A 72,089-nucleotide genomic window follows, 5' to 3' on the forward strand; every position below is an offset into this window, starting at 1 on the left:
GAAATACATGCGCTCACGCTCAGGAGAGCTGGCGGTCAGTCCGTGCATTGCAATGACATACTCGAGCTAGTAAAACTGCCGTCTGACTGGACCCTAAAATTAATAATGTCATTCAAGAAAACCAAAACAACTCGTTATGCAAAAAACAAGCCTCATGTCGACGGAATAAGAAAAAAGCTAGTACTCTTGGAAGAAGCGCAGGAAAAAAAATAAATTCACAAAGTCTGTGAAGAAAATTGTGTCACCACTAGGTGGCGCTCACTGCAGACAGTAGAGCCCATTAAACACAACAATCCAGTCAGCGCTTGAGCGGCCTCCTGTTGTAACAATCTGACTTGTATCATTTATAGCTGGATCCTCAAAAATTATAAATAAATACTAATTTACATATGATTTTTCGTTAAAAACAAAAAATACAAACTCTGCTTCATAAAAGCTGGCCCCTATTCAGTTTTTTTATTGCTGCGATCCCTTTAAGGCACAGTTTTCACACAAAGGGTTACCAGAGCCCGTCTGTCAAAATAAAGCCCCACCCCCTTTTTGCGCATGCGTCCTAGACGTCATCAATGACAAAGGTACCTATATGTCCCTACATCCATTGTGTTATTCGCGTTTCTGCGCATGCTCAGGTACAATTAAAAAAAATACCCCACAATGCACAATGGCCGTTACGTCCTCCTTGCAGCCATTTTATTGAAGACCATAAATCCTAAGGCGAAACAGAGTTGTGCCAACACAAAATGGATCCTGCAGAAGGGACATCCTGTCTACACGTCTTTCTTATTCTCATTCATACTTGATACACCAGCCAATCATCGGGCACGCCGTATCAGACGTTCACGCATGCGCTTTTCCTCGCGGGTAGCTCGTTATTACGCATGTGCTTCATTATAGGCGCGTTCCCGTTCATCGCATGCGCACTAGCTAATAAGTGTCACAGGCTGAGTTCTACGTATAGGACATGCGCACCATACAACGCCTCCCTCCTGGCACGCATGCGTAGAGCTCTGTCCTGGTTGTGAGCCAAGGTAGGCGCGCCCCCGACACGGAGCGGGCAGCGGCCACGTAGCTACGCGACCCCGGGAGCGCGCACGGAGGGGGGGCGCTCGGTGTTGTGACGTGAACGGCGAAGGAGGAGGAGGACAGGAAGGAAGCTTCCCGGGAGCCATGGACCGAGATACCCCGGGAGGGAGGGTGAGTGAGGGCGAGAGAGCCGGGCGGGAAATGACGGCCGGGTGCATTCTGTGAGGGAGAAAGCTCAGGCCGGGGCCTAGACAGGGGCTGCCAGTGACTGGAAAGTGAGTGCACATAGCAGGCCTGAAGTGCTAGGCCGCAGGGGGGGCTGTGGTGGGAGTATGTGCAGGCCATGGGGGACTGTGCACTGCTCCTGCATGGGGCTGCTGTATGGGGTAGTGCACTGGTTTTGCATGGGGCTGCTGTATGGGGTAATTAACTGCTCCTGCAAGGGGCTGCACACTGCTGCTGCAATGGGCTGTGCACCACTCCTGCACGGCGCTGCTGCAATGGGCTGTGCACCACTCCTGCACGGCGCTGCTGCAATGGGCTGCGCACCACTCCTGCACGGCGCTGCTGCAATGGGCTGCGCACCACTCCTGCACGGCGCTGCTGCAATGGGCTGTGCACCACTCCTGCACGGCGCTGCTGCAATGGGCTGTGCACCACTCCTGCACGGCGCTGCTGCAATGGGCTGCGCACCACTCCTGCACGGCGCTGCTGAAAGGGGCTGCGCACCGCTCCTGCACGGCGCTGCTGCAATGGGCTGCGCACCACTCCTGCACGGCGCTGCTGAAAGGGGCTGCGCACCGCTCCTGCACGGCGCTGCTGCAATGGGCTGCGCACCACTCCTGCACGGCACTGCTGAAAGGGGCTGCGCACCGCTCCTGCACGGCGCTGCTGCAATGGGCTGCGCACCCCTCCTGCACGGCGCTGCTGCAATGGGCTGCGCACCACTCCTGCACGGCGCTGCTGCAATGGGCTGCGCACCACTCCTGCACGGCGCTGCTGAAAGGGGCTGCGCACCTCTCCTGCACGGCGCTGCTGCAATGGGCTGCGCACCACTCCTGCACGGCGCTGCTGCAATGGGCTGCGCACCACTCCTGCACGGCGCTGCTGAAAGGGGCTGTGCACCGCTCCTGCACGGCGTTGCTGCCATGGGCTGCGCACCACTCCTGCACGGCGCTGCTGCAATGGGCTGCGCACCACTCCTGCACGGCGCTGCTGCAATGGGCTGCGCACCACTCCTGCACGGCGCTGCTGAAAGGGGCTGCGCACCGCTCCTGCACGGCGTTGCTGCCATGGGCTGCGCACCACTCCTGCACGGCGCTGCTGCAATGGGCTGCGCACCACTCCTGCACGGCGCTGCGCACCACTCCTGCACGGCGCTGCTGAAAGGGGCTGCGCACCTCTCCTGCACGGCGCTGCTGCAATGGGCTGCGCACCACTCCTGCACGGCGCTGCTGCAAGGGGCTGCGCACCTCTCCTGCAAGGGGCTGCGCATCTCTCCTGCACGGCGCTGCTGCAAGGGGCTGCGCATCTCTCCTGCACGGCGCTGCTGCAAGGGGCTGCGCGCCTCTCCTGCACGGCGCTGCTGCAAGGGGCTGCGCACCTCTCCTGCAAGGGGCTGCGCACCTCTCCTGCACGGCGCTGCTGCAATGGGCTTCGCACCTCTCCTGCACGGCGCTGCTGCAAGGGGCTGCGCACCTCTCCTGCACGGCGCTGCTGCAAGGGGCTACGCACCTCTCCTGCACGGCGCTGCTGCAAGGGGCTGCGCACCTCTCCTGCACGACGCTGCTGCAAGGGGCTGCGCACCTCTCCTGCACGGCGTTGCTGCCATGTCCTGCGCACCACTCCTGCACGGCGCTGCTGCAATGGGCTGCGCACCACTCCTGCACGGCGCTGCTGCAATGGGCTGCGCACCACTCCTGCACGGCGCTGCTGAAAGGGGCTGCGCACCGCTCCTGCACGGCGTTGCTGCCATGGGCTGCGCACCACTCCTGCACGGCGCTGCTGCAATGGGCTGCGCACCACTCCTGCACGGCGCTGCTGCAATGGGCTGCGCACCACTCCTGCACGGCGCTGCTGAAAAGGGCTGCGCACCTCTCCTGCACGGCGCTGCTGCAATGGGCTGCGCACCACTCCTGCACGGCGCTGCTGCAAGGGGCTGCGCACCTCTCCTGCACGGCGCTGCTGCAAGGGGCTGCGCGCCTCTCCTGCACGGCGCTGCTGCAAGGGGCTGCGCGCCTCTCCTGCACGGCGCTGCTGCAAGGGGCTGCGCGCCTCTCCTGCACGGGGCTGCGCACCTCTCCTACACGGCGCTGCTGCAATGGGCTTCGCACCTCTCCTGCACGGCGCTGCTGCAAGGGGCTGCGCGCCTCTCCTGCACTGCGCTGCTGCAAGGGGCTGCGCTCCTCTCCTGCACGGCGCTGCTGCAAGGGGCTGCGCTCCTCTCCTGCACGGCGCTGCTGCAAGGGGCTGCGCGCCTCTCCTGCACGGCGCTGCTGCACGCCTCTCCTGCACGGGGCTGCGCGCCTCTCCTGCACGGCGCTGCTGCAAGGGGCTGCGCGCCTCTCCTGCACGGCGCTGCTGCACGGGGCTGCGCGCCTCTCCTGCACGGGGCTGCGCACCTCTCCTGCACGGCGCTGCTGCAATGGGCTTCGCACCTCTCCTGCACTGCGCTGCTGCAAGGGGCTGCGCGCCTCTCCTGCACTGCGCTGCTGCAAGGGGCTGCGCGCCTCTCCTGCACTGCGCTGCTGCAAGGGGCTGCGCTCCTCTCCTGCACGGCGCTGCTGCAAGGGGCTGCGCTCCTCTCCTGCACGGCGCTGCTGCAAGGGGCTGCGCGCCTCTCCTGCACGGCGCTGCTGCACGGGGCTGCGCGCCTCTCCTGCACGGGGCTGCGCGCCTCTCCTGCACGGGGCTGCGCGCCTCTCCTGCACGGGGCTGCGCGCCTCTCCTGCACGGGGCTGCGCGCCTCTCCTGCACGGGGCTGCGCGCCTCTCCTGCACGGGGCTGCGCGCCTCTCCTGCACGGGGCTGCGCGCCTCTCCTGCACGGGGCTGCTGCAAGGGGCTGCGTGCCGCTCCGGCCCGGAGCTGCTGTATTGGGCTGCGCAGGGCCTGGGGAGTGGCAGTAATCTGCTGCAGCCACAGAGGGGAGCACTTCTCTGCCCATAGACATAGTGACCGAAATGGTGCCCACATCTGGTCCCGCTTGTGTTGTCTTTGGCAGCCATGCCTATTGCAGGGTGCTCAACACTGCGTCCTGCTGGTCAGAAGACCCACACATTCAGGGATGTCATTGAAAGGGGGCGCTTATTTACAGAGTAACCATTACATAAATCAATCGTAGATGTGAAAGAAACGAACCTTTGTAATATACCAGAGAAATCTGCTTCTTCCTCCTGCACTGATCATTCATTCTGAGTTCTGGGGTAAAATCTGTATTCGTTGAAGACATCTAGAGTCCAGGAGGAGGAGGAATAAGCTGATTTTGTTTTTAATTTCATTTATACAAAGTGTCTTAGTTTCATGTGTACTGTTTGTGCATGGGGATAATATATACCAACGGATGCTCTTTAAAGAAGAAAACCCAGCGCGTATAGCGGGCCAGCTTCTGCATGGTACCCAGCCCTCATACTCTTATTGCCTTGTGTAGTTCTCAGGTCTATGCCTCCCCAGGTGCCAGTGCCGCCTGTGTGACAGGTCGCTGTATTTGTAGTTCAACTGTATTTCTATTACTTTGCATCATACAGCAATACTTGATTTATTTTCAGCACTCTGCAACTGTGGGACTACAACCCTCAGCCTTCCCTGATGGACTTCCACTGTAGTCCTGAGACTGTACTACAGTAAATGACAGACCAGACCCTTTCACACGGGACGTGAATTCAGTGGAAGAAATTCATGAGTTACTTGGCAAATTTGTCATGGATTTTGCTGCTGTTTTGTCACATAGGGTGAATGTCTGCTGCGCAAATTGGCAAGCTGCTGGCGATTTTTCTGTGCAGTTATTATTTTCTGCACGATCTCATTCACTCTCCTGCTTTTCTAGTAGATGGGACCTATTGGACTCCTATCCACCCTGTGTGATAATAGCCCAAGGGAAGATATTTTCGGCCTGAATGTGGATCTTATGTCCTGAGCTACCAGGGAGCATTGTATATATCCATTATAAGACCCGCAGTCAGTCCAAGAAATGCGACACTAGTATAGGCGCTAAATTCTGGCCACAGAAAGGTCATATAATGTCGACCTAATAATTGCTCTTAATATGCTGATTACCGTATATCTCATTACCTTTACTCCACTACATACGAGCCGTATAATTATACTCTGAATACTAATTGCTGAATATGAGATATACCATTGTCATCTTCCCTATTCAGAGGAGATTAGATAGGTTATAAATTATAGTGTCTCGTTAACAGATTATTACTTGGTCGTGTGACCAAACAAATGTTAGCAACGCCATGAAGATGGTTGTTGGTTCTTGTAACTGACTTGCCTTAAAGGGGTTTTCTGCTTGGAACAAGTTATCACCCTTCTATGCCATAGATGATAACTTTCAGATTGATATACGTCCGGCCCCTCAGAAACCCACTAATCGCCACTATGGGGCATTATTTCACTGCCCATACCTGACCAGCACTCTATTCATTCTCTTTTGGATGGCTAAACTCTTCTTTCTGGCAGTCCCATAATCAGTGGTAGTGGTCAGGCTTGCGCTCTGCTGCTGCATTCTGAGGGGTATAAAAGCTCTCCTTATGGTAACCTTTCAGGAAAGTAGGTGATTTTAGCGGTCAGACCCCCACCCATGTAGAATTGATCACTTATCATGTGGAAAGATGGTAACGTCTATGTATAGGAAAACCCCTTAAATGGTATATTGTAATATAACTGTAAGTGTAAGATTTTTTTTTTTCTTGTGCCGTGACCACAACAAAAATACATTTTTTTTTTGTGCTGAGCAATCAGGAAAGGGCAAAAAAAATCTGCTGTCGAACATCTGTGGTGGGATTTGCCTCCTGTGAAGCGAAGTCTGACAGAGGGGCTGACTTACTTATTCTGGTCACTATTTTGTCAGTCACATCGTAGACTAAACAGTCGGACATTGCACCGGTCTCAGTGCCTCATGCTGGCTGATACATTTGGCGCATCTTTAGACTCTTCTGTCCGGCGTTACATCACTGCTTTGTTGGCTTATTTTGCTCCACTCCTCTTGTTCCTTTTTTATGCTATGCCCCTTGTTAAAGGGAACCTGTCACCCCCAAAATTGAAGGTGAGTTTAGCCCACTGGCATCAGGGGCTTATCTACAGCATTCTGTAATGCTGTAGATAAGCCCCCAATGTAACCTGAAAGAGGTTAGATTATACTCACCCAGGGGCGGTCCCGCTGCGGTGGGCGTCACGGTCCGGTTCGGGGCCTCCCATCTTCGTAGGATGACGTCCTCTTCTTGTCTTCACGCTCCGGCGCAGGCGTAGTTTGTCTGCCCTGGTGAGGGCAGAGCAAAGTACTGCAGTGCGCAGGCGCTGGGCCTCTCTGACCTTTTCCGGCGCCCTGTCTCATTCAATCCCTGTCTCATTCTCCTCCCCCCTCAGACCCTGTCCTAGACATAACACAGTGCATATGTTTTGTCCAGAGTGCTCCTTTGGTAAGTCATGTAGTGCTGGGCATGAATTCAGGGCTTGTGTACTGTCAGTTAATCCCCCAGCACAATGCGGGCTCGGCCACTGCCATTTCCATATGTTTGCATTGCAGTCAGTGCAGAAATAACAGGTGAGGTGCAGTGTATGTGCTCACACTTGTCCTCCACCAGTTTGTGAGGCTGCTTGGAATCACACTGTTGATTCTGTCCCTCCTCTACTTCGTCTCATGCTTATAATGCAGGTATTAGGTGTGACGATATAGGGATATGCAGTCTTCAGGATCTATGAGAAGACTATAGGATCGGAAACTACTAGATGTTCTGTCTTCAGAACATGTCACCTAGTGCTGCTCTACTGCTGGCAGCTAATATCACACAGTCGCTTATGGAAATGTATCTGATGGTATGGAAGATGAGAATCATGGGGCAGCAATTTTATATTGACTTTCTTAGGGTGCATTTACATTAAATAGTTATCTGGAATGAGTGAGCATAGGGTGAAAAGATTTAAAGGGGTTGTCCAATACTTTTATATGGAGGGTCTATCCTTAGAATATGTCATATCATATTGGTGGGGGTGGGACACCCAGTACCTGCAGCAATCAGATGTTCACGGTGTCGGCTGAATGTGGTCAGTTGTGGACCCGCATAATACAGTTCTATCACCTGTATAGTGGCTGTGACTAGGTACTGCACATCCGGCTTTATTCATTCATATGTATAGTGGTGACACTGCAGTACCCCACTGTGGCCTCTATACAGCTGATCAGTGGGGATGCCCGGTATCACATCTCTGGCTAATCTAATATTGAGGACCTATCCTAAGAATAGGCCTTCAATATCAGTACTGGACAACCCCTTTAAAGTGAACCTGACAGCTGTGCCCAAAGCTTGGGCAGCATGTATCAGGGAATGGCCGTATGATCTCAGCCAGTTATGATTGACTCTGAAGTGCTAGTCGGCACATGACCTTTTGTATGCAGATTACATACTTGTGGTCACACACCAGCCTGCTCCCGACACCGGAGAATCATGACAAGCATGAACTGCGAGGATTCATAGTGACTGCAGACTTGAACCCGAGCCTGGAGCAACCCCTTTAAGCCCCCTAAACACATTATACTATGGTGTATTCGGCTGACTGTCTAAAGGCTCATTCAGAGGCCGGTCTTGCGCGTATGTCCTCATGGATAAAACATCTATTATAGTCTATGGGACTGTGCAGATGCTTGTGTTTTTTCCAGTATCGCGGAGGAAGAGTGCCAATATAAGTCTACGGGTCCGTAAAAAGGATAGGAGAACCTTTGTCATTTAAATCCCCACGTGAGAATCCCTGATGGTAAAAAATGGACACGCAGACCAAACACTGATAACACTTGGATCCAATACACTGAAGGCGCGTACCATTCTTTCATGAACATGTTTAAACACGGGCATCTGAGGCCTAACATGTAGTGGTGCCTCTGACTGATAATTGTCAGTGAGCTAAGGATCCGGCATGCCTGACTTCAGATTGCAGATCATTTGTCCTGCCTGAGATCAGCCACCAAAGTGATGTCTGGCAGCGGTTCTTCCATAGAGGACACAGGAGCGTTTGGCTGAGCGAGCCCTCCTGTGTATGGAAAACACAGCGATCTGCCAAACAATCGCCCAGCTGACAGCCATCTAATGTGGATGGGGTCTTTAGTCATTTTGATTAGAAATAGCCTTTTTCCTATCCTGAAGTGGCTGATAACAGTGAGCAGTAGATGGTCCTCAAGCACATGACGGGGGATGAGATAATCTTTAGAGCTTGTTCACACAGGTGGTGTCTATAGTAGAAAATTTACAGTGGATTTCATTGTGAATTGCTTTCCCCCTTCACTTTTGCAGCATAAAATGATGGATTGAGTCATCTGTTCACACTGAAGGTTGTGCTGAAATTTCATAAAATCCACAATGCTGCTGCTGTAATGAGCAGAGAATTTTCCGTGTGTTGTGCACTACATGTCCCAGCACGACCCATGCTGCACGGTGCTATAGGACTGAGTGCAGCAGTCGGCCACTTGCAGTATATTGCAGTATTGCTCCAGCAGCTTGTAGTCACCAGTCTACCAGGAGCGCTCATGTTTATCTCCAGCCCCAGAGAAGCATCGCCACCTCCCTCTCCTCCATCAGATAGTTCTGCATTGTCTTCTGGGTCTTATTACACAAGATGCTGGAGAGAAAAAACGACAATACATTTCTGCACTGTTGGATTTCTCATCATACAAAGAAGATCAAAACCTCTGGAAATGAAACTTACTGCTGCAAGGGGCTGAGTCTTCTCTAGGGGTCAGCTACACATTAGTGGTTGCTCCACAGCCTTGTTTCTTGCGGGTATGTGTAAGTTTTTTTTTTTTGTTGTTGTTTTTTTTTTTGTTTTAAAGAAACAGCGCCACTTTTGTTCCTGGTAGTGACTGGTATTGCAGCTCAGGTGATGAGGCATAAACTGTAATATCAAACACAGGCTATTGAGTAGAGCGGCAGCACAACCTCCTCCCTGATCTTCCAATCCTTTCAGTGTTAGGATTCCTGGAGCAGAACAATATTGTATCATACAATTATTAGGTTCTATAGAAGGACGTAGATCTGGGGATTTATTATGATGGAATATAGGCTGAACTGGATGGACAAATGTCTTTTTTCGGCCTTACTAACTATGTTACTATGGATGATGTATGTGAAATGGATTTTCACTAACCTAGAAGTCTGATGGGCCTGGTGTGTACGAGGGCTTATTATTGGGTCACTGAACAGATTGGCTTTTGGAGTGTTTAGTCCATTTGTGAACTAAAGGTAATGGCTGAAATGTTGTTCTGGATTTGTTCCTCCTTTTGGTAATTACAATGGGCATGAGTTTTTTGATGACCTTACAGTCGCCTTGCATGAACTTGCATGTGGAGTCAGTATTATTAGCAGTGCAGGCGGGACTGCAGCCACCAAATAATCCGGCCTTGTTCATACAGCTGCATTTATTAATCTGAATCTCGCCAGGCGGAGGGATGCCGTCCCTGCCTACTATTGGCTGCTGTCCCCCATCTGACTTGTTTTCATAGACTGATATTGAGTTTATGAGAAGAATGGATGCTTCTTTTGTGATTCTATTTGTCTTAATAATCGGCTTTTTCCCAGACTGCTCCCTCGGCCCCCCCCTCTCAGCGACGACTGCTAGTTCAATTGCACAGCAGCATATGTCAGTAAATGCACAGGGTGATGAATGATCCCGTCATAAGCTCCAGAGACGCCGCGTGCATGCATATAATGAGGGTCTTCACAGCGCAGAGACTGGCACTGTGTATAGATATGTCTACAAGGTGATCGTAGTTATAAAGCACATTCCTGCGTCCTTGCAGTTTTCCCATGATGGATATGTATCCCATATCCTCTGGATGGTTGATGTACATGTGATTTCTGGGGGGGCGGGGCTTCCAGGCACTGAGCGGATGGTGAGTTGCAGCTTGTAGCTGTGGTTTTCTTTATCAATTTCCATGAAACTTAAATAGTGAACCAAACTTGACTGTTTCTAATGCTCCATTATATCTCCCGTCCCACCCAGCTGCGTTATGGTGGGAGTGTCGCTATATGGCATCGATATGTTGGAGCTTGATAGTCTGATGTGTTACGGTATGTTCCCATGGTCAGGAAGAGCTGCGGGTTTGACATTGCGTTAGTCCGCAGCGTCAAGATGTTACAGTATAGTGGAAGAGATTTGAAGAAATCCCATGTCCACTATGCATGCAGGGACGCCTCCGGCTTCCCTGCGGAGACAGACATGTGGCGCGTCATTATAGACTGCAGCATGTCAATTTATCTTGCGAAGACGCTCAACCTTCTCAAAATAAATTTCCCGTCCAATGTATTGGGCGCTGTGTTTCTGCACGGTTCAATGAACACATGCAAAATCACCTGTGTTAAAAAATCGGCAGCGCTTTGGGCGCAGTGGACATGTGCTGCGTCCAAAGCGCTGCCGGTTCCTGATCGTGGTAACATAACCCTAATGGCACAGACTTCCAGATTATAGAGGACACAAAAGAGAAATACTGCAGATGTTATGATGACCAGAGACTTATTGTATACCAGTGTCGGTGACCTTGCTTCTCTGATAATACTGTGCTTATGTATACAGTTCAGACCAAAAGTTTGTACACTTCTTCTCATTTAAAGATTTTTCTGTATTTTCATGACTATGAAAATTGTACATTCACACTGAAGGCATCAAAACTATGAATTAACACATCTGGAATTATATACTTCACAAAGTGTGAAACTACTGAAATTATGTCTTATATTCTAGGTTCTTCAAAGTAGCCACCTTTTGCTTTGATGACTGCTTTGCACACTCTTGGCATTCTCTTGATGAGCTTCAAGAGGCAGTCACCGGGAATGGTTTTCACTTCACAGGTCTGCCCTGTCAGGTTTAATAACTGGGATTTCTTGCCTTATAAATGGGATTGGGACCATCAGTTGTGTTTTGCAGAAGTCTGGTGGATACACAGCTGATAGTCCTACTGAATAGACTGTTAGAATTTGTACTATGGCAAGAAAAAAACAGCTAAGTAAAGAAAAACGAGTGGCCATCATTACCTTAAGAAATGAAGGTCAGTCAGTCCGAAAAATTGGGAAAACTTTGAAAGTGTCCCCAAGTGCAGTGGCAAAACCATCAAGCGCTACAAAGAAACTGGCTCACATGAGGACCGCCCCAGGAAAGGAAGACCAAGAGTCACCTCTGCTTCTGAGGATAAGTTTATCCGAGTCACCAGCCTCAGAAATCGCAGGTTAACAGCAGCTCAGATTAGAGACCAGGTCAGTGCCACACAAACGTCTAGCAGCAGAGACATCTCTACAACAACTGTTAAGAGGAGACTTTGTGCAGCAGGCCTTCATGGTAAAATAGCTGCTAGAAAACCACTGCTAAGGACAGGCAACAAGCAGAAGAGACTTGTTTGGGCTAAAGAACACAAGGAATGGACATTAGACCAGTGGAAATCTGTGCTTTGGTCTGATGAGTCCAAATTTGAGATCTTTGGTTCCAACCACCGTGTCTTTGTGCGACGCAGAAAAGGTGAACGGATGGACTCTACATGGCTGGTTCCCATTGTGAAGCATGGAGGAGGAGGTGTGATGGTGTGGGGGTGCTTTGCTGGTGACACTGTTGGGGATTTATTCAAAATTGAAGGCCTACTGAACCAGCATGGCTACCACAGCATCTTGCAGCGGCATGCTATTCCATCCGGTTTGCGTTTAGTTGGACCATCATTTATTTTTCAACAGGACAATGACCCCAAACACAGCTCCAGGCTGTGTAAGGGCTATTTGACCAAGAAGGAGAGTGGTGAGGTGCTGCGCCAGATGACCTGGACTCCACAGTCACCAGACCTGAACCCAATCGAGATGGTTTGGGGTGAGCTGGACCGCAGAGTGAAGGCAAAAGGGCCAACAAGTGCTAAGCATCTCTAGGAACTCCTTCAAGATTGTTGGAAGACCATTCCCGGTGACTACCTCTTGAAGCTCATCAAGATAATGCCAAGAGTGTGCAAAGCAGTCATCAAAGCAAAAGGTGGCTACTTTGAAGAACCTAGAATATAAGACATATTTTCTGTTGTTTCACACTTTTGTGTTAAGTATATAATTCCACATGTGTTAATTCATAGTTTTGATGCCTTCAGTGTGAATTTACAATTTTCATAGTCATGAAAATACAGAAAAATCTTTAAATGAGGTGTGTTCAAACTTTTGGTCTGTACTGTATATGTTTAATAGATATACTGTACAGAACCTGCAAATGTCTCCGAAGGGCCTCTCCTAGTCACATTAGGAGGGCAAGCAGTTTGGGCCTGCCGGCAGTCTTTAGGAGCGCGCTGCTCCTTTGCCTTCCAGCTTCCTTGATTCCAGGGGCAGTGCGCTTCTGAAGACAGCCGGCCCGAACTGCACACTTTCCTATGCTACTAGGAGACAAACTTGAGACAACTACGTTAAAGGGGTGTTCTGGGACTTTTGTGTTTTTTTTTTTTTCCATGTGGAGCTAAGATCTTACTGGCAAATAGCAGATAATTACCTTGCTGTTCTGTCAGATGACAATCTTCCCTGACTCAGTCGGAAATTCTCCAGTTTCCTTTGACCTCACGCCAACATAGCAGTTCTCTCTGTTCTGCCATGCTCTGTTGACGGGCGTCGCTGCTGACATCATGCTGATTGACAGACGGCGCTCCGTAGTTAAGTAGTGGGCAATCAGCTTTGCAACTAGCATAACATTGGCAGTGATGCCACATTGACAGAGCTCAGTGGCAATGAAGAAACTGCTCTGTTGACGTGAGGTCAAAAGAATCTGAAGAATCGCCTGCAGGAGTAGTGGTCCTTGAGTGCTCTGAGCTGGAATAGCTCATCACAGGGTACAACAAGGCAGGTTGTTGGCAACAATGTCCCAACAAATTCTTAGCCCCATAGTAAAAAACCCAGAAAAAAGTCCTGGATAACCTGTTACTGTTCTTGAGAGGCTTTTAATATTGGATTGATTAAAAGTTTCATTCTGAACACCTCCACCAATCAGCTACTGGTAGACACTGAGGTACTTTTTTGAGTGCCCCACAGTCTTCATGTTTTTTAGAATGCTCATAAATACTCTTCTTTTTTTTTAATAGTTCAGCATTAGACAGCCATTCTGACATGGATTTTCAAAGTGAGTACACCAGCCTCATCAGGCCTAAATCTTTCGTAGCTTAAATTGGAATTATTATATCCAGGCTTCGATTACAAGAGGTGGAGCTTCAAAAAAGAGCAAAGAGTGGTTGAATTTTGGTGTTTCTGTAAGGCTGCATTCACACATCCCTGTATCCGGGTCCCAGTACAGACTCCAGTACCCGGAGTGTCCCCGAGACTCCAGTTCGTGGCTTGAGCTTGACAGCCTCATGTAGTCCGATTCAGGAGATTCCCAAGGGGGTCCATGCATCATTTTGTCCTGTGGGGTAAAAAAATGACTTTGTGTACATTATAATATGACTTATCAAAGGGAATGAAGAGTGTGGTGTTGCCTTGAATGGTACTGGGTTGGAAGTAGTGAGTGGGTAGCCTTTTACTAAATAAAAATATTAAACCATTGCCTTTTTTTTTTTTCTTTGCAGGCCAGCCTTTCGATAGATCCCATGATGTAGTGTGGCCCTGTATTCCTGGAACATAAAATATCTCCTCAGTGTCTTATGAACATCTTTTCATGAACTTTACAATAATTGAATATTCAGACATGTTACGTCCTTCAAACTTACAGCCTGACCCAATGGGTCAAGCTGCCAACTCCTGCCAAAAATTGCTAGACGGTCGCCCTCCTGATGTTTCTGGGTTGGGACTTGATGACCCTTTGCGAGTTAGTGTTCCACCTTCATTTTACCATACTACAACTCAAGAACTTGATCTGTCAAATAAGCAATTCAAACGAGAGACCGGCGGACCGTATCCTGTCATGATGGACACTAAAGTAGGTAAACCACATCTTCTTGAACCTGAGCAGCAACCTTTTTTTCGGGACAGTAAACCAGTCAACGAGGTTCGACCCGTCAAAGGAGAAAGACAAAATTCTGGAGAATCTGAGGAGGAGGAGGATGATGACGACGACGACGATGATGATGACGATGATGATGATGAGGAAGAAGATGAGGATGATGTGAATTACAAAAGAGAGCAGATAATTGTGGAGGTGAACCTTAATAACCAAACCTTAAATGTCTCCAAAGGAGAAAAGGGGGTGGGAAAAGACCCTTCACACATGAAGACCAGTAGTGACGAGGATGGAGGTGACTCTGTAGATGACGACCAAGACAGCAACGAGGATGATGAAAACGAACCTCATCCTACTGGAGATCAGACCAATATGGAACATATAAACCAGGACCAAAAAACTGAGATCTCCAACATGGTGGCTGGAGATGGCACCATGCTGGCCAACAATCTCAATAATGAACAAGTTACAAGTGGTGAAGCCCCCAAACGGAAAAAGAAATCTCCCAAAGAACCTAAGTCTCCCACTGAGAAGGGAAAGGGTGAGGAAAAGGAGACCCTGTCTTGTGATAAATGTCCACGTGTATTCAACACGCGATGGTATCTGGAAAAGCACATGAATGTTACACACCGGAGGATGCAGATTTGTGATAAGTGTGGCAAAAAGTTTGTCTTAGAGAGTGAGTTGTCCCTTCATCTCCAAACGGACTGTGAGAAGAACATTCAGGTATGTCCGCACCTAACATGACCTGATGACATGACTGACACTTGGGCTAAATCACAGACCTGAACACCATTGGTACTTGCCACAGTCTCCTATGTGGGCAGTTGAATTAGTCATTTGGTTATCTGGGCCATTATTCCAGCTCACAAAAAACGCTTGGGTAATGAAATGAAAAATTCTTTCCCCCTGTCCTGCTTTCCCTCAGTGTCCTCTTTTCAGCACATGCGGCCTCCAGTCACAGTAGACCCCTTGACTATTGCGGCCTGGGCTAGGGACCGCCATCGGCAGTGCTTTATTTCAATTGAATGTGCATCCCTAGACACACATTCAATTGAAATGTGTTGGTGCGCAGAGGCAAGCTCTCAGCACAGCAATGCCAGTCGCCAGCCAAATGGAGGCCAGCAGCTAACATTTGTGTGCCGACATATGACCTTACCTCCCTGCGCCAGCACACTGCTGACGGCGACTGTCATTGGCATTTCTGTGCAGGGAGCTTGCAAAGGGGTCTACGATTGCCTGTGAAGCAGCTTCAGGCTGTAAACCTTACAATACTGTCCAGTTGATCTTTATATCAGGCTAGAAAATTTGTCAAAAAAAAAATCCATGTCAGAATGGCTGAATAATCCTTTTGTTCTTTAAAAGTAAGCACACCTAGTCCTAACATTTATTTCATAATGTATTTAGAGTTTATATTGTGAAACCGATTGACAGATCTGCTTTACTGTGGATGTCCAGTAGTTAACACGTAATATGCACTATTGCTCCAGAGCTGCAGTCACAGTTCTGCAGGGTTCAGTGGCCAAATCTTTCAGTCTTTATTTCTGGCCACGTGTCTGCACGGAAAACATAAACTTTACACCAATCAGTGTTCAGTCACATGAGATCAGACCATATGTATTGTAAGGACCAGCTTTTTAACTGTTTCCAGTGACTGCAGAACTGTGAATGCAGCTCTGAATTATAATACAGCATGCTACTCATGACTAGTGTGAGCTAATTACTTTACTATTTGGCATTAAAGGGGTTGTTTAGCCTTTACAAATTGATGGCTTGCCCTTAAAATAATTCATCAATATTAGGCTGCCGTCACACTAGCAGTATTTGGTCAGTATTTGAAAGCCAAAACCAGGAGTGGAACAAATAGAGGAAAAGTATAGTAGAAACATATGCACCACTGCTGCATTTATCACCCACTCCTGGTTTTGGCTTACAAATACCAATGTAAAATACTGACCAAATACTGCTAGTGTGACGGCAGCCTTAGATTGGTGGGGGTTCAACTATTAGCACCCTGTTAGATCAACTATTTGTGGAGCGCCACAGCCTCTTCAGCATTTACAGTGGCTGCTGTCTACTGTACAAGTTTTTTTTTTTTTTAAGCAGTAGTTTATCTACTTGCCAACCACCCGAAGATGAAAAATGTCCATGTTGTCTGGTTGTACTCTACAACAATGTCCTAAATAGTCCCTGCATACTAGAGCAGCTGCATGCGATTGTGCAGACACAGCCATCTCCCCTTAGAGAAGGCAGAAATGGTTTAATACTGTCTGTGCCTTTCCAGTTGCTATATACACAGTGCTAATCAAGCGCCGCGTATACAGTATTAGGAATCGCTAATGACTTTCTTCTCTGGACTCAGAGGTCATATGATTGCTGGGGTGGCGAGGAAGAAGAAACTGCTGAGTTGCAGGAGACCCAGCCAACCCTTATATACAGCGCGAAGGCTGAATTTCTCCTGTAACTGGGGCTAATAGTCTTGCCCCAGTTACAGGTGAAATCACATTAAAAAAGTATTTAAATGTTGAAATTGTACCAAAGACCTTTATAAGGGGGAACAATATGTGAAATAGTGAAAAATAAATGCACAAATAAAAAGCATGTCAAAATTATCAATAATAAAAAAAAGCCTCTGCCAATTCAAATCGTCGCTACTTGTCTTGTCCCTGCTGAATTAAAGTGTCCAATATATAAAATTTATATCTGTTGTGGAAAGGGAAACAAATTTTAAAATGTATTTTAGTGGTCTAAAAAGTAGTAGTGAATAGTGAAAGCCACAAATATTTCCTTTTTTATTTTCCCACAGTATTGGCAAAAAAATGGGAGAGTATGAAAGTAATGCAAATATTACGCCCCATTTATCACAAAAAAATTGAAAAATTGTTTGATTATCCAAAAGAGAAAAATGTTTACAGCTCTTTAAAAGGAATCTGTCACCAGATTTTTCATAAGTAATCTAAGAGCAGTGTGATATAGGGACAGAAACCCTGATTCCAGTGATGTGCCACTTGTTGGTCTGCTTGCAGGGTTCTAAATGCTGAGCCCTATATACCCCCGCCCACACCACTGATTGGCAGCTTTCTGCGGACAATGTATATTGACAGAAATTTGCTAATCAGTGGAGTGGGCGGGATTACACAGAGCTGACTAGGAGGCACGAGCCATCTAGTCCTGTAGTGATAATCTCCTGCTGATAAAACACTGATTTTATTGAAAATGCAATACACAGCCTAGTCTGTCTAGTTAGACTGTCAGCTCCTGCATCATAGTTTTGTAGTTTTTTAGGCTAAAGGTAGAACTAAGTCCATGGATTTCAAGCTATATGCTGCTCTCGGATTACATTACAAAAACCTGCAGACAGATTATCTTTACACCACATGTACCAAAAAAAAGAAGCAATATGTACCTGGCCATAAATGGAGAAAAATGTCCCAGTCTTGAACTGGTTAATATATTGCAGCGTTCTTCCACCGAAATGAGTTGAACAAGGCTGCAATATTTTGAACTACAGTTTAAAAAAGAAAAAAAATATATTTAGTAGAGTATGAACCAGACTGCAGCTGCTGTACACGCACCTTTCACAAAGTCTATCATAGAGGGTGCTAATAGTTTAATCTCCACAGGTCTAAGGATATGCTATCAATTTTTAAGGGGTTCCTGTCAGTTAATTCATGCTGCCCAAGCCACAGACAGCATAAATTGGAGCCGGGCTGCGTTTTAAAAAAGATAAAGTTAAAGAGCCGGCCGACCATAGGAAAAAATGAGAGGAGTCTGGTGCGGATTCTCCCTGCCCTGCTCCTGCCCTCTCCCCTCCCGCCCTGCTCCTGCCCTCTCCCCTCCCGCCCTGCTCCTGTCCTGCTCCTGCCCTCTCCCCTCCCGCCCTGCTCCTGCCCTCTCCCCTCCCGCCCTGCTCCTGCCCTGCTCCTGCCCTCTCCCCTCCCGCCCTGCTCCTGCCCTCTCCCCTCCCGCCCTGCCCCTGCCCTCTCCCCTCCCGCCCTGCCCCTGCTCTCTCCCCTCCCGCCCTGCCCCTGCTCTCTCCCCTCCCGCCCTGCCCCGGCCCTCTCTCCCTTCGCCCTGCTCCTGCCCTCTTTCCCGCCCTCCCCCCTTCCGCCCTGCTCCTGCCCTCTCCCCTTCCGCCCTGCTCCTGCCCTCTCCCCTTCCGCCCTGCTCCTGCCCTCTCCCCCCTGCCCTGCTCCTGCCCTCTCCCCCCTGCCCTGCTCCTGCCCTCTCCCCCCTGCCCTGCTCCCGCCCTCTCCCCTCCCGCCCTGCTCCTGCTCTCTTCCCCGCCCTGCCCTTCTCCTGCCCTGCTCCTGCCCTCTCCCCTCTCCCCCCCTGCCCTGCTCCTGCCCTCTCCCCTCCCGCCCTGCCCCTGCTCTCTCCCCTCCCGCCCTGCCCCTGCTCTCTCCCCTCCCGCCCTGCCCCTGCTCTCTCCCCTCCCGCCCTGCCCCTGCTCTCTCCCCTCCCGCCCTGCCCCGGCCCTCTCTCCCTTCGCCCTGCTCCTGCCCTCTTTCCCGCCCTCCCCCCATCCGCCCTGCTCCTGCCCTCTCCCCTTCCGCCCTGCTCCTGCCCTCTCCCCTTCCGCCCTGCTCCTGCCCTCTCCCCCCTGCCCTGCTCCTGCCCTCTCCCCCCTGCCCTGCTCCTGCCCTCTCCCCCCTGCCCTGCTCCCGCCCTCTCCCCTCCCGCCCTGCTCCTGCTCTCTTCCCCGCCCTGCCCTTCTCCTGCCCTGCTCCTGCCCTCTCCCCTCTCCCCCCCTGCCCTGCTCCTGCCCTTGATCTCTCACCCCCGCCGTCTCCCCTTCCGCCCTGCTCCTGCCCTCTCCCCCGTGCCCTGCTCCTGCCCTCTCCCCCGTGCCCTGCTTTTGCCCTCTCCCCCCCCCGCCCTGCTCCTGCCCTCTCCCCCCCCCTCTGCTCCCGCCCTCTCCCCCCGCCCTGCTCCTGCCCTCTCCCCTGCCCTGCTCCGGCCCTCTCCCCCCACGGTGTTGAGAATTCAGGCAGGGACCGCATCGGATTCACCTAGTCTCTTCCTTTGGACTTTGGCCATACCGATGCCACACCTGCCCACGTGCTGCAATACCACACAATCTATAAATCGGTGAGGTGCTGTGTCTGTAGAAAGTGGCCATGTTTATTAGACCAAGACCATTGTGTGGATGTGCTTTATCTCCTCTCCGGAGTGATGCTCTGTGTTACTATTTATCTGCCCCAGTGGCTCCATCCTTTGGGTCTCCTGCTGGCTCCGAACTTAGGTTATCCACAACTGGTTTCTATTGAGGGATGTTGTGAGCAAGTTGTTTCTAGCATCGTGGTCACACATGTGATCGTGTATACGTGGCACACTGACCTGCTGCAAAGACGTTTGTTTTGTCTTCCAACGGCCGCATATGTAAAACTTCTTTCCTTCAAACAGGGTTGCTGTAATATGGCTACAAAGACGGTGAGTAATGGCGCCTGGAGGCGGCCATGAGCGGCCACCGGGCTAATCCTTTGTATTTCCACTTGTTGAAGCACCTAGTCATTTTATGATTTTATGTGCCCAGTATTAGATGCACTTCCTGTACATTGAGATGCAATATTAATGATCTCATTTATAGGGGTTGTCTAGAATTATTACACACGACCAAAAAGCCGAGGTTGTAATAAAATACCTTGTACTCACCTGGTAAATCCCCATCTGCTCTGACGTCCTGCTAATCTTCTTTAGTTTTGCTGCAGTGATCACGTTATGACTTCCCGCTCTTGAGGCTGCATTTAGACTAGCCAACCTGTGACCTTTAAATAGTCACTGAATGGCTACGTACAAGCCAATCATTAATACCCGATACCTATCTGCACAAAGAGATTGTTAAAATAATTCTTCTGGGCACATAGCATGCCATTGTTCTCAACAGCATATCACCTGTTTACACAGGATGATGTGCTGCCAAGAATAAAGCAAGCTTAAAAATAATTTCACAAGCGTTTTGCTTGTGCTTCAGGTGATTGGCAGCCTGTTTAGACATGCCGATTATCAGTAGCGAGCAGTGGAAAAACAGCCAATTACTCTCCTCAATAGTCGCACGCCGACTGCGCTACCATCACTGCCGAGGCCATTGATTGGCTGAAGAGCACACGTGGTTGGATCGCTGTCACTGTAGGAAACCAACCACACAACAGCGAGACCACCAGAGAGATGGGGGACTTACCAGCGGGTATACACTATACTGACAATTTATCACATTCTATGCTTTGTGGCCATTTAAAAAAAGAATCCTGACTTGTCCCTTTTATTCTTTCTACTCTTTATGTGTAGCTCCATTTTATCACTCTATGGTAGTAGCATGGCATCTTTTTCACCAACGTAGTAAGGTTCAGGTTCACGTTTTCAGAAAAAAGTAATTATTATACTTTCCCTTTCATTGTGTAAGGCCTTATTCAGATATTTGTTGTTTTTGCTTACAAGGAACAAGTCTACTCATCGGCATGCTGATCGATTTTTCATCCATTTTTGGCCTGGGGGTCTGTTTTTACCATCAGTTTAGCTTCAGTTTTTGTCTTCTGCATGGAAAAGACCCTCCAAGCTTCTCTGTCCATTACACAGTAGAAAATTAACAATGATTTTGTGCCGTTCTTCTTCACAGTCCCAATGGGAGATTTCAGTGGGAGATTTGATTCATGACTCAAATCGGTCATGTATCCATTTTTGCAGACACTTGGGGTCTGTTTCATTAAGGTGTTTTGCCAGTTTTCTGGTATAAAACATTTCGCAATGTCACCAAATTTAAGTGAAACTTGAAGTTGCACAGTAATTTGGCAACTTTTGCCATTGTTACACCAGTTGCAACCATCTTTGCCAGAGTGGCCGGAACGTGGAGGATGCGTGGCAATACCCACTCAGTTAATCTATGGAAATTGACAGCACTTCAGTGGCATAAATTAGAGGAATAACCTTGCTGGTGGAGGCGCACAGTACTTGTAAAATTCGCCTAATTCGTTAAGGTATACGCCTCATAAAGGGAAAGATGGAAGATTGGCCTTTTTCCTTAAGACTACAACACGCGAGCCCTTATCTGGCCCCTCCGCCAGAACAGAGCATGGACATGAGAGCAGCCCTATAGTGAGCACATGTTCTGTCGGTGACGAACGCAGGACACATGCATGGAAGCAGACGTCCCAACGTGGCCATGGGGCGATCACAGGCGGACTGTGCAATTCTCAGACTTCTTATGTTCGCTGCTCCCGGAAGGGATCAGGACGATTCTGACAAAACTACCAGCTCCTTGTCCGTATCCGTAGAATGGATTTTGACTAATGCATGCTGCCGTTTATACATTTTTTTTTTTTCCAACCGTGTGCTAACTTGCCCTAGGTGACTCATTGGTCCGTTGTGCACACAGATGTACGCTGATCAAAAATGCATTTGTCTCACCGTGGCCTAAAAGAAGAGCTGGAGCAGTGGAGTGACTAAGACCACTGTACAGCTGCCATCTGTAGGGCAGCGCAGCAGCAATGTTCAGCATCTCCGCAGCGCCTCCACTGGTGAAGTGAATCATTACACGTTTTCCATTGAAATGATAGGGCTTGCTGTGAAATCCATGGTCATACTGGGTTTTCGAGTCTGGCTAATATATGACTTTCCCCCTCTATTTACTTAGAAATCACTAAGAAGATATTTCCAGGTCGGCAAGAATGTTGTAATTTCCTAGGGAATACGGATTAAGTCGCTGCTAGACACCGCGTCAGCGCATCTCCCGCAGGAAAAAGGGTCGGGCACTTAAGAAGCCAATCTTTCTTCTGACTCGGGCCATCAGGGCAAGTTTGGTCATTTCTTTATTAGGTAGTTGACCAATGTTGCCAAAATGCTGCGCTTTGTCCAACGTGCATGTAATGTGTACAGGTGCCTTGGAGAGATACTGATGGTGGTTCATCATCAGCAGCAGTGGGCCTCCTGACAATTCACTCCATCTCACTGTCTGCCCAGAAGATATTCATGGAACTCCATAGTCCCAGAGAAAGTGCTCATACATGGCACAGACCATTAGGTTATTCCTGCGGGATCCGCTAATTGGATGCTTCTTGGCAAGTTTGTTCTGATCAACTTTTGATTTTTCTAAGGGGTCTCCAGAGTCCAACAATTAAATGGGAAGCCATTATCCAAAAATGACCTATCAGGTTCTTATTTTAGATTTTTAATTTGCCATTTTTTTTCTTTTCATATCACAGAATTAGTAATGTGGCAGTTTTCACACTAGCCTCTGGGGCAGTTTTGTCCTTTCAGGCAGACTATTCTTCTTGGTGATCTGGATCACTTGGCTTCACTCACTAAAAAGAGCCATCTCTTTCCTTCCCAAATGGATCCCTATCAAGTATGCATTCATCGTAGGTGAACACGTATCAAAGATACAATCACTATAGCTGTAGCGCTGCTCAATACCGTCATTTTACCTCCACGGTCAGTGGCTCTCGTTTGGGTACCAGCTCCCATCATTTACAGAAGAGAGGTGGCTTTTTGCAGTGGATAATTTGCTAATGACCCATCACTGGTTTTCAGCAGGCTCCTTGTGATCACTGTCAGGATTACAATGACCGGAAACCCCTTTCTATACATCTAATAACACAGGACCCACCAGTCAAAATAGGTGATTTCACAGCTCTCCCCTTCCCTTCATAGTGACTTTTGCACACACTCATTAGGTGCATCACTATAAAATAGTTTGTTCATTGTGGCCAAGTTAGAAAGAAAAAAAAAAAGTTAGTTTTAAAAAAACTGATTGTGATATGTAAAAAAAAAACCGTTCCTGAAAAATTTAGAAAGAAATATATACATACACACGCGCGCGCGCGCGCGCACACACACACACACACACACACACACACACACACACACACACACACACACACACACACACACACACACACACACACACACACACCAAATTTAAACAGTAGGTCAGTCTTTGATGAGTGAGATTAGAAAAGACCCTCTCCCATCTCTTAGTTTGGCCCCAATGGGTCATACTTGCAGTACCAAACTCTGCCTGTAGACAGAGTGACAGTAGAAAATTCTTCTTTCTCTGAATCTGTCAACAGAAATCATTTATGGTTCATTTACTCGTTAGTTGATTATTGCCACGTCTCAGTATGCAGTATAGGGTGCTTTTATGATTGTACCTAATTTTTGTCATGTAGTACTACAGAATATCCTGCAGATGGCGGCCTGTGAGCTCACATAGACCCACTGAGCTTTGAAACCTGAAGCTCGGGTTTAAGGGGTAACTTTTCTCCTCATGGAGAGTGACATGTCAAGCCTGGTATGCCAAAGAGAGGAGGCAGCAGAAACACGGGTGGTCTACAACCCACCTCTTGGGCTTATCCTTATTTTATCTTTTTGGGGGGTTTTTGCATCCAAAGCAAAAAATCCCCAACGTACAGCTACTAAGACATGCTGAAATATCTGAAAAACCGCTGTGTCACAGGTAAAGGAACACTTATCTAAGGCCTAGATCTAATGCAGGATCACTCGGTCCTATCTCAGCAACAAGGATACCTAAAGGACTTGTCCGATTTGTAAAGAAACAAAAAAAAAAAAAAACAGACTCCCCAGAAATCTCATTTCTTCGCCTTTCCCCTGAACCCTTTCCAATGTTGGCTAACTTTTATTATTGTGCTTTGGTTTTAATCCTCTTTTTCCAGGTCATATATTTTGCCCTTGACATACGAGTACATGGAAACTACATATATTTTACAGGTGGAAGAATCTGTCCCAGTCAGAACTTTATAAAGTGGAGCTTCACATTGGAGATATTGACCCTTTGGCTTCCCTTGCTCCTCTAAGGGTGAAAGCTGATGAATACAAATATCTAGATCCTGAGGACATCAGGCTGTAAATGGCTTATATACTTGTCAGGATTGATCTGCTTATGATTGTTGTTTCTTTATGCTTTACCAAATATAAATATTCTGTCCTAGAACTATGGCCGTTCATCTATCCCCCTTTCTTTACAGTGCATCACATGTAACAAGACATTTAAGAAGCTCTGGTCCCTCCACGAGCACATCAAGATCGTCCATGGCTACGCTGAGAAGAAATTCTCCTGCGAGATCTGCGAGAAGAAGTTCTACACAATGGCACATGTCCGCAAGCATCTTGTTGGTAGGTTTTGCAGACATAAACAGTCTGATCGCCTTGATTTTTATCCTGCAGTTTACACATTGACCACTAGATGACGCTCATGACTGCTACAGATAAAGATGCAGGTGATACGGATGCTGCATGCTCCAGACATGCAGAGCAGATGCCAACATGTGCCATGCTGCACACATTGAGCATTCTTTGACTGTTTTCACTGGAAGGAAGCTACATGTGACACAGAAATTACCTTATATACTCGAGTATAAGCCGATATTTTCAGCCCACTTTTTTGGCCTGAAAGTCCCCCTCACGGCTTATACTCGAGTCATACACAGGGGTCTGCAGGGGATGGGGAGCAGGGGCTGTGAAATTATACTCACCTGGTCCTGGCGCGGTCCCTGCAGGTCCCTGGCTTCCCCGGCGCCGGCAGCAGCAGATTCTTCCTGTACTGAGCGGTCACATGGTACCGCTCATTACAGTAATGAATATGCGGCTCCACCTCCCATAGATGTGGAGCCGCATATTCATTACTGTAATGATCGGTAACGGTGACCGCTCAGTACAGGATGAAGCTGCGGCGTCGGGGAAGCAGGGACTGCACAGCGCCAGGAACAGGTGAGTATAGCGGGGAGGGGAGCGCTGCGCGATAGTCACCTGCTCCTCGTTCCGGGCGTCTTCAGCAGTGGCGCTCAGGTCAGAGGGCGCGGTGACGTGGTTAGTGCGCGCCCTCTTCTGAACGTCAGTGCGGAAGATGGAGCTGCATCGGAACAAGGAGCAGGTAACTATTGAAAGTGCCCGGGGGCCTGAGCGACGGAGAGGTGAGTATGTGATTCTTTTTTTTTTTTATCGCAGCAGCAGCAAATGGGGCAAGTGTCTGTATGGAGCATCTATGGGGCCATAAGGTTTGTGCAGCACTATATGGGGCCATAACATTTGTGCAGCACTATATGGGGCCATAACATTTGTGCAGCACTATATGGGGCCATAACATTTGTGCAGCACTATATGGGGCCATAACATTTGTGCAGCACTATAAGGGGCCATAACGTTTGTGCAGCACTATAAGGGGCCATAACGTTTGTGCAGCACTATAAGGGGCCATAACGTTTGTGCAGCACTATAAGGGGCCATAACGTTTGTGCAGCACTATAAGGGGCCATAACGTTTGTGCAGCACTATATGGGGCCATAACGTTTGTGCAGCACTATATGGGGCCATAACGTTTGTGCAGCACTATAAGGGGCCATAACGTTTGTGCAGCACTATAAGGGGCCATAACGTTTGTGCAGCACTATAAGGGGCCATAACGTTTGTGCAGCACTATAAGGGGCCATAACTTTGTGCAGCACTATAAGGGGCCATAACATTTGTGCAGCACTGTATGGGGCCATAACGTTTGTGCAGCACTATAAGGGGCCATAACGTTTGTGCAGCACTGTATGGGGCCATAACGTTTGTGCAGCACTGTATGGGGCCATAACGTTTGTGCAGCACTATATGGGGCCATAACGTTTGTGCAGCACTATATGGGGCCATAACGTTTGTGCAGCACTATATGGGGCCATAACGTTTGTGCAGCACTATATGGGGCCATAACGTTTGTGCAGCACTATATGGGGCCATAACGTTTGTGCAGCACTATATGGGGCCATAACGTTTGTGCAGCACTATAAGGGGCCATAACGTTTGTGCAGCACTATAAGGGGCCATAACGTTTGTGCAGCACTATAAGGGGCCATAACGTTTGTGCAGCACTATATGGGGCCATAACGTTTGTGCAGCACTATATGGGGCCATAACGTTTGTGCAGCACTATATGGGGCCATAACGTTTGTGCAGCACTATATGGGGCCATAACGTTTGTGCAGCACTATATGGGGCCATAACGTTTGTGCAGCACTATATGGGGCCATAACGTTTGTGCAGCACTATATGGGGCCATAACGTTTGTGCAGCACTATATGGGGCCATAACGTTTGTGCAGCACTATATGGGGCCATAACGTTTGTGCAGCACTATATGGGGCCATAACGTTTGTGCAGCACTATATGGGGCCATAACGTTTGTGCAGCACTATATGGGGCCATAACGTTTGTGCAGCACTATATGGGGCAAGTGTCTGTATGGGGCCATAATTAATGTTTGTGGAGCACTATATGGGGCAAGTGTTTGTATGGAGCATCCATGGGGCAAGTGTCTGTATGGGGCCATAATAACGTTTGTGGAGCACTATATGGGGCAAGTGTCTGTATGGGGCCATAATTAACGTTTGTGGAGCATTACGGTATATGGGGCAAGTGTCTGTATGGAGCATCTTATGGGGCCATAATCAGCATTTGTGCAGCATTATATGGGGCAAATGTGTCTGGAGCATCTTATGGGGCCATTATTAACCTTTATGCAGGACTATATGGTGCATATTTTAATATGGAGCATCTTATGGGGCCCATCATAAACTGTATGGAGCATTATATGGGGCTCCTGATTCAATATGGATATTCAAAAACACTTAACCTACTGATGTCTCAATTAATTTTGCTTTTATTGGTATCTATTTTTATTGTTGTCATTTACCGGTAGCTGCTGCATTTTCCATCCTAGGCTTATACTCGAGTCAATAAGTTTTCCCAGTTTTTTGTGGCAAAATTAGGGGGGTCGGCTTATACTCGGGTCGGCTTATACTCGAGTATATACGGTACTTTGATGGTTGTACTACCAGCTAATTACTGATAATGATGGCTGCCTCCTAAAACCACTTTATCCAAAATCGCCAGTGCCATAAAATGAATGTACATGGTTGCCACGATGAATCAAAGTTTTTAGGCACCTGGCATACAAAGCTATGAAAAGATACATATTTATGCACAACACAAAGTTGCACAAAAGTTTTTGACTTTTGGCGTAACCGCCCAGCTCCACCAAAATGAGCTTCAGTGGCATGATACCACAGCTCGTCTAATTCATGAGTCTGTCACTGGAGTAAGATTTGTCGTACGGAGGCACATGCCATTTGTCAGACATTCCTGATTAAGTAAGAGGCGTGCACCTCTTAACCTGAGAGCAGCATGATGTAGGGCTAGAGATCCTGATTCCAGCAATGTGCTGGTCTACATACTGTCATTTTGATGCAGTCTCCATATTCTCTGCTGCAAATCTAGCAGTGCTCTGAATGCTGAGCCCTGTATAACCCTGCCCACACAACTGATGGGCAGCTTTCTGTGTATACTATACATTGACAGAAAGCTGCTAATCAGTGCTGGGGGCAGGGTTACACTGAGCAGTTGACTAGGAGGCACAAGACAACTAGTCCTGTAGTGATAATCTCCTGCTGATAAAACACTGATTTTATTGAAACAGCTTAGTAGGTGAGACATCCCTGGAATCAGGCTCTCAGCCCCTACAGACAGTGTGCTGCTCACAGTTTACAGAGCAGAAACCTGCAGAAAGATTTCCTGTAATTGATCTGGAGCTTCTGAGTTCACCATGCCCCCTCAGAAACACTGGTGTGAAAATCACCAGTTTTGATGAATAGGGGCCATACTGTAAAAGAAACAGTTGACTGCAGTGCATATTGCCATGGTAAGACGTGCAGTTACTGTCCTGGCACGATTTTCAGAATACAGGAGCTGGGTATGACGGTCTGTCCTGTGAGGTGACCCTATTGGTGTTCTATTTTCTTGGCGAGCAGCTTTACCCTGTATAAATACTAGAACTATGAGGATCATTTCCTTTGATCACGTTTCTGCTTTACACGCAGCTCACACGAAGGATATGCCGTTCACCTGTGAAACGTGTGGCAAGTCGTTCAAGAGAAGCATGTCTCTGAAGGTCCACTCTCTGCAACACTCTGGGGAGAAGCCGTTCAGATGTGAGGTGAGATCGCGGCCGGTGTTACATGTAGAGTGACCTCTATCCATGCCTTCCGTCCACACGTGCAGTGCTACTGTATAGTGGCTACATGGAAACATACCATGGTTTGGAAATAAAACCTCCTCCTCTTCTTAGTATAAGCTGTGTACATTGCATATCGTCCTCGCACTGACCCTGTGTCTTCTGCCCCTAGAACTGTGATGAGCGCTTCCAGTACAAGTACCAGTTGCGTTCCCACATGAGCATCCATATTGGACACAAGCAGTTCATGTGCCAGTGGTGCGGTAAAGACTTCAACATGAAGCAGTATTTCGATGAGCACATGAAGACGCACACTGGTATGTAACCCCTGCACTCTTGTATCCCGTTTGTGTGCTTTTCCCCGCTGTGTCCCACTAATTGAGTTTTCAGGTATGAAAGTGACAGTCGCTGTTCTAATTGCTTACAGTAGAGTGAGCCCTCCCTGTCACCCAAGGAAAAAAACTCCAGCATGTCTATAATGTTCACTACTATTCCAGTAGGAAAAAAGATATCACCTATCCACATGTAGGTGATGACTTCTAGATCCGTGGAGGGCCAACCAATGGGACCCTCACCCATTACCAGAAAGGGGCATCTTTATTCCTTTTAGGCCAGGTTCGCATGAGCATACAAAAAGGATTTTCACCCATGTAAAAACACCGATTTTTATCCACACGCTCAGTATCCCAGTGTGATACGTGGATGCCATGCTCTGACTTCTGGGCGCACATCTCATGGTGGACAGACCCCGGCAGACAACCACACAAGAGTAGATGAGTTAGAAGGAGGAGGCAGCGCTCCAAGTTTGAGGCAAAACAAAAGTGTGTATTACGTGAGGAGCAATATTCATCATCCTGTAAGATGCATCATGTAATAGGGTGGAATGGCCTCTAGTCACAGAGTCTGGAGAGAAGACTGAAAACCTCAGCACCTTTAACATGATTCTCCATCTTTTCTCCTCACATCTTTCCAGGTCCAAAGTGCATTGTTGATTAATTTCTTAATATAACTTTATATAGTGGTCTCCGCTCCATTTCTACAAAACTCAAAGAATCCATGATCGATGTAAATTTAAAGGGAAGCTGTCAGTGGGTATTTGTACATGACACTCATGTCTAGATTAGGTGCAGGATAAATCCATACCTTTTGGTTTAGTAATCAGTGTTGCTGTTGCTCCATGTTCCAGTTTTTCTGCTAATGTACTGCAAGTGAAGGGGGCTTAATCCTGCACTTACAGCTCTCCTGCCCCTCTTCCTCTTGATCCTCCCATCACTGACTAACAGGTCACTCGTCTGTCACCTGCTCCCGGACCTCGCACATGTGCAGATCGATAGTCCAGCACTCGCAGCATCCTCAGGAACTTTCTTGCATGCATCACTCCGAGGATGGGGACGCTTGCACAAGGTTTCAGGCAGATCACTGAGAGAAGAGTGACCGGTCAGTAAGTGATGGGTGGTGAGCAAAGAGGCCGTAAGTGTAAGTCCAAGCCCCCTACACTTGTGGCTCATTATCATAAAAACTGGACAAGTGCTTTCTCTGATGGAAACACAGATTCCTTAAATGAATGTATAGCTGTATTCAGCATTTCCGCAACTTAATAGGTGACTTTAGTCTAAGGTACAAAAACCTGCTGGCAGGTTCCCTTTTGAGTAAATTTCTGACTGTGCAGGAACCCCTATAGGGAGCGTAAAGGGGTATTCCAGTATAATCCATTAGATAGGTGATTGCTGCTGGATCGGTGTGACCCTACTGTCAGACTCCCACAGATTCGTTCTCCAATGGCCATAAGATCGCTTTCAGAAGAATTGAAAGGCGCTAAAGGCTGCACATGTGCCCTTGTTGCATTACTCAGGTCTACACACTGGCGGATGTAGCAGAGCTTGTTAGTCCTTGTACCTCCAGTGCTATAGCTGCAGAGCTCCTGCATGATCTGCTGGGAGAAGACATCGGTGGGGTCACTGCAGTGGGACAACACCCATTTAACAGTTATCTATTCTGTGGATAGCTGATAACTTGGTTGGACCAGAATACACCTTTAATGTGATTTGTAGGGTTTGAAAATGTTCCTCAATTGAAATAAACATGATGACATTTCACATAACAGGCCAACTCCTTTTCTTTTTTTTTTCTTTTTTCAGGAGAAAAACCCTTTATCTGTGAAATCTGTGGCAAAAGCTTCACCAGCCGCCCAAACATGAAACGCCACCGCAGGACCCACACGGGGGAAAAGCCTTACCCATGCGACGTGTGCGGTATGCGCTTCCGTTTCTCCAACATGCTTAAGGCTCACAAAGAGAAGTGCTTCAGGGTCACCAGTCCAGTGGGTGTCCCGCCAGCCTTGCAGATTGCTCTTAATAATCCCTCACAAGGCGTCACTAACCTCCCAGCAATCCACGTGCCACCCAGCAGTCCCACGCCACCTCTTAACCTTAATACCTTGGCTTCCCTGCCGCCTCGACCCATCCCACATCCGTTTTCTCACCTCCATCTGCATCCGCACTCCCATCCACATCACCTGGCAGTACCGCCCGTTCCACACCTTCCTCCACCCCCGGCTCTCTTTAAAAGTGAGGCATTGAACCACCGTGGACAGCCCGATGATAGTTTCCTACGGCACCTGGCAGAGAAGACCAGCGCTGCTCAACACCATTAATGCCAGTGGTAGGCTCCAAGTAGCAGTGCCAGCCGGATCAGGGGACGATGCCCCACTGTAGATCTGAGTGAACAGAACTTGGCTAAGCTTCCGCTACGCGCGTGGCCCTTGTTAACCGCTGGAGTGCAGTCACGAGAAACAAACGTGGAGCGCTGCCCTTTTTTGGGAAAGGACTATAGCGTAGAGCAGTGTTGTCCCAGCGGGGGTGGCCAACTCCTTGATCACAGCTCAAGCATTATTTTATCCTATACATTGTCATGACCGCATCTACAGTCTGACCCTACAGGTGGCACCACAGAGCAGGATGGCCTTTCGGGCTCTCGACATGCCAGGCTAAAACGAGTTAATGCTGGCCACCAGGAACGGCCGAGGTGGATGGGATCCAAACTACTCTGGCAAGGAGGAGATGGAACTTTAGGGTATTTTCTTTCCCTATTGAATACTAATGTCTGAAACTGACAATTTCCTCAAAGCATTAAAAAGTAATTTTTTTTTTGTTGCTCCCTTCACTCTTCATGTTATAACCACGAGATGGTATGCCGTCACGGCTGAGAAAGGTTGGACGGCACTCCCATATGTATTATTTTACTACCAAGATTATTTTAGAGGATTTTTTTTTGTATAGGCTAAACCTAGTCTGATGTATGTCAACAAAAAATGTGTAATTTTTATTTGTGTAGTGCCCATACTCCCAAGCTTTTTATTTTTTTTAATCTCCCTAAAAGAGAAGTTTCATAAACCTTCTTTTTTTCCTGGCCTTTGGTAATATTGTACCAACATGTAAAAGTGGTGTGCATCTAGGTTTATTTTTATTATTATTTTTAAATTAACCTTTAAAGGTGCAGTTTTAGTTTGCTGGATTCCTGTAGGACTTTTTTTTCTACGTATCCATTTTTAATTTTACCAGTTTTGCTTCTTTTTTTTTTTCTCTCTAAATTATTTTTTTTTTTTTCTCTTCGTTCTGGGTGGCACATTGGTTTCTTGCCAAAAATACAATAAGCGTTTGTTGACTGTGCACAGGCAAAGGGGAGCTGCACCTTTAAAGTTTATTCCCTTTTAGTAAATGTAAAAGAAAAATCATTTTTCTAATAAAATCCTACCTTTCCACTTGTCTTCAATGACCACTGAGAAAATGTGTTCCAAGTTAATAAAACACTAACGTACCAAGCACTTTAATAGGAGGATACGATGTCTCCTGGCTGTTCTATCAGCAGATGGGTCCCCCATGATATGAAGTTACAAGACTTATCAGCCCGATTTTTATTTATTTTTTTTTTCATTCTGTCCTGTCAAAACATGGGCGCCATTTATCGAAACTGACAGAGAACTGGTCCTGAGCTCTGGTTGATTGCTATGGGAAGCGAGGACGGATGATTAAAATAAAAATTATATATACAGTTTAAAAATATAATTTGGGGCCATACAAGACCCTGGAGGTCCAAGTTGTGTTATTTCTCAGAGGTGGTGTGGCCTGGATTGTGTGAATTTCTATTCTAATATATTAGCTATCAGATAATATTGCAGCATTGATAATAAAGGGCTTATTAGTGGAGCTGGAGCGTAATTCACTCATTCGCCCGTTCACAAATCTGATTTAAACCAGGTAATATCTTTTAGAGTCACACATTACAGCGATGTAATGACGTTACTTCTCCTTATGTGGTCATCCAACAATGTACATAAATGAGTTATCCATGACCATCACCGTTTCACTTTATTTTTTTTAATTATATACTATGGGACTGAGAACGGACAGGCAGGTTGTCGCTAAATACCTGCCTGTTGTCCCCGGCACCGAATCTATGCAGTCACAGACCGCTTCTGTGAGTAATTCAGCTGCTTCACATCAACAGAGCTGCTCTTCCTCTTCCAGGCTGCTCTGTTGATGTGGCGTGACTGCCATCCTGCTGATTGACCAACAGTTAGGCAGCGCAAAGACAGGTGTCAATCAGCATGACAGCGGCAATGATGCCCTGTCAACAGAGCAGAACGGAAGAGAAGCAGCTGCTCTGTCAGTGTGACATCAGCAGAAGCCGCAGAATTGCCGTCAGGAGTGGTTTGTGCAGAACAGGCAGGTAGTTAGCAACATCCTGCCTGTTGGCTCTTAGACCAATAGTGAAAAAAATAAACTAGTCCTGGATAACCCCATTTTAGGGGTTTTAATCTCGAAATACATTAATCAGCCGTCAGGATATGTCATAAATTTATGGTCACTATGAGTCTGACCCAGACAATTGACCTGTGGTTCTTCTGCAGTGACAGCGCTTACTTTATTTTTATGGATTGACAGAATGGCAAGGCACTGCAGAGATCTTTGAGAACCTTTTATTCTTGTGATCCATCTCTCAGACCCCCAGCGATCATCGATTTATCACTTGTCAATGCATATGTGAAGAATGTGTATTGGGAACGCCATTCAAAGGGAATTAGGTTTCTTTATCGCCTCTCATTGGGGGACACAGGAACCATGGGTCAGGGAAGTTGTATCCTCGGGATACAAGATAGAGTTAGTTTCACGACCCCGGGATCGTTTTTTTGAATCCCGACCTCCAAGAGATCCTGCTCTAGTTCTGGGTTTGGAGGTCGGGATTCGAAAAAACAATCCCAGGGTCGTGAAATGAACTATATCTTGTATCCCGAGGATACAACTTCCCTGACCCATGGTTCCTGTGTCCCCCAATGGAGGTCCTAGAAACAGATTTTATGGTAAGCAACCAAAAATCCTGTTTTTAGTTCTGCAGGTTTTGGCTATGTAATCTGAAAGCAACATGATTCCAGTGATGTCACTTGCTGGTCTGCGTGCTGTCATTTTTATACAATCACTGTTTCTCTGCTGCAGATCTAGAAGAGCATGAAAGCTGGGTCCTGTAGAACCCTGCCCACACCACAGATTGGCAGCTTTCTGTATTCACTGTGTATAGGCAGAAAGCTACCAAATAGCAGTGGGGGCGGGGTTACGTAGAGCAGTTGACTAGAAGGCACAAAACGCCTAATGGTGTGGTGATAATCTACTGCTGATAAAACACTGATTTTTATTGAAACGGCAACACACAACCTAATAAACGACAAATCTCTGGAATCCGGCTCTCTGTTGCCACACATCATGTTGCTCTCAGATTACATAGCAAAATAACTGACGGATTCTCGGATATCTAGACATTAGGGTTACATTTATAAGTGACTTGAAGACGTTGTAAAGAGGATCTGTCGCCAGATTTCTCTATACCAATTGGATCTATTGTGAGACCCAATGTGGTCGATATACTTACATTGAAAATCCATGTCAGAAAGCGAGTTTGCCCGAGTGTCAGATTTACCAGCAAATCCAAACCAACATATAATTCTGCTTTTCTTTACTGAGAATGGTAAAAGGGCCTCCCATGCACACCCCAATGGGGCGTTACACACTTCTCATCAGTCCTGCCTGGTCCTAGACATTAACCAGTCATTTGTATCATGTTCCTTGCTGTAAATTGTGAGATTTTACTGTCTGTAGCAGAAATTGAGCGGAATTGCTGATTTTAGGATACTTGTTAATATAAGTTGTGGATTTACAGAAAATCTGCATTTAATGAATGGGTGCAAGGAGAAAAGGCTCCTACAGATGATGACAATGTATGGAAATTCCACCCACCAGCGGCTACACCGATCAGAGAATGCTGCACATATACGCGCTAAGGCTAGGCTCACATTGCGTTAGCGCCATCCGTTACTAAGCAGCACTAACGCTATGTAACCCTCGATGGGGCTCTGTGCTGCATGCCCAGGTTGTATACCAATATTTATTCTGCCTTTTAGGCTGTGTTCACACGTTGCGGTTTTTTCGCGATAAAAACGCTATAAAACCGCAAAAAAACTGCATACAATAAGCATCCCATCATTTAGAATGAATTCCGCATGTTTTGTGCACATGATGCGTTTTTTTTCCGCAAAAAAAACGCATACCGCACAAAATCCGGACATGCTCTATCTTTTTGCGTTTTTTTTGCGGATTTCCCACTCCAAAATGCATTGGGAAGTGTCCGGAAAAAACCGCGGCAAAAACGCATCAAAACCGCGGCAAAAACGCATGCGGTTTTCTTGCGGATGTCATGCAGAAAATGTCCGGAATTCTCAGGAATTTTCTGCATGAATTCCTGAACGTGTGCACATAGCCTTAGAGTATTTTTCATTTACCACCCGTCTTTATATGTGCTGCTACTTTTTCCTCCTCACTATGCTTTTTTGAAGTGAGCATCTATTGCCCATGACGTTTATATGGAAGCCATTTGGCACTATTATGGCACTTCAGACAACTTTGATAACTTGTATGTCAGGTCTGACCTCTCTGTATATGTAACGGCTAGGGATAGTTGTATATATATTTGTCATGATGCACGATTGGCATTAGCACGTATATATGTGCAGCATTCTCCGATAGGTAGATCAATCAAAGATCCAAGGAAATTGTCATGTGCTCAGCATGCAATTATATAACCCGCCTGTCAACCTAAGTGCCACAGATAGTGAAAAGTAAACAGAAAAGGCACAAATATGAATGATTTTATAATAAGCAACTATTAAATATTTAATGAAAGCAAAAATTGATGAAAATCATAGTAACCTCTGATGTGAGAGACCATTAGCTACAGACACCATTAATCCCACCCAATCCATATACTATTTCATAGTAAATTCATATTGTATAGGTTTTCACTATCTGTGGAATTTAGATATTCTGATCGGTGTAGCCGCTTGTGGGTGGAATTTCCATACATTGTCATCATCTGTAGGAGCCTTTTCTCCTTGCACCCATTCTGTCATATCACCCACTTTGAAAGACTCAGCGGTTTCTGTGAGTCCAACTAGCTTTTAGCTTTTGCATTTTTCAATGTCTGGAAACCCATTCCTTGCTGACATACTGGTCCTACACCATGCAGCTGCAAGGTAGAATAAAATTATGTACAGAAAATTGTAAATGACGTCTAAATACATAGATCTCAAATTAAGTCTACTGTGACATTGGCATGATCAGTAAAGATATACACCCTGTGTATGCAGTAATATTTGTATCCCCTCCAAATGTTCTATACATTTCTGTATGTTTTCAGTAAGGATTGTATACTTATCTGGCATAGGCTTCCGGTTTTTGTAGGATTACAATGTAATGAATGCAGATTTTGTTTTGGATTTGTGATAAGTGGCAAATTCCACCGCAGAAAAATATTGTAAAGGCCACGTTCACATTGCGGTATTTGCTGCAGATTTGCTATGTGCACTGCAAATTACTATACCATTCAAGTGAATGGAATTTTTTTTAAAAAACATCTTCACATGTAGCAGAGAAAAAAAATCGACAAACCAAAAACTTGCATCCTGTGAATTTCCAAATCTTTAAGAATGTTTATTCTGCAGAAAAGCAGATTTCACCTTTTGCAATGCTGTATAATGCTCTCTCCATAGTGTGCCTTTATAACAACATCTAATAACTTATTTATACTATTGCTTATATACAATTTCATGGTTCTCATATTGCGCCTCTAGCCACGATCGTATATCCTGACTGATTTGTGTTCAGATGCTATAGAATTTAGTTCTATGATTAGAAATACTTCAAAATCTCTCTTGAATTTTTTTTATAGAGAAATTCATTGTATGTTCTCATTTTGTGGGGTTTAGGCCAAAATAAAAACAGGATGGGGAAATGTTACAGGTTTTTGGGAGATTGTACTCTCCCTCTTAGCTGCTTTTTTTACAATTATGTAGATCCTATACATCAGTTTAGTGTAAAGTTTCTGTTTCAAGTGATTAAGCTAGCCTGTGTGTACATCAGAAATCACACTATATCTGGCCATTAAGCATAATGTCCCTACAGCCCCCTACACACAGCACAGCCCCCTAAACACAACATGATGTCTCCACAGACAGTATGAGGGAGCACACACAATGATGTTCCCAGACAGTATAAAGGACCACAAACACACAGCATGATGTTCCCAGACAGTATAAAGGACCACAAACACACAGCATGATGTTCCCAGACAGTATGAGGGACCACAGACACACACCGCACGATGTTCCCAGACAATATGAGGGACAACACACACACACACACACTATTCCCAGACAGTATGAGGGACCACACACACACACACTATTCCCAGACGGTATGCGGGACCACACACACACACAATATTCCCAGACGGTATGAGGGACCCCACACACACACACACACACAATATTCCCAGACAGTATGAGGGACCACACACACACACTATTCCCAGACAGTATGAGGGACCAAACACACACTATATTCCCAGACAGTATGAGGGACCACACACACACAATATTCCCAGACAGTATGAGGGACCACACACACACACACACACCATGATGTTCCCACAGACAGTATGAGGGAGCACACACAGCATGATGTTCCCAGACAGTATAAAGGACCACAAACACACAGCATGATGTTCCCAGACAGTATGAGGGACCACAAACACACACAGCATGATGTTCCCAGACAGTATGAGGGACAACACACACACACACACACTATTCCCAGACAGTATGAGGGACCACACACACTATTCCCAGACAGTATGAGGGACCACACACACACACACACACTATTCCCAGACGGTATGAGGGACCACACACACACACACACACACTATTCCCAGACAGTATGAGGGACCACACACACACACACACTATTCCCAGACGGTATGAGGGACCACACACACACACACACACACTATTCCCAGACGGTATGAGGGACCACACACACACACACTATTCCCAGACGGTATGAGGGACCACACACACACACACACACTATTCCCAGATGGTATGAGGGACCACACACACAATATTCCCAGACGGTATGAGGGACACCACACACACACACACACACACACACTATTCCCAGACAGTATGAGGGACCACACAAACACACACACACACCATGATGTTCCCACAGACAGTATGAGGGACAACACACACCGCATAATGGCCGCACACAGTATGATAGTCCCCACAGACGATATGAGAGCCTTCTTAACCCCCCCCCCCCTTTACCACACACAGTATAATGTCCTTTACAGCTCCTCACACAATATGATGTTCCCAGACAGTATAAAAGACCACAAACACACAGCATGATGTTCCCAGACAGTATAAAGGACCACAAACACACAGCATGATGTTCCCAGACAGTATGAGGGACCACAGACACACACCGCATGATGTTCCCAGACAATATGAGGGACAACACACACACACACTATTCCCAGACAGTATGAGGGACCACACACACACACTATTCCCAGACGGTATGCGGGACCACACACACAATATTCCCAGACGGTATGAGGGACCCCACACACACACACAATATTCCCAGACAGTATGAGGGACCCCACACACACACACAATATTCCCAGACAGTATGAGGGACCACACACACACACTATTCCCAGACAGTATGAGGGACCAAACACACACTATATTCCCAGACAGTATGAGGGACCACACACACAATATTCCCAGACAGTATGAGGGACCACACACACACACACACACCATGATGTTCCCACAGACAGTATGAGGGACAACACACACCGCATAATGGCCCCACACCGCACTCAGTATGATAGTCCCCACAGACGGTATGAGAGCCTTCTTAACCCCCCCCCCCTTTACCACACACAGTATAATGTCCTTTACAGCTCCTCACACAATATGATGTCCCCCACAACCCTAACATGCAGTATGAGCGCACACACTCGCTCTGATCAGTACACTGTGCAAACAGGTTCTGTCTGCTCAGATGGCGCGATATAATAACGTAATCGAGCCTGCAGAACTGAGTCACTGTGAGACGCACAGTGTGAATGGTGCAGAAGGGAGCGGACTTCTTCCTGCTGCACCAGTCTTCTCAACACTATCTGCATCATATGGCTGCACATACCAATGAAATTGCGACAATGGGCAAGGGAAGTTAGGGGAGGACCCATCACCTCACTCGCCCCATAGCAGTGGTGTGCCGCTATATACTGTATGCCCCTGCCCGTATTTTTCATCAGTTTTTCCCCGTCTCCAGCTTTTCATTGAGTTAGTGGAGCGACACTAGCTGCTATGAGGTCTCCTATATACAGTACACGCAGAAAAAAGGGATTCCTGCCTCCGATAGTAACTCTTTAATGGATAATATAGCGATCCAAAAGCATATGCCGTATGTGTTGGACGGATTCCAGAAGAAGGCCAATACAGTGGCATCACTCAGGTTTAGCCTTTCGTGCTTTATTAATCTTATACTGATCTCTGCACCTGTAGGGTGAAATCATGTAATCTGCTACACTTTGATACTTTTTTTGTATGCTCACCAAAGACAAAAAAGATCTTGACTTGTCACTGACAATGGAGCACTATGGCCACATTTAGCATGTACCTCGGGAACACTCCCAGTGCCTGCGCTACATTTAGGCCAAATACCTAATGTGAATAGGATTTGGAAACTACCGAAGCACTTCTCCACACAGTAATGCTCGATTGGTGGGTATTTCTTCATCTTCGTGTCTCTGGTACCTCCACACATTCTACTGTGATCTCAAAACAACTGATATTTTAGGCCTTTGGTGATGACCTTTCTTAAAAGATACCCATGAAACAAAATTAGTTGGGTCTGTCATCTTTTGGAGTCCTTGTATGATATGAAGTCTTGCACCTGCTGCTACTTTTTTTTTGCAAGTTATGAGATGGCTCCTTCATGGTTTGTGCACGCTTAGATTAAGATGTTGAGATTTGGGAGGACAAGTCAACACCTGGACCTTTTTTGTCATGGTCCTCAAAGTATTCCTGACTAAGGCTACTTTCACACTAGCGTTGTTTGCTGTACGTCGTTTTGGAGAAAAACGCATCCTGCAAATGTGCCCGCAGGTTGCGTTTTTTAATAAATAATAATCTCTATTTTTATATAGCGCTAACATATTCCGCAGCACTCTACAGTTTGCACACATTATCACTGTCCCCGATGGGGCTCACAATCTAGAATCCCTATCAGTATGTCTTTGGAATGTGGGGGGAAACCAGAGTACCCGGAGGAAACCCACGCAAACACGGAGAGAACATACAAACTCTTTGCAGATGTTGGGTTAGAACCCAGGACCCCAGCGCTGCAAGGCTGCAGTGCTATCCACTGAGCCACCGTGCTGCCCGGTTTTTCTTCATAGACTTGCATTAGCGACGGATGCATCGTGTTTTGGCGCACCGTCGGCACAAAAAAAGTTACATGTAACTTTTTTTTGTGCGTCGAGTCCACCATTTCTGACCGTGCATGCGCGGCCGGAACTCCGCCTCTCCTCCCCGGACATTACAATGGGGCAGCGGATGTGTTGTAAAACTGCATACGCTGCCCCCGTTCTTTTTGTTCGCAGTTTGCGTCGGGCCGACGGCCCCGTACCGACGCTAATATGAAAGTAGCCTTAACGGGACCTACTTTGCGCTAAGTGATCCTTGAGCAGCCATCACACTGACACTGGTTTACTGGTTGTGACCTTTGCAGCACTTTTGGTAGGTACAAACCACTACAGACCAGAAAATATATCACAAGATCGCCCCTTTTTGAGGAGCTTTTACTGTGTCGTCTAGTCCTCACTCTTTGGTCCTCAACAAATTTGCTCAGATCTTTTTTACTCATTTTTTTTGTGCTTCCAGTACACAAGTTTTACTGTTCACTTGATGCCTAATTTATCCCAGGACTTTTTCTTGGACACCTTATGAAGGAAAACTTAAAATAAAAATGACTTGAGACTTTGCTGAAGATAAATATATATTAGTTGACTTACCGATCCCTACAATTCTTAAATTGCTGGAGCAAGAAATAGACGATCAGGAGGCCCTTGTTCAGCATTTTTCTAGCAGCTGTCGCACTGAATGTCTTGATTTCTTGAATCCCAAAACCAGGGATTCAAGCTTCAGGAGGCTAATTTGCATATTCCAGGTGCCTTCTGGGAGAAGCGAAGTCTCCCTAAGCTAGAAGATCGTTGGGTACAGCCGGGACCAGCTGCTTCGAAAGCATCACCAAACCAGGGATTCAAGCTTCAGGAGGCTAATTTGCATATTCCAGGTGCCTTCTGGGAGAAGCGAAGTCTCCCTAAGCTAGAAGATCGTTGGGTACAGCCGGGACCAGCTGCTTCGAAAGCATCACCAAACCAGGGATTCAAGCTTCAGGAGGCTAATTTGCATATTCCAGGTGCCTTCTGGGAGAAGCGAAGTCTCCCTAAGCTAGAAGATCGTTGGGTACAGCCGGGACCAGCTGCTTCGAAAGCATCACCAAACCAGGGATTCAAGCTTCAGGAGGCTAATTTGCATATTCCAGGTGCCTTCTGGGAGAAGCGAAGTCTCCCTAAGCTAGAAGATCGTTGGGTACAGCCGGGACCAGCTGCTTCGAAAGCATCACCAAACCAGGGATTCAAGCTTCAGGAGGCTAATTTGCATATTCCAGGTGCCTTCTGGGAGAAGCGAAGTCTCCCTAAGCTAGAAGATCGTTGGGTACAGCCGGGACCAGCTGCTTCGAAAGCATCACCAAACCAGGGATTCAAGCTTCAGGAGGCTAATTTGCATATTCCAGGTGCCTTCTGGGAGAAGCGAAGTCTCCCTAAGCTAGAAGATCGTTGGGTACAGCCGGGACCAGCTGCTTCGAAAGCATCACCAAACCAGGGATTCAAGCTTCAGGAGGCTAATTTGCATATTCCAGGTGCCTTCTGGGAGAAGCGAAGTCTCCCTAAGCTAGAAGATCGTTGGGTACAGCCGGGACCAGCTGCTTCGAAAGCATCACCAAACCAGGGATTCAAGCTTCAGGAGGCTAATTTGCATATTCCAGGTGCCTTCTGGGAGAAGCGAAGTCTCCCTAAGCTAGAAGATCGTTGGGTACAGCCGGGACCAGCTGCTTCGAAAGCATCACCAAACCAGGGATTCAAGCTTCAGGAGGCTAATTTGCATATTCCAGGTGCCTTCTGGGAGAAGCGAAGTCTCCCTAAGCTAGAAGATCGTTGGGTACAGCCGGGACCAGCTGCTTCGAAAGCATCACCAAACCAGGGATTCAAGCTTCAGGAGGCTAATTTGCATATTCCAGGTGCCTTCTGGGAGAAGCGAAGTCTCCCTAAGCTAGAAGATCGTTGGGTACAGCCGGGACCAGCTGCTTCGAAAGCATCACCAAACCAGGGATTCAAGCTTCAGGAGGCTAATTTGCATATTCCAGGTGCCTTCTGGGAGAAGCGAAGTCTCCCTAAGCTAGAAGATCGTTGGGTACAGCCGGGACCAGCTGCTTCGAAAGCATCACCAAACCAGGGATTCAAGCTTCAGGAGGCTAATTTGCATATTCCAGGTGCCTTCTGGGAGAAGCGAAGTCTCCCTAAGCTAGAAGATCGTTGGGTACAGCCGGGACCAGCTGCTTCGAAAGCATCACCAAACCAGGGATTCAAGCTTCAGGAGGCTAATTTGCATATTCCAGGTGCCTTCTGGGAGAAGCGAAGTCTCCCTAAGCTAGAAGATCGTTGGGTACAGCCGGGACCAGCTGCTTCGAAAGCATCACCAAACCAGGGATTCAAGCTTCAGGAGGCTAATTTGCATATTCCAGGTGCCTTCTGGGAGAAGCGAAGTCTCCCTAAGCTAGAAGATCGTTGGGTACAGCCGGGACCAGCTGCTTCGAAAGCATCACCAAACCAGGGATTCAAGCTTCAGGAGGCTAATTTGCATATTCCAGGTGCCTTCTGGGAGAAGCGAAGTCTCCCTAAGCTAGAAGATCGTTGGGTACAGCCGGGACCAGCTGCTTCGAAAGCATCACCAAACCAGGGATTCAAGCTTCAGGAGGCTAATTTGCATATTCCAGGTGCCTTCTGGGAGAAGCGAAGTCTCCCTAAGCTAGAAGATCGTTGGGTACAGCCGGGACCAGCTGCTTCGAAAGCATCACCAAACCAGGGATTCAAGCTTCAGGAGGCTAATTTGCATATTCCAGGTGCCTTCTGGGAGAAGCGAAGTCTCCCTAAGCTAGAAGATCGTTGGGTACAGCCGGGACCAGCTGCTTCGAAAGCATCACCAAACCAGGGATTCAAGCTTCAGGAGGCTAATTTGCATATTCCAGGTGCCTTCTGGGAGAAGCGAAGTCTCCCTAAGCTAGAAGATCGTTGGGTACAGCCGGGACCAGCTGCTTCGAAAGCATCACCAAACCAGGGATTCAAGCTTCAGGAGGCTAATTTGCATATTCCAGGTGCCTTCTGGGAGAAGCGAAGTCTCCCTAAGCTAGAAGATCGTTGGGTACAGCCGGGACCAGCTGCTTCGAAAGCATCACCAAACCAGGGATTCAAGCTTCAGGAGGCTAATTTGCATATTCCAGGTGCCTTCTGGGAGAAGCGAAGTCTCCCTAAGCTAGAAGATCGTTGGGTACAGCCGGGACCAGCTGCTTCGAAAGCATCACCAAACCAGGGATTCAAGCTTCAGGAGGCTAATTTGCATATTCCAGGTGCCTTCTGGGAGAAGCGAAGTCTCCCTAAGCTAGAAGATCGTTGGGTACAGCCGGGACCAGCTGCTTCGAAAGCATCACCAAACCAGGGATTCAAGCTTCAGGAGGCTAATTTGCATATTCCAGGTGCCTTCTGGGAGAAGCGAAGTCTCCCTAAGCTAGAAGATCGTTGGGTACAGCCGGGACCAGCTGCTTCGAAAGCATCACCAAACCAGGGATTCAAGCTTCAGGAGGCTAATTTGCATATTCCAGGTGCCTTCTGGGAGAAGCGAAGTCTCCCTAAGCTAGAAGATCGTTGGGTACAGCCGGGACCAGCTGCTTCGAAAGCATCACCAAACCAGGGATTCAAGCTTCAGGAGGCTAATTTGCATATTCCAGGTGCCTTCTGGGAGAAGCGAAGTCTCCCTAAGCTAGAAGATCGTTGGGTACAGCCGGGACCAGCTGCTTCGAAAGCATCACCAAACCAGGGATTCAAGCTTCAGGAGGCTAATTTGCATATTCCAGGTGCCTTCTGGGAGAAGCGAAGTCTCCCTAAGCTAGAAGATCGTTGGGTACAGCCGGGACCAGCTGCTTCGAAAGCATCACCAAACCAGGGATTCAAGCTTCAGGAGGCTAATTTGCATATTCCAGGTGCCTTCTGGGAGAAGCGAAGTCTCCCTAAGCTAGAAGATCGTTGGGTACAGCCGGGACCAGCTGCTTCGAAAGCATCACCAAACCAGGGATTCAAGCTTCAGGAGGCTAATTTGCATATTCCAGGTGCCTTCTGGGAGAAGCGAAGTCTCCCTAAGCTAGAAGATCGTTGGGTACAGCCGGGACCAGCTGCTTCGAAAGCATCACCAAACCAGGGATTCAAGCTTCAGGAGGCTAATTTGCATATTCCAGGTGCCTTCTGGGAGAAGCGAAGTCTCCCTAAGCTAGAAGATCGTTGGGTACAGCCGGGACCAGCTGCTTCGAAAGCATCACCAAACCAGGGATTCAAGCTTCAGGAGGCTAATTTGCATATTCCAGGTGCCTTCTGGGAGAAGCGAAGTCTCCCTAAGCTAGAAGATCGTTGGGTACAGCCGGGACCAGCTGCTTCGAAAGCATCACCAAACCAGGGATTCAAGCTTCAGGAGGCTAATTTGCATATTCCAGGTGCCTTCTGGGAGAAGCGAAGTCTCCCTAAGCTAGAAGATCGTTGGGTACAGCCGGGACCAGCTGCTTCGAAAGCATCACCAAACCAGGGATTCAAGCTTCAGGAGGCTAATTTGCATATTCCAGGTGCCTTCTGGGAGAAGCGAAGTCTCCCTAAGCTAGAAGATCGTTGGGTACAGCCGGGACCAGCTGCTTCGAAAGCATCACCAAACCAGGGATTCAAGCTTCAGGAGGCTAATTTGCATATTCCAGGTGCCTTCTGGGAGAAGCGAAGTCTCCCTAAGCTAGAAGATCGTTGGGTACAGCCGGGACCAGCTGCTTCGAAAGCATCACCAAACCAGGGATTCAAGCTTCAGGAGGCTAATTTGCATATTCCAGGTGCCTTCTGGGAGAAGCGAAGTCTCCCTAAGCTAGAAGATCGTTGGGTACAGCCGGGACCAGCTGCTTCGAAAGCATCACCAAACCAGGGATTCAAGCTTCAGGAGGCTAATTTGCATATTCCAGGTGCCTTCTGGGAGAAGCGAAGTCTCCCTAAGCTAGAAGATCGTTGGGTACAGCCGGGACCAGCTGCTTCGAAAGCATCACCAAACCAGGGATTCAAGCTTCAGGAGGCTAATTTGCATATTCCAGGTGCCTTCTGGGAGAAGCGAAGTCTCCCTAAGCTAGAAGATCGTTGGGTACAGCCGGGACCAGCTGCTTCGAAAGCATCACCAAACCAGGGATTCAAGCTTCAGGAGGCTAATTTGCATATTCCAGGTGCCTTCTGGGAGAAGCGAAGTCTCCCTAAGCTAGAAGATCGTTGGGTACAGCCGGGACCAGCTGCTTCGAAAGCATCACCAAACCAGGGATTCAAGCTTCAGGAGGCTAATTTGCATATTCCAGGTGCCTTCTGGGAGAAGCGAAGTCTCCCTAAGCTAGAAGATCGTTGGGTACAGCCGGGACCAGCTGCTTCGAAAGCATCACCAAACCAGGGATTCAAGCTTCAGGAGGCTAATTTGCATATTCCAGGTGCCTTCTGGGAGAAGCGAAGTCTCCCTAAGCTAGAAGATCGTTGGGTACAGCCGGGACCAGCTGCTTCGAAAGCATCACCAAACCAGGGATTCAAGCTTCAGGAGGCTAATTTGCATATTCCAGGTGCCTTCTGGGAGAAGCGAAGTCTCCCTAAGCTAGAAGATCGTTGGGTACAGCCGGGACCAGCTGCTTCGAAAGCATCACCAAACCAGGGATTCAAGCTTCAGGAGGCTAATTTGCATATTCCAGGTGCCTTCTGGGAGAAGCGAAGTCTCCCTAAGCTAGAAGATCGTTGGGTACAGCCGGGACCAGCTGCTTCGAAAGCATCACCAAACCAGGGATTCAAGCTTCAGGAGGCTAATTTGCATATTCCAGGTGCCTTCTGGGAGAAGCGAAGTCTCCCTAAGCTAGAAGATCGTTGGGTACAGCCGGGACCAGCTGCTTCGAAAGCATCACCAAACCGCGCGCCTTACGGCGCGCGAATTTTTGCCTGTAGGACATTATTGCAAGAGAGCTTGGCTGAGTAGATTACACAAGAAGGAAAACACACAGCAAGTCAGCAGGATCTAGGAGCAACATGGCAGATGTGACAACCTACATGGTGAGCTGCAGCATGTGCTACATGTTCACAGATCGACCAGAAGAAGAATCCAATTTCACCTGTCAGAAGTGTAGACTAGTGGCCCTTTTAGAAGAAAAGGTGCGGGGTCTGGAAGAAAGAATAGCAACTTTGAAACTCATCAAAGAGAATGAAGACTTTCTAGACAGAACAGAAGCATCTCTACTGGTCACAGAAGGTGCAAAAAGTGTCAGAAAACCTCCAAAAGCAGATGAGTGGAAGCATGTGACCAAAAGAAGCAAGAAGACCATGGAGAAATCACCAACCACACAACTGAAGAACCGATATCAAATCTTTGTAGAGGATGAAGATGGCACACCTAAGAATGAAGCAATACCAGCAAGCAAAAAAGAAAAGGGCACACAGCAACAAGTGACAGCAAAAAGTACAGCCAAGAAGCAACGAAGAGTGGTGGTGGTGGGAGACTCGCTACTGAGAGGCACAGAAGCAGCCATCTGCAGACCGGACATAACTGCAAGAGAAGTATGCTGCCTTCCAGGTGCGATGATCAAGGATGTGACCGATAGGATACCAAAGCTCTTCAGCTCCAAGGACGTCCACCCATTTCTTCTGATACATGTTGGCACCAATGACACGGCAAGGAAGGACCTACCGACAATCTGCAAGGACTTTGAAGAGTTGGGGAAGAAAGTAAAGGAACTGGATGCACAGGTAGTTTTTTCTTCTATCCTTCCAGTAGACGGGCATGGCACCAGGAGATGGAACAGGATCCTTGATGCAAACAACTGGCTAAGACGATGGTGCAGACAACAAGGATTTGGATTCCTGGACCATGGTGTGAATTACTGGTATGATGGACTCCTCGCCAGAGACGGACTACACCTCAACAAACCTGGGAAACACACATTCGCCAGAAGACTCGCTACACTCATCAGGAGGGCGTTAAACTAGAAGAAGAGGGGACGGGAAGAAAAACATTAGACTCGAACAAAGACGACCCAGGAAAACATACTCAGAAGGGAGGTAAGAACATTTCTAAAACAATCCACAGTGAGGAGATTGGAACAAAACAAAATCCTCTAAACTGCATGCTCGCAAACGCCAGAAGCCTAACAAACAAGATGGAAGAACTAGAAGCAGAAATATCTACAGGTAACTTTGACATAGTGGGAATAACCGAGACATGGTTAGATGAAAGCTATGACTGGGCAGTTAACTTACAGGGTTACAGTCTGTTTAGAAAGGATCGTAAAAATCGGAGAGGAGGAGGGGTTTGTCTCTATGTAAAGTCTTGTCTAAAGTCCACTTTAAGGGAGGATATTAGCGAAGGGAATGAGGATGTCGAGTCCATATGGGTTGAAATTCATGGAGGGAAAAATGGTAACAAAATTCTCATTGGGGTCTGTTACAAACCCCCAAATATAACAGAAAGCATGGAAAGTCTACTTCTAAAGCAGATAGATGAAGCTGCAACCCATAATGAGGTCCTGGTTATGGGGGACTTTAACTACCCGGATATTAACTGGGAAACAGAAACCTGTGAAACCCATAAAGGCAACAGGTTTCTGCTAATAACCAAGAAAAATTATCTTTCACAATTGGTGCAGAATCCAACCAGAGGAGCAGCACTTTTAGACCTAATACTATCTAATAGACCTGACAGAATAACAAATCTGCAGGTGGTTGGGCATTTAGGAAATAGCGACCACAATATTGTGCAGTTTCACCTGTCTTTCACTAGGGGGACTTGTCAGGGAGTCACAAAAACATTGAACTTTAGGAAGGCAAAGTTTGAACAGCTTAGAGATGCCCTTAATCTGGTAGACTGGGACAATATCCTCAGAAATGAGAATACAGATAATAAATGGGAAATGTTTAAGAACATCCTAAATAGGCAGTGTAAGCGGTTTATACCTTGTGGGAATAAAAGGACTAGAAATAGGAAAAACCCAATGTGGCTAAACAAAGAAGTAAGACAGGCAATTAACAGTAAAAAGAAAGCATTTGCACTACTAAAGCAGGATGGCACCATTGAAGCTCTAAAAAACTATAGGGAGAAAAATACTTTATCTAAAAAACTAATTAAAGCTGCCAAAAAGGAAACAGAGAAGCACATTGCTAAGGAGAGTAAAACTAATCCCAAACTGTTCTTCAACTATATCAATAGTAAAAGAATAAAAACTGAAAATGTAGGCCCCTTAAAAAATAGTGAGGAAAGAATGGTTGTAGATGACGAGGAAAAAGCTAACATATTAAACACCTTCTTCTCCACGGTATTCACGGTGGAAAATGAAATGCTAGGTGATATCCCAAGAAACAATGAAAACCCTATATTAAGGGTCACCAATCTAACCCAAGAAGAGGTGCGAAACCGGCTAAATAAGATTAAAATAGATAAATCTCCGGGTCCGGATGGCATACACCCACGAGTACTAAGAGAACTAAGTAATGTAATAGATAAACCATTATTTCTTATTTTTAGTGACTCTATAGCGACAGGGTCTGTTCCGCAGGACTGGCGCATAGCAAATGTGGTGCCAATATTCAAAAAGGGCTCTAAAAGTGAACCTGGAAATTATAGGCCAGTAAGTCTAACCTCTATTGTTGGTAAAATATTTGAAGGGTTTCTGAGGGATGTTATTCTGGATTATCTCAATGAGAATAACTGTTTAACTCCATATCAGCATGGGTTTATGAGAAATCGCTCCTGTCAAACCAATCTAATCAGTTTTTATGAAGAGGTAAGCTATAGACTGGACCACGGTGAGTCATTGGACGTGGTATATCTCGATTTTTCCAAAGCGTTTGATACCGTGCCGCACAAGAGGTTGGTACACAAAATGAGAATGCTTGGTCTGGGGGAAAATGTGTGTAAATGGGTTAGTAACTGGCTTAGTGATAGAAAGCAGAGGGTGGTTATAAATGGTATAGTCTCTAACTGGGTCGCTGTGACCAGTGGGGTACCGCAGGGGTCAGTATTGGGACCTGTTCTCTTCAACATATTCATTAATGATCTGGTAGAAGGTTTACACAGTAAAATATCGATATTTGCAGATGATACAAAACTATGTAAAGCAGTTAATACAAGAGAAGATAGTATTCTGCTACAGATCGATCTGGATAAGTTGGAAACTTGGGCTGAAAGGTGGCAGATGAGGTTTAACAATGATAAATGTAAGGTTATACACATGGGAAGAGGGAATCAATATCACCATTACACACTGAACGGGAAACCACTGGGTAAATCTGACAGGGAGAAGGACTTGGGGATCCTAGTTAATGATAAACTTACCTGGAGCAGCCAGTGCCAGGCAGCAGCTGCCAAGGCAAACAGGATCATGGGGTGCATTAAAAGAGGTCTGGATACACATGATGAGAGCATTATACTGCCTCTGTACAAATCCCTAGTTAGACCGCACATGGAGTACTGTGTCCAGTTTTGGGCACCGGTGCTCAGGAAGGATATAATGGAACTAGAGAGAGTACAAAGGAGGGCAACAAAATTAATAAAGGGGATGGGAGAACTACAATACCCAGATAGATTAGCGAAATTAGGATTATTTAGTCTAGAAAAAAGACGACTGAGGGGCGATCTAATAACCATGTATAAGTATATAAGGGGACAATACAAATATCTCGCTGAGGATCTGTTTATACCAAGGAAGGTGACGGGCACAAGGGGGCATTCTTTGCGTCTGGAGGAGAGAAGGTTTTTCCACCAACATAGAAGAGGATTCTTTACTGTTAGGGCAGTGAGAATCTGGAATTGCTTGCCTGAGGAGGTGGTGATGGCGAACTCAGTCGAGGGGTTCAAGAGAGGCCTGGATGTCTTCCTGGAGCAGAACAATATTGTATCATACAATTATTAGGTTCTGTAGAAGGACGTAGATCTGGGTATTTATTATGATGGAATATAGGCTGAACTGGATGGACAAATGTCTTTTTTCGGCCTTACTAACTATGTTACTATGTTACTATGATTTTATTAATTATTTTTTGGTGAGGGGCGAGAAAAGAAAAACTAATTACATTAACTGAAATTAATTGATTTAATATTAAATGACCTTAGATGGTCATTTAAGAGAAGACATGGACGGGGAAGGAGACTGAGCTGTCTGAAGATCCAGCCTGACGGCATTGACTGCAGTTTGCTATCGCTGAAATAATTTAATAGGATCCAATTGCAAAAATTATTTTTAGCAAACAATACATTAATTTCAGTATAAAAAAAGCCCCAAAGGTGGCCATACCCTTTAAAATGATCTTTCCCCAGGTCAATAGTGTCCAGATTTTGCTCTTATTTCATTCTAACTGCTCGTGCTCCCCTGGTATACTGTTTTAGTGCCTTTCAAATGCCCTATAGGACTTTAGAGATACGGACCTTTTTATTTAGTTCTACTTTTGATCGTCTTTAACAAGGGGCCCGTGTCTCTCAGGGTGAAAAGACCATAAAAAATGCCCACCAAATAAAAAGGGCCACATCTCCTAAAAGGAGTATTCAAGGGAGCAGTGGGAATAAAATAAGAGCAAAGACTCGCCAGAAGAAAGCGAGATTCCAGTAAAAGGATCCCTTTTAAAATAGCTATTTTATTTTGACATTAAAATCCTTGTAGAAAAAAAATCCTTCCACCAACATAGTAAAAAAAAAGCACAGCCGTTAGTTATTGCCTTTATATGGTTTAAGGTATTGCATTGGTAGCCTGCCTGTGCTGATAAGGAGTCTGCTGAAAACTCTTCCCTAAAAGACAGGAAGTGCGAGTCTAAAAACGATTGTCAAAATGGTTTAAAAATGCATCTAAGGCCGGTTTCACACATCAGTGGCTCCGGTACGTGAGGTGACAGTTTTCACATGTACCGGAGCCACTGACACACGTAGACACATTGAAATCAATGTATCTGTGCAGATGTCATTGATTTTTTGCGGACCGTGTCTCCGTGTGCCAGACACTGAGGCATGTCAGTGTTCGTGGGAGCGCACGGATTACACGGACCCATTAAAGTCAATGGGTCCGTGTAAAACACGTACCACACACGGACGTTGTCAGTGTGCAGTCCGTGTGCCGTGCAGGAGACAGCGCTACATTAAGCAGCATTTGCTTTTTTTGTTTCTCGTGTTTAAAATAAATATCCATGTCCCCATCCCCCTCCCACCCCCTGTGTGCCCGCCCGCTGTTCTTAAAATACTCACCCGCCTATTATAGTCATGAATATGAGGCTCCACCTCCCATAGGGGTGGAGCCGCATATTCATCACTGTAAATGAGCGGCCCCACGTGACCGCTCATACAGTAGAAGGTGCGGCCAGGACAGGAAGCAGCGCCAGCCAGCGAGGGAGCCGGGTGAGTATTTTAAGAACAGCGGGCGAGCTCACAGGGGGTGGGGACATGGATATTTATTTTAAACACGAGAAACAAAAAAAAAGGAATATTCATATCTTCTCTACAGCAAACGCTGCTGCAGGGAAGATATGAATGGCGGCTTCAGCACCAGATGCAGGGGACAGCGCTAAACTTTAGCTCTGTCTCCTGCACGGTGCGTGTGGTACCCAGTGGGCACACGGGCGGCACATGTGTGCCGCACTGATGTGCCACAGAAACGCACGGGCACACGGACACAGATAATTCCGGTACCGATTTTTCCGGTACCGGAATTATCTGGACGTGTGGGACTGCCCTAACAAAAAAGCCTGAGATAATCCGTCAGTCAATTTCTGATACTGGCTTCCCATTAAGGTCTGCATTAGGCTTTGCATTTAGATAATGCATTATCTCTCTCTGTTTGTGACAGTAAAGACCACCATACACATTAAAATGGTCAAACCTATGTGTAGGGGTCTCCTGCTTCTCCCCCATGGATGATATCAGGAGACAAAAGAATCAGGGAGTTGAAGTTTCTTTATGAAGTTTCTTTATGTAATCTGCAAGACGCTGTGCAGCTGTGACACAAGGTATTCCCACCAGGGGATGGCATATATGATGGGCAGGGGTCGTCCCTCTGCCACTGACACCTGTTATTAGCTCCTTGGCTCCCAATTACTGGGGGGATAGTTGATGAAATATCCATTATGATCACATGGGCCCAAATTCACAGAGCCCCCAACTGCCTGCTCCATGGATTCACACAACTTTAGGTCTGTGCTGACATTTTAAAGCATTCCTGTTTTTGATTTTTTTCCCATTGTATCTTCAGCAGAGATTACATACACTAACAACTGCCCATTGTGCGCAGACAATGGCGTCTTGTCATGGTCTTCAGGCGTGTAAAGAGCTGTTCCAGGAGGCTCTATGGACTGCAGCCATAAACACAGCATTGCTTTCACATTTTAGTCCCCTTTTTATACGTAGCAGATTCACATATTCAACAGATTGGGTGGTGATGTTCATCCTGATATCTCTGATTCATGACTGTAATGAAAAATGCAGTGAAGACTGACAGCAAGGTAAATTAGAAGTGAATAGGATCAATTATTTACATGCTCTGTAGACAACCAGCAAAAAAAAAACCTCAATTAATGGAGCTTTTCCTTTTCGCCCTTTTATGATCTGTCCAAGATATCGGAAAGATTTGGGAGCTGGAGCTATGTAATACCAAAGTATTGGCAGAATGGGAGTAAACCTGCACACCCTTTAAATTTCTTCTGCAAACAGCACCACACCTGTCCTGAGGCTGCGTGTGGTGTTGCAGCTTGCGGAGTTAATTTTTCAGACGTGGCCTATTGATGGGTGTGGTGCTCTTTGTAGAAGCAAGCAGCCAAGTTTTCCCAATCCTGTATAATTTTCCATCGTGCGGCCCCTCCAGCTGTGTGCAGGACATTTTACACTTTTTTTTAGATCTACAAATAAGCAGCGCTCCCTCCATGTGGCACACTCTTGTATGATAATTAAAGGAAAGCTAATGGTTACCAGGCCAGAGATGGAGCTAAAATAACTCCTGTGAATGTGGAGCGGCGCGGTCGGGGCACCACAGGGCGGCCTGTAATTACCCAGTCAGTGGCGCTGTGTACAAAGCCGGCCACACGGCACCTTGTGATCTCTGGCTTGGCGTGCTGCTCAACACTATAATTTACCCCATTCCATACTAGCACAAATAGCAACAGCCCCGCACATAAGCTAGTGCCTATAAAAAGTCTTCTCGGCCTGGTCCTTTCAGAGCACGCAGGTTTGCAAAGAAGGAGGAGGAATAAATGGCATCTTCTGTATATACAGAGCTGATGACGGGTGGGATGGGGTGAATACGTGTTAGGCTACGTTCACATTAGCGTTACGCTAATGTGCGTCGCTGTTGCGTCGGCGACGCAGCGGCGACGCGCCCCTATGTTTAACATAGGGGACGCGTGCATTTTTTTGTTAGCGTTTTTTCGACACGTGCGTCGTTTCCGACGCTAGCGTCGGACGCAAGAAAATGCAACAAGTTGCATTTTTCGTGCGTCCGATTTTCGTCAAAAAACGACGCACGCGTCGCAAAACGCAGCGTTTTTGTGCGTCGTGCGTTGCGTCGCCGACGCACCGGCGCGCAACGCTAATGTGAACGTAGCCTTATAGGTGCTTTTTAACCTTGGTAGGGACATAGATTGAGTACATCTGGACCCTTATAATAAAGAACGTCAGCACAATGTTCTTTTACTTTATATATCCCCCATGCACATTCGACTAACGTCAGCCAAACCCACCGCCTTCGGCTCGCCTAATGTGTAGCAAATAAAACAACATAAATCAAAAAACCAGAAGTGTGCATTGTCATTTACAAACTCAAATATCTACAGTATAACCTTAACCTGGCATTTGTTTCCAGGCTTCAATCACTTAATGTTTAGTTCTTTAACCTTTATTTCGGATAACTGCTTTAGATCTGTGTGGCATGGGGTCCACTAACATCTGACACCGGCGAACAGATGTTCCAGCCCAAGCTGACAGGGCTACAAGTCCACAGTTCTTTTGCATTCTTAGGTTTTGTATCAAAAACAGCAATTTTGATGTCACGCCACATTCTGAATCGGATTGAGGTCTGGGGATTGGGCTGGCCACTGCAGAACATCAATCCTGTTGGTCGGGAACCAGGGTGTTGGCCTCTTGTTGATGTGTTTTTGGTCATTGTCCTTCTGAAACATCCACTTCAAGGACATTTCTTCAGCATAAGGCAACGTGACCTCTTCCAGTATTTTGATATATTCAAAATGGTCCATGGTGCCTGGTATGCGACAATTGGGCTCAACTCAATGGGATGAGAAACATCCCCAAAACATTACGCAAATGTAAGATGCCCAAGCGAGGTAGTCGTGGGCGACCTTCAGTCCCCACTCGCTTTGACATTCTACAGACAACTCGTGACCCAGTCCCAGTGTGCTGCTGTGTGTGAGATGCATCTCACTTACTTCAGGGCCGCAGGCCTCCTCTGACTCCAGGAATCCCTCTTCTGGAACCAGGGCAACAATCAATCCAGGAGACAGAAGGTTCATAAAAACCAAACTTTTACTTGGTGAATAGCAGTATTTACAGGCAGATACAGAATATACAGAATATAAGGCCCAACGGGTTGTCATCTTTCCCACAGGTACCGGATACAACTTCAGCCCTGGTTCTCAGTATAGGTAGAACATCCCTCTTACTATCACTTCTAGTTCTAGGGGATATTCTCATTTTCTAGCAGTGTATCTGGATTCTATCTCACTCCGCCTCTATAGGTCTGGTCAAATTTCTCCTGAAGCTTTGCAGAAGGAGTGTGCCCCTGGGCCCTGACGTCTATCTCGAGGTTCATAGGCCGGCAAAGGGGACTAGTGTGGAGGGGAACCCTGGCAATCCATTGCCCCGAGGTTCTGGGCTCATGCCTGTCACTAGTCACTGCTCAGCAGTCACTGATTCTGGTTCTTCCTGTCTTTGACACCTACTCTCCATTCCCCCTCACAAACTGGGTCGGTCATTACAGTTAACCCTGTCTAGGCTAACTGCAGTCTCAGTGAGTATTATCCCTTTATAACATACATACACATCAAATACATTTTACCCTTTAGAGTGTCAGGGAGCAGGTGCCAGCGAGTCACTGGGACTTCCGCTCCAGTAACCTCTGGTGTGCGCGAAGATTAGGTGCTCTCCCGACTTCCTCAGTGCATAGTCTTCGCTTTGTACACATGGTTCCTAGCAATGACTATGCAAGGAAGAAATAGGGAGAGCACCTTCATCGTCGCGCACGCCAGAGGTCACAGTGACTCGTCTGCGCAGAAGATCCCTGAATACATTGCCCATAGAAGGGAGGAAAAGGTACGGGTTGTGGAGGAAGTGCAGGGCGCGGGATTCCGATGCCACAACTGCATGTTACAGCGCCCTGTGATGTTGATGGGAGGGGGGTGATATAATGAAGACAGGAGACAGGGATTTCTTCCAGGTTGATGATTTCTCAATAACACGACCACTAATATGAGGCATACAGGTAGGACTAGTGTAACATTTCTATTACCTGTATGCCCATATAAATAGGTCATATATGTCCCAGGGGTGACAGATTCCCTTAAAGGCTATGTGCACACGTAGGAAAAGAGGTGCAGAATTTTCTGCACAAAATCCGCATCTGGCAGAATCCGCAGCCGCGGATTTTGTGCGGTTTTTACCACTGCGGATTTTTAAAATGGAGGGGTGCAGAAACGCTGCAGATCCACACAAAAGAAGGGACATGCACTTCTTTGAAATCTGCAGCAATTCCGCACTGATTTTTCCGCACCGTCTGCACAGCTTTTTTTTAACCCCATTGAATAACATTGTACTGTACATCACAGTGTGGATCTGCAGCGTTTCTGCGTGGAAAAATCCGCTGCGGATCCGCAGCAATTCCGCATCATGTGCACATAGTCTAAATGAGTCAATTACACCCAATTAGCAGCATGCATATCATGACTGTTGATTCTGTTGGTTGCCCATTACTCGCCTACACCTAGATTTTTTTCCCGTGCTGTATGATCTTTTCTACCAAAAACAGTAATTAAACACATTAGTGACATTAGATTGCTATTCCTTTGCACATAACTGTATGACCATGTCTTACATCCTATCCGTATTACCGCTGTATACTACGGTATTTCTATAGTGTTGTACACAGAGGTCACCCCAGTCACTGTACCGCTATAATACGACTTCTGCACACTCCAGGGCTGATTCCTTAGAAAGCTAATTAGGCGGCATATGTATTTAGAGTGTAGAAAAAAGAAAATATTGACACAGATCTCGACAGATATTAAGTAAACAAGCGAGTCTGGAGGCGACAAATATTTAGACCTTAGGAAATGTTTGTCTTGTGGTAGATTAGTTAGGAGGGTTCCCAAGGCCGTAGGAGATACCCGGACCCACCGTGACTCTACTGATCTGAATCCTGATCATCACAGAACCAAAAGCTGGATTTCACTGGCCGCTTATCGGGAAGTGGTTCCTAAGAAAACTGGTTTCTTGATAATATTGCAGTGTAAACAGGCCGACGATCACCTGCTTAAAAATCATAGTTCATAGTCTAAACAAGACGTGCTGCCGAGAACAATGACAGCCGATGCGCACTGAGCGATCTATTTCTGATTGTTCTGTGCACATAGGAAATGCAGGAAATAAGCCATTAGGTGACCAACAATCAGCCCACAAGTAGCTGATTGGTGGTAGTAGACTGTGTCCACCTCCAGAAAGCGAATACTCCCGAAAATGATGCACAGCCACCATTATAGTCTATGGCCCCATCTGCGCATATACCCCAATCCCGTTTTGCCTGAGTGAGGTGATTCAAACACAAGCCAAATATTAAATCTGTTATTTCACCCAGACCATAATAAAAGCATGGTTTTTCTGACATCATTCCTCACAACTACATATAACAGCCCTAAATGTCCAGAAACTGTCCTGATGATCCTCCTGTTCTGTAACTTGCCATCCACTCTTTTTGAGTGAGTAGTTCCGCTTTATCAGCATTCTGTGAGTACTATAGGAGCTGGAACTTCCTCTCCATCACTTTCCAGCATACACTGCTCCCATCATTATCTAATGGCTCGCCACTGCTGAGCTAAAAACTCGCTAAAACATACAAAAGGGCAGTAGTAGAGGGATGAAGCCCAGTTGTTCTGTAATCCGTCTCCGTTGTGCAGCTAAAGATGGATGACACTTGATAATAGGCGGTGAGCAGCCAATTAGATAGAAGAAAGACACTAAAGACCCTCATAGACATTAGATAAAAGTCAGCCAAAATCCAACCTTCTCATGTGTATGGGGTTTATCAACTCTTCCCCAGACAGATGACGTCGGAGGAGAGAAGAGGAGAAAGATCCGTCCTGTTGGATTATAATGGCCAAATATTTAGTCTGGCTGGAGATGAGTTTGGCAGAGGACTTAGCGCTCCTGTGTATGCAGGAGATGGGAGAGTAGCTGGCAGTTAAACAATCCATTGGCTAACTACTATCTAATGTGTATTGTCAGCTAAGGTATGTGAGTTTGGAGTTATTTTTTGGGCCAAAAACTTAATTTTGGATAAATTAAAGGGGTTGTCTGGCCTTGGGGTACAAGTCTGCAATCACTCTATGTGACTTAAGACTTTGGATCCTTACAGTGTGCCCAATGCGTGTTGTGAGGAATCCCCAGTGCTGGTGCCGGGAGAGTGTGATCATGTGACCACAACTATGTGATCTGCACACTTCCGGACGCATTCCGACTAGACTTGTCTGACCTCGTTCACCACGTCTAGTCGGCACATGACTGCATTTATGAAAATCACATACTTGCGGTCACGTACTCTCTGCTCTCGGCACCGGACAACTCTCACAGTGCATTCTGGAAGGAGTCACATAGAGAAACTGTAGACTTGTACCCTAAGGCCGGCCCTTATATGAGCGAGCAGATGGTTTTGCATACCATCTGCTGGCAGTGACGGCTACGTTTGTGCCTCACTTATTTTTGCATTGTATAATGGCTCAGGGCGCAGTCCCCAATGTGCTATGTGAGCGGAGGGGCGACCTGGCATTCTATGTATCATACGTATCAATAGGCAACCTTGGCACAATAACACCACTAGAAAGCTCCGGCAAGTGTCCAGGGTTGCGGAGCGGCGTTGGAAGAAAACACACCTGCAAGACGACTTCACTGCATTCAAACAGGCAACACTCGCTTTTAAATCTGCTCTCACCTCTGCTAAACAGGCCTACTTCACAACCCTCGTATCTTCCCTATCCTACAAACCCAAAACAGTTATTCAAAACCTTTAACTCCCTCCTCTGCCGAGGACTTTGCCACACACTTTAAAAATAAGATTGACCAGACAAGGCAAGTCTTCATTGTTCAACCACCACAACCCCTTTGTATACCAGACCAATGCCCAAACCCCATAACCTCCCTATCCAACATCACTGAAGGGGGGCTTAATTGTCTCCTCTCCAAATCGCACCTCACCACCTGTGCGCTCGACCCCATCCCATTACACCTCCTCCCCAACCTCACCACCACACTTATCCCATCCCTAACCCACCTCTTCAACCTATCACTATCTTCTGGCACCTTCCCTTCTGCTTTCAAACATGCCACAATCACGCCTATCCTTAAAAAGCCAACCCTCGATCCAACTGCTATGTCCAGCTATCGCCCAATATCACTGCTCCCATTCGCTTCCAAACTCCTGGAGCAGCACGTCCACTCTGAACTCTCCTCCCACCTCTCATCTAACTTGCTCTTTGACAATCTACAATCTGGTTTCCGCCACCATCACTCAAATGAGACAGCCCTGACCAAAATCACTAACAACCTACTTACCGCCAAAGCTACTGGACAATACTCTGTACTTCTCCTTCTAGACCTGTCCTCTGCTTTCGGCATGGTTGACCACTGCCTCTTACTACAGATCCTCTCCTCCTTTGGCATCAAAGACCTTGCCCTATCCTGGATCTCCTCGTACCTTTCCAACCACACATTCAGCATCTCCCACTCCCACACTAGCTCCTCATCCCACCCTCTCTCTGTTGGAGTCCCCCAAGGCTCTATTCCAGGACCCCTACTCTTCTCAATCTATACACTTGGCTTGGGACAACTCATAAAGTCCCATGGATTCCAGTACCACCTCTATGCTGATGACACTCTGATCTACCTTTCTGGCCCAGATGTCACCGCTTTGCTGTCCAGAATCCCAGAGTGCCTATCAGCCATATCCTCCTCCTTCTCCTCTCGCTTCCTCAAACTCAATGTGGACAAATCTGAACTCATCATCTTTCCTCCATCCTATAAATCTTCCTTACCCGACCTATCGCAATCAATGACATCATGATTTCCCCCGTACCGGAAGTCCGCTGCCTCGGAGTAACCTTCCACTCTGCCCTGTCCTTCAAACCGCACATCCAAGCTCTTTCCACCTCCTGTCGCTTCCAGCTCAAAAATATCTCCAGAATCCGTCCTTTCCTCAACCGTCAATCTACTAAAATGCTTGTGCACGCCCTCATCATCTCCCGCCTTGACTACTGCAACATCCTTTTCTGCGGCCTCCCTGCTACCACCCTTGCACCTCTCCAGTCCATTCTTAACTCTGCTGCCCGACTAATTCATCTCTTTCCTCGCTACTTCTCTTTATCCCCCCTCTGCAAATCTTTTCAATGGCTCCCATTCCCTCAGCATATCCAGTTCAAATTACTAACACTGACCTACAAAGCCATCCACAACCTGTCTCCTCCATATATCTCTGAACTAATCTCCCGATATCTTCCCTCACGTGATCTCTGGTCCTCCCAAGACCTTCTTCTCTCCTCCACACTTATTCGCTCCTCATCCAACCGCCTCCAAGACTTCCCCGAATATCCCCCATCCTCTGGAATTCTCTGCCCCAACACGCCCGACTATCAACCACATTCGGATCCTTCAGACGGAACCTGAAAACTAATCTCTTCAGGAAAGCCTACAGCCTGCACTGACCCCGCTGCCTCTTCATCACTACCGAAGCTACCGCCTCACCAACACCAGAGCTCCTGCAACCCTCAACCTATTGTCCCCTTCCTCATAATCCTGTAGAATGTGAGCCCGCAAGGGCAGGGTCCTCGCCCCTCTGTATCGTTCTGTCATTGTTAGTTTGTTTACTGTAAGTGATATCTCTACCTTGTATGCTACTCCTTCTCATGTACAGCACCATGGAATCAATGGTGCTATATAAATAAATAATAATTTGTGTTTGCCTGTCAGTCTACAGATACCTGCTGTCTCCTTGGGTACTGACTCAAGGAAAAGCATAATTAGTGGTGTGACCGATGCCACAATGACTGAGCACATTCTACACAGGTGCAGGGAAGAAGCTGTCACCATAGGCATCATCATCGAGGTGGGGGAGGGGAGATGGGCTGACAAACAGATCCAGGCAGAGAAAATCTGATGAGTCCCCATACACCTCTGTCCACTGGACATTGAAAGTATTAGGTGGTAATTGCTGGATTATTACACTGGGGATGTGATGGTTGTGGGTGCGGCGCTGCTAAACGGCCGGCAATTCCTGGGCAGGCCATAAAAATTGGGTGCATCTTCCCACTGTCCCACAACAATCGCGGACTCATGAAATGGTTTTGTTGCAGAGCTGGAGAAGCTTGTGCCGGTTATTAGGATAACTCTCATCATTGTACAGTTCCCAGCGCAGACGTCCTCGTGTCGGAATTATGGGCTGTAGCCGCATGGCGCAGAGTCGGTGTCTCCGCAGAGTATGTCGTCTGTCCGCGTTTTCTGGATAAATGTCCACAAAAAAAATCAAATTGGAAACTCTGGGCAGGTGACAGGTGGATATGGGGGCAACACTAGCGGAGGCCGAGCACAGACGTCTCCATGTCCCCCACAGCTCCCCGGTGGAGGGTATCATAGCATGCTGGGAGTTGTAGTCTTCCGCAGACAACTGCTCTGCACTACATTCTGTTGCTTGTCCTTGATGACCGACATATCAGAAATTACATCCTCAGCGGCCCAGAATGGCGACAGCCCCTGTACTGCGCTGTGGAATAGGTTTGCGCTACATAAGGCCATTCTCACACGTCCAGATAATTCTGGTACTGGAAAAATCGGTACCGGAATTATCCGTGTCCGTGTGCTCACGTGGCACATCAGTGTGGCACACGTGCGGCATCCGTGTGCCGCCCGTGTGCCGACTGGGTACCACACGCACCATGCAGGATACAGCGCTACAGTTAAGCGCTGTCCCCTGCATCTGGTGCTGAAGCCGCCATTCATTTCTTCTCTCCAGCAGCATTCGCTGGAGAGAAGGAATGAATAATCTTTTTTTTAATTTATTTTTGTTTTTAAAATAAAGTTGCCGGTAATCTGCCCCCTCCCACCCCATGTGCGCCCGCCCGCTGGCATTAAAATACTTACCCAGCTCCCTCGGCGCTTGACAACATCCGTGTGCGGTACGTGTTTTACACGGACCCATTGACTTTAATGGGTCTGTGTAATACGTGCGCTCCCACAAACACTGACATGTCTCCGTGTTTTCCAAACGGACACACGGTTCGTGAAAACACGCTGACATGTGCAGAGACACATTGATTTTAATGTGTCTACGTGAGTCAGTGTCTCCGGTACGTGAGGAAACTGTCACCTCACGTACCGGAGCCACTGACGTGTGAAACCGGCCTAAGGAAAAAAAATACTTCTCTATTAACTCCATTCAGGTTTCCAGGACTCGAGTCTCACCGGTCGGGTCATGTGCTGGACATCACCAGATGCAGTCATCCAGACCAAGGTGTAGAGGTGAATTATATATATATATACCTATAGGAAACGATGTATTATATGAATAGGGCATGCACGCTAACATATACACACATCTATATGTGTACACACATGTAATATACAGATACACACAGACATGAACACATACCTTTTCTACATATATACACACTCACACACATATATACTGTATATATACTAGATGGTGGCCCGATTCTAACGCATCGGGTATTCTAGAATATGCATGTCCACGTAGTATATAGCCCAGCCACGTAGTATATTGCCCAGCCACGTAGTATATTGCCCAGCCACGTAGTATATTGCCCAGTCACATAGTATATTGCCCAGTCACATAGTATATTGCCCTGCCCGCGTAGTATATTGCCCAGCGCGCGTAGTATATTTCACAGCCCGCGTAGTATATTGCACAGCCCGCGTAAGTACATTGCCCAACCCGCGTAGTACAGTATATTGCACAGCCCACGTAGTATATTGCCCAGTCACGTAGTATATTGCCCAGCCCGCGTAGTACATTGCCCAGCCCGCGTAGTATATTGCACAGCCCGCATAGTACATTGCCCAGCCCACGTAGTATATTGCCCAGCCCGCGTAGTACATTGCCCAGCCCGCGTAGTATATTACACAGCCCACGTATTATATAGCAATGTGGGCATCATATCCCTGTTAAAAAAAAGAATTAAGATAAAAAATAGTTATATACTCACCCTCCGTTAGCCCTTGGATCCAGGAAGCGTTTACCGACGCTCCTCGCGCGCTCCGGTCTCAAGACCACTACGTCATCATCTCGCGAGATCGCAATGCATGGACCGGTTACCGGAGCGTCGCGAGGAGCGGGAAAGGCGCCAGAAGGTGAGTATATGATGATTTTTTATTTTTTTTATTATTTTTAACATTAGATCTTTTTACTATTGACGCTGCATAGACAGCATCAATAGTAAAACAGTTGGTCACACAGGGTTAATAGCAGCGTCAATGGAGTGTGTTACACCGCATAACGCGGTCCATTAGCGCTGCCATTAACCCTGTGTGAGCGCTGACTGGAGGGGAATACGGAGCGGGCACTGACTGCGGGGAGGAAGGAGCGGCCATGTTGCCGCCGGACTGCGCCCGTCGCTGATTGGTCGTGGGCGTTTTGCCACGACCAATCAGCGACTTGTATTTCCATGACAGACAGAGGCTGCGACCAATGAATATCCGTGACAGAAAGACAGACAGAAAGACAGACAGCAAGACGAGGTGACCCTAAGACAATTATATAGTAGATATACATATACTCAGACACACAGACATACATATACACAGACATACATATACACACAGACATGTATATATGTGCGAGCACACACACACACCTTTTCTACATATATACACACACACATATACACAGACATATGTATATATGTACACACGCCTTTTCTACATATACATACACACACACATATATAAAGATATATACATACACATATATACTATACATATACACACATATCTATCCAGGCTCGGACTGGCCCGTAGGGTAACAGGGGAATCACCAGTGGTCCCCTGTGCAGATCTGGGCCCCCAACCCCATTGTATGGGCAGTACTTGGCATAATTCACTCTGTACAGAAAAAAGCAGCGTCTCATCATTCATTAACCAAACTACCAAGGTTATTATTATATAGAGATTTAGGTAAATTTGTGAACGAAGGTAGTGTAATATTTGTATGCAGGTGAAAAGTGGGCCCCTCAAAGTCAATGTTACTGGTGGGCCCTTGGCTCCCCAGTACAACACTGTATCTATATATACACATACACACACATATACATATCCAACATAGTAAGAAAGGATTGCAAATGCACTCACCGACTGCAGTTCAAAGTGTTTATTCCAACAACAAGTGAAACATCTTCACGGCACGGGGGAAAGGAAATTAGCCAGGGAGAGTGCGGCAGACGAGACGACGGCCGTTTCGCGCTGCACAAGAGCGCTTCTACGGGTCCAATGGACCCGTAGAAGCGCTCTTGTGCAGCGCGAAACGGCCGTCGTCTCGTCTGCCGCACTCTCCCTGGCTAATTTCCTTTCCCCCGTGCCGTGAAGATGTTTCACTTGTTGTTGGAATAAACACTTTGAACTGCAGTCGGTGAGTGCATTTGCAATCCTTTCTTACTATGTTGGATTTACACAGACTTTTTTCATGCAAATAGCACCTCCCTCTCTTTCCCAGACTGCTAGATCAAAACAAATGAGCCTATTGTAAGTTTCTCTGTGTATGGGACGTTGTGCTGCTCTGGTTTTCTTTTGTATTTCTTTTGATTAACACATATATATATATATATATATATATATATATATATATATATATATATATATATATATATATACACACACATATACATTCACATATATACACACACATATATACATATACACACATCTATCTATATATATATATATACACACACTATATATACATTCACATATATACACACACGTAAATACATATACACATATCTATATAAATACACACACACACTATATATATATATACATACATACACACATTATCATTCTATCTATATATATATACACACACTATATATACATTCACATATATACACACACATATATACATATACACACATCTATCTATATACACACACACACTATATATACATACACATATATACACACACGTAAATACATATACACATATCTATATAAATACACACACACTATATATATATATATATATATATATATATATATATATATATATATATATATATACATACATACACACATTATCATTCTATCTATATATATATATACACACACATATACCTTCTACACTTACACCTTTTCTACATACAGCCTTTCGCGCACGGAGAGCTCTCCCGTTACCAAACCATTATGGGCGTGATTCTCAGCAGTGGGCGTTCCTCTCCACCCACGTGGCTGCTTGTGAATGGGAATGGGCGGGGTTACTGGCCGTGGGGCGCTGCCATCCCTCCCTGTTGCGGCGTCCTCTGATCACAGCTGACACCCGATTGGCTGCCCACCGTGTGACGTAATGCGATGCGGCCGGTTCTCGCTTGATATAAAATATCGGAGGAGATAACACACAGGACAGCAGCTAACCGCCTACAGAAGAGGGAAGCCGTCAAGAAAAGAGCGTAAGCTAATCCTGCAACCCCCCTGTGCATGACATGGACTGTCTTGACCTTCCGTGCTACACAATGTGGGGGAGATACCACTGCGGGGTAGCAAAGGGGTTAACTTGTAGAGGGCAAAGCAAGGAGTGGGAGCAACCACTAGCTATGTGGGGGAATAATATTGTATATTTAATTTTTAAAGGGGTGTTATATATATATTATATTTTTTAAAGGGGTGTTATAGACGAAGAAGCATTATGTTAGTGGTGCATGCACTATGATTGGAGCGGGTATAGCCCTCACACATAGCAGTCCCTGGGGCAGGAGTGGGCACTGCAGTGACCTCAGTGCCAGTGTGGAGGCAGATGGAGGCATCACATCTACAGTTCTGGCACTTTATAGTCAGACATGCAGCATTGTAGCCAAGTTCAGAGTCCGGTGTCATTAGGGCTCTGCTCCGGCTCCTGACTGGCTGCTGTTATCCTTTTACTTGGCCATAACACAGGTATTTTAGGTTCAGAACATTCTATAATTTATCACCTATATAATATCTCATTTATAGGGGATTACTTTATCGTAGTGTTAGTTTTCCAGCTCTGGTCCTCCTGTTCTTGGTGGCCTCCTTCCTTTCCATCGCCCCTTGGTAGGAGACCGCAGCATCCAGGACATGGTGTCCTGCCCCAGGGATAGCATTACTGATGGCCTAGGATAACTGATGGCCTAGGATAACGGGGCGACCTCCGCCCTCTCCATTGGACCCCATCACCCTGATTAGGAGACCTGCAGCATCCAGGACATGGTGTCCTGCCCCAGGGATAGCATTACTGATGGCCTAGGATAACTGATGACCTCTGCCCTCTCCATTGCACCCCATCACCCTGATTAGGAGACCTGCAGCATCCAGGACATGGTGTCCTGCCCCAGGGATAGCATTACCGATGGCCTAGGATAACTGATGGCCTAGGATAACTGATGACCTAGGATAACGGGGCGACCTCCGCCCTCTCCATTGCACCCCATCACCAGTAGATCTCGGTTACATGTACCCCCTCGCCTACAATTATCTGGCCCAGCTGTATAAAGAAGGATAATAATCACTATACAGTATTTGTATTTTGCACAATATACTTTTAATCTCCAATGTCGCTGTTCTCACTGAGCACAACATAATAATTTGGTAGAGGAAGTGGAGAGTACACAGTAATAAAATGGTGGAGGAGCAGGAGATTGTAACTGGTGCAGGGGATGCATCCTATCAAAGATCTATATTAGGGGCCCTGTTAAAGATTTTGCATTAGGGCCCACAAGCTTTGGTATTCCCATCTCCAAGATTCTATCCGATATGCAGTAGGTGTAATAATTAGCAAATACCTCTAATTTGAAATGTAGCATAGTTCTTCTGATTAACTGTGTCATTTACTCCGTGTTTAGGACATTGAAGCAGCTTAGGTATCCATGGTTATGACCATTGTCACTATACGAGTGGTCATAACCTTGGATAACTAAGCTACTGCAATGCCCTGCACGTGGGGGTAAGTGACATAGCTTATCAGAAGAACTATACTACATTCCTAATTGGAGGTATTTGCTAATATTATTATTATTACCCCTACTACATATCGGGATAGGATCTTGGAGATGGGAATACTTCTTTAAGTTACTCCATTTGGGAGGACATTCACGTATATTCAGGGGCAATGATAGAATTGACAGTAGAAAAAAAAAACCTTCTTAACTGATCATATTCATTACAAGTGACAGGGCTACAGGAATTGCAGAAATAGAAATAGTATTTGGGCCCCTTAAAAGGTCTATACTGCACATTACAGCATGAAAAAGGAGAAAACAATCAAAGACCTTCAAAACTATAATGTAGGTGAATGAACCAATAATTACACTGAGAAGCCGTCTTGTAGAAGGTGGTCTTCTCACAGATTGCCAGGCTGTAAACTATGTGGTAGGGCTGAAAATCTGGTCTGGACAGGGGCATGGTCTTCTCACAGAGGTGGTCTTTGGAAGAGATTTCAAATAACAATAATGATTCTAGATGCCACTATATCACTATGCCATGGGGGGTAAGCTACTCTACAGCTTTGGTTTGATCTTAACAGGACCCTGTCACCACGAAATTGCCGTCCAGTCTGTGGGCACCATGTTATAAATCAGGGGGAGCTGGGCAGATTAATATATCGCTTTCTGAGGAAAGATTTAGTGTTATCTGAGTTTTCATCATTTAAACCTTTGCTCTTTCTGGGATTATGAGTCCAGTGGGCGGTCCTATCACTGACTGACAGCCTTCTTTGTATAAGTCTGTATACAGAGATTTCAGCTCCTCCTTCTGCATTTTTTTCGAGCACGCCGAAAAACTCGATTAGGACTAGAGCATGCTCAGATAACACCTCATCACTACAGGTCGTGCTTAAAGGGGGATGAGACGTAATATCAATAACGGCTTTATTTGCCAGGATGGCCAATCACATTACATGGCTGCCCTCCGCACTTTTATCACATACCATTAATATAGAAACATATAAATCTATAGTGATACCACGCTGTTTGGTGAAGGTACAGCCGGCTGTGATTGACATGAAGGACCCCCAGCTTTTCGTCAGCGCCACCATCTGCTCTACGCAGCAGTTTGCAGACTAGTTTTCCCGCTGTTTTTACTACCAGATGTATGATTATCACATCAGTCCATCCATATGATTAACCTATATTTAGCTCCGGATCTCGCTGCACGTAGCATTATCTATGTGTATCTATCCATGTTATCCATGGCTGGGGAGCCCTAGGAGCAAGTCATGAAAAATTCTCTAGATATACAGTAGTAACATTCCTTCAGTCCATCATCAGTTATTATAAAACCCTTCTAAAAACAGCGCCACGCACATCTGTGGTTGTGTCTGGTATTGCATCTAGTTGAAGCAGGCGCAGTAGCTCACACTTAGGGCTCACTCACACTCTGCGTGCAATCCGACCAATGTTAGTCTATGGGGCCGTGTACATGTCCGATTTTTTTTTTTTTCCTCCATGTGCCAGTAAAAAATTGCAGCATGTCCGAGCTTGATCTGATCGCGCTCACTAAGTAAGTCAATGAGTCCGTGGAAAACGTTGGACTGCACTCGGATGATATCAGAGTGCAGTCCAATTTCCGTATATGCAGGTAATCATTTTTTTTCGAGCACACTGATAATTGAATGGGTGATCCTCATCTGATTTACAGAAGAAGCTTGTGCACGCTGTGGGTTTTGTCACGCACCGATTCGGTCAGTGAAAAAAGTCGCCCATCTGCACTGAAGTGAATAACATCGGTCCGAGTGCGGTCTTCTTCTTTTCTTCTACAGATGTGAACAGGCTCCGACCCACGGCACCATTAGGAATCCATTAGTTACGCTTGTGTCCTCATGCGTCAGTAATGTGCTGTAATATGCTGCCATTTACCTCAGCGTGGATCGCTTTATAGCTCCAGCTATACCCACAATGCACCTGTAGACCACATCAGAAGCATTTATTATAGAACACATGTATTCATTCTGTAGAAATCCTAAAATCATTCAGTCACTTCCAAGCTTAATGGGTTTTCCCAGAATCCCAACTCATTACCTGTTCACCTTTGGGACTGCAAATAAGCATAGACAGTGCCAATCTATTCAAGCTCGGAAGGACTGACGGGGATAGCCGAGGACTGTACTTCATTCCATGGAGGGAACATGGTTCCCTGGACCACCATCGGTCAGACGTTTAGCACCTTTCCCATGAATAGGCAATAGTACATTTTAAACTGACTATTTCCAACAAGCATCTCCTTGTACCATCACATTACAAGGGCAAGTGTCCATATGTGCTACCAAAGGGCATCCAAGCAGTATCTGACTGAGCTTCCTTGGACCTTCGAAAGGAGGTAATTTCTAGGTCAACCCAATATAGTAGCATGTGATGGCTCTAGATGGATTTGTCTTCTGCTGGACCTTTGGTCCTAATAATGTATCAGATCTTAGGCTTGATGGAGGATCCACTGGTACTTAAATGGGACCGTCTGACATTTAAAGGGGTATTCCCATCTCCAAGATCCTATCCCAATATGTAGTAGGTGTTATAAGAAAAATATTAGCAAATGCCTACAGTTAGACACGTCGTATAGTTCTTCTATGTAGCTTACCCCATGTGCAGGGCATTGCAGTAACTTAGGTATCTATGGATACCTAAGCTACTGCAATGCCCTGCACATGAATCAAGCAACATAGCTAAGCAGAAGAACTATACTACATTTCTAATTGGAGGTAATTGCTAATAATCTTATTATTACACCTACTACAAATTGGAATAGGATCTTGGAGATGGGGAATACCCCTTTAATCTTCGCTTAAAAGACAATGCCAGGAGCTCTATGGAAATGCCCCAACTTGTATTAACTTTCACATTGTTTTGTAGGTGACAAAGATGGCATCCACCCACAAGTACCTTCTTGTTTTTGACTTTGACGAGACAATTGTCAATGAGAATAGCGATGATTCGGTGGTTCAGGTTGCGCCTGAGCAGGAGCTTCCTGACTGGTTACGGGAAACCTTCCAAGATGGCTTTTATAACCAGTACATGCAGAGAGTATTTAAATATCTTGGAGATAAAGGCGTGAAGGTGAGCGACCTCAAATCTGTGTATGAAAAAATCCCCCTATCACCCGGAATGCCTACGCTCTTCCGTTTTTTGGCCAAGAACCAAGATCGGTTTGAGATCATCCTCATTTCTGATGCTAACATGTTTGGCATTGAGAGCAACCTGAAAAGGTACGGCTATCATTCTCTCTTCCGCAGGGTTATTAGCAACCCTACCAGTGTGGAAAAGACAGGATACTTAACTCTAGGACCTTATCATTCTCATAGTTGTCCTCAGTGCCCGGCAAACATGTGCAAAAGGAAGATAGTGACTGAGTACCTCAATGAACGATCCCAAGAAGGAGTAAAGTTTGAGAACCTTTTATACGTTGGTGATGGCGCCAATGATTTTTGCCCGACAGTTACATTTACTTCCACCGATGTTGCTTTTCCTCGAAAGAGTTATTCCATGCACAAGCTCATTAGAAAGATGGAGGAAAAGCAGAAAGGGTCCTACAAAGCAAAGGTTGTCCCATGGGAATCGGCTGACGTGGTTGCCCAGTATCTACAGGCACTTCTGAACAAGTCCTAAGAGGTTCAACAACATTTTTCATTAGAACAAGGACTCTGAGCACTGTGACGTATCTCCGTTTCTACAGTCTGTCCTACTATGCAGTTATGTCGACTTCCAACAACAACTTCCATAGGGTTGTTGAGTTGTCCCTCACACGCCAATGTCCAAATATGCTAATGTCTTCTCAAGGTACTATGGACTATTCTTTCTGTCGCTTAACAGAACAGAGACTTAAGGATTGCTATGTATTAGTCTTCACAGAAGGAAAAAAAGAACAATACCTTTGTAACTGCTTAACATTTTCACGCACTGCTGATGCATGAAGAAGATGCAATTACTATATACCTCGCAAATCTATAGACGTTCAAATAGCTAAAAATTCTGTTCTATTTCAAGGGTTAATCATTATGGGAAATGGGCTGGATCCATTAATTTGCACAAAGTACTCTTGACATAATTTAATGTAAATTTCTTCCATGCGTTAATAAGACCACATCATTACAGGATCATAGAAGGAGTTAGCATAAGGGCCGTTTGATACCAGGCAGTAGGAGTAGAATACTTTTTGCCTTTTTGAGCCAATTGCACCTTATCATTTAATGGATATGTTCTTGTCATCTAAAGCAGGGGTGTCAAACTGCATCCCTCGAGGGCCGCGAACCATGCGTGTTTTCAAGATTTCCTTAGCTTTGCACAACGTGCTGTAATCATTATGTGTGTAGGTGATTAAATTATCACCTGTGCAGTACAAGGAAATCCTGAAAACATGACCTGTTTGCAGCCCTTGAGGATTGTAGTTTAACACCCCTGATCTAAAGGTGTCCATTAACCTTATACTGTATATTGGTCTCTTTAGCGCTCGTTCAGCTTACAGATATCTCTCCCATCTCCCTTATACAGAAAAATGCTCGGCTTGGTTCAGAGTTTATGTGTTTTCTATGAGAAGAGTTGAGCTAGTCGCTGACAGATTCATCTGCCTGGAGAACAAAAGGATCAGGGTTTAAATGGTAACCACCCATTATCTTCTCTTACATCATCTGTCTTGAGGTGCGAATACATATTAGATGGTTGGCCGATCCTTCTGAAATTGGCAGGTTCGGCCAACGTTAATCTACTGTGTATGGAGACCTTTAACGTGGGTGAACTGTTCAAAAGGGGCTATCTAGCTTCTATACCATGTTAGGAAATTCTATTGGAGGAGTCCGGAATCCACTACCCTCATCCATAATCTAGACTGAACAGTGGCTACAATGGACACCTCTTGCTCAGGAGGAACCAGCATGTCTGTAATTATACAGATGACTCATAGTTTTCAATGTAGTTTGTGTAATGCTTCATTTCACCAGTGGGAGTGCTATGGCGTAACTGAACACTTGCACCCAGGTTACTTTACATCTGATTGCCGGATTGTGATTGGTTTATCATCAGAGAACCCTTCAGACTAATATGTATAGTTCAAAGCGGAGCACCCCCTTAATATTTACAGAATGGGACTCAGAAGCAATAGAGTATTAATCATTAAAATTCAGAAGTCATGATTATGAATGTAGAACTACATGAATCCCCCATCAGTCACAATATATGTATACCTGCACATTATGGAGGTGAGGTCTCCATTGCTACAGTTTGGTCTGTTACAGGATCATAAGCAAAAAATCCTAATGGGAGTTGATTAAAGGGTGATCTGAGATTGACAAAAATGGATTGCCTGTTTTTCGAAAAACTGTGTCACTAGTGTCCATGGGCAGTGCCTAGAATTTCTGCTCAGCTCCACTCCAGTAAAGTGGGAAAGTAACACTACGCAGCCAATCATGGTGCAGAAAGAGCAGGAGATGAGTTGCCAAGTGGCCGGGGATAAGTGAGCAATCAGACAAGGGTCATGGTAAGAGCAGCAGGAGAGTAGGATGCTTGGTAAGTGGAAGGCAGTGACCTGGTAACCTATGTGACCAGCACAGGCCTTGGTTGTCATCCCTAATGGCGGCATTAGAGTAATGTTGGCTGAGCCTGCCAATATTGACGAGTT

General features: G+C 46.5%; 2 protein-coding genes across 3 annotated transcripts in view; both read left to right on the forward strand.

Moving 5' to 3' along the window:
• Positions 1 to 936: 936 nt before the first annotated feature.
• Positions 937 to 31,934, forward strand: ZNF652 (zinc finger protein 652). 2 transcript variants are annotated; one of them, XM_069751500.1, is made up of 7 exons: positions 992 to 1,194; positions 13,800 to 14,896; positions 19,577 to 19,603; positions 24,151 to 24,298; positions 28,035 to 28,150; positions 28,341 to 28,485; positions 30,307 to 31,934. In XM_069751500.1, exons 2-7 carry the CDS (start codon positions 13,889 to 13,891, stop codon positions 30,819 to 30,821), a joined length of 1,959 nt encoding a protein of 652 aa, XP_069607601.1. In that variant the 5' UTR covers positions 992 to 1,194; positions 13,800 to 13,888; the 3' UTR covers positions 30,822 to 31,934. The 2 variants fall into 2 exon arrangements, with proteins under 2 accessions (XP_069607602.1, XP_069607601.1); XM_069751501.1 differs by lacking the exon at positions 19,577 to 19,603 and having other exon boundaries at positions 937 to 1,194.
• A 32,922-nt stretch (positions 31,935 to 64,856) lies between these two features.
• PHOSPHO1 (phosphoethanolamine/phosphocholine phosphatase 1) overlaps positions 64,857 to 72,089 on the forward strand; it is an 8,519-nt gene continuing 1,286 nt past the window's right edge. The window contains exons 1-2 of the mRNA XM_069751502.1: positions 64,857 to 64,921; positions 69,332 to 72,089. The exon at positions 69,332 to 72,089 is cut by the window's right edge and continues 1,286 nt beyond it. Of these exons, the coding sequence (XP_069607603.1) occupies positions 69,341 to 70,084 (744 nt within the window). The 5' untranslated portion in view covers positions 64,857 to 64,921; positions 69,332 to 69,340 and the 3' untranslated portion in view covers positions 70,085 to 72,089. The remainder of the gene's footprint in view (positions 64,922 to 69,331) is intronic.

Source organism: Ranitomeya imitator, chromosome 2, assembly GCF_032444005.1.
Source record: "Ranitomeya imitator isolate aRanImi1 chromosome 2, aRanImi1.pri, whole genome shotgun sequence".
Taxonomy (NCBI): Eukaryota; Metazoa; Chordata; class Amphibia; order Anura; family Dendrobatidae; genus Ranitomeya; species Ranitomeya imitator.

What these genes read in the sequence shown, in the direction of transcription:
- ZNF652 (XM_069751500.1), top strand. Translation starts at nt 13,889, where the DNA reads ATGAACTTTACAATAATTGAATATTCAGACATGTTACGTCCTTCAAAC. An exon ending in TGTCCGCAAGCATCTTGTTG is followed by an intron (nt 24,299 to 28,034) that starts GTAGGTTTTGCA and finishes CTTTACACGCAG; the next exon opens with CTCACACGAAGGATATGCCG. An exon ending in GCACATGAAGACGCACACTG is followed by an intron (nt 28,486 to 30,306) that starts GTATGTAACCCC and finishes TTCTTTTTTCAG; the next exon opens with GAGAAAAACCCTTTATCTGT.